The sequence below is a fragment of the Ursus maritimus genome, unplaced genomic scaffold, assembly GCF_017311325.1.
Source record: "Ursus maritimus isolate PB19 unplaced genomic scaffold, ASM1731132v1 scaffold_20, whole genome shotgun sequence".
Classification (NCBI taxonomy): Eukaryota; Metazoa; Chordata; class Mammalia; order Carnivora; family Ursidae; genus Ursus; species Ursus maritimus.
The window spans coordinates 32,584,188-32,654,800 of NW_024424453.1; the positions used below are offsets into that span (position 1 = coordinate 32,584,188).

At 45.5% G+C, this 70,613-nt stretch overlaps 3 protein-coding genes across 4 annotated transcripts in view; 1 reads left to right on the forward strand and 2 right to left on the reverse strand.

Moving 5' to 3' along the window:
* Positions 1–4,053: 4,053 nt before the first annotated feature.
* DPH3 (diphthamide biosynthesis 3) lies at positions 4,054–11,160 on the reverse strand. The gene is made up of 3 exons (XM_008709029.2): positions 10,920–11,160; positions 10,113–10,187; positions 4,054–6,633 (listed from the first exon to the last, which is right to left on the reverse strand). Exons 1-3 carry the CDS (start codon positions 11,025–11,027, stop codon positions 6,568–6,570), a joined length of 249 nt encoding a protein of 82 aa, XP_008707251.1. The 5' UTR covers positions 11,028–11,160; the 3' UTR covers positions 4,054–6,567.
* A 33-nt stretch (positions 11,161–11,193) lies between these two features.
* Positions 11,194–49,746, forward strand: OXNAD1 (oxidoreductase NAD binding domain containing 1). Its single transcript, XM_040636598.1, has 9 exons — positions 11,194–11,295; positions 11,695–11,719; positions 20,074–20,200; positions 20,484–20,547; positions 32,985–33,091; positions 40,982–41,123; positions 47,336–47,578; positions 48,367–48,475; positions 49,156–49,746. The coding sequence occupies exons 1-9, from the start codon at positions 11,194–11,196 to the stop codon at positions 49,308–49,310; spliced, it is 1,074 nt and encodes a 357-aa protein (XP_040492532.1). The 3' UTR covers positions 49,311–49,746.
* Positions 49,747–61,927: 12,181 nt separating this feature from the next.
* RFTN1 (raftlin, lipid raft linker 1) overlaps positions 61,928–70,613 on the reverse strand; it is a 192,714-nt gene continuing 184,028 nt past the window's right edge. For both annotated transcript variants that reach the window (XM_040636843.1, XM_040636842.1), the window contains exons 9-10: positions 69,323–69,404; positions 61,928–63,302 (exon numbers count right to left, since the gene is read on the reverse strand). In XM_040636843.1, coding sequence (XP_040492777.1) covers positions 62,907–63,302; positions 69,323–69,404 — 478 coding nt within the window. In that variant the 3' untranslated portion in view covers positions 61,928–62,906. The remainder of the gene's footprint in view (positions 63,303–69,322; positions 69,405–70,613) is intronic.

A 70,613-nucleotide genomic window follows, 5' to 3' on the forward strand; every position in this document is an offset into this window, starting at 1 on the left:
TTGCCATAGAAACATTCAAAATGATCATCCCAAAGTTCCAGCAACCAGGAAACAGACACGTCAGGAAGGTGGGTAGTGTAGGTTCCCATGGGTATTAGATTTCACTTTTATTTTATTTTTTTTTTAAAGATTTTATTTATTTATTTGACAGAGATAGAGACAGCCAGCGAGAGAGGGAACACAAGCAGGGGGAGTGGGAGAGGAAGAAGCAGGCTCATAGTGGAAGAGCCTGACGTGGGGCTCGATCCCGTAACGCCAGGATCACGCCCTGAGCCGAAGGCAGACGCTTAACCGCTGTGCCACCCAGGCGCCCCTAGATTTCACTTTTAATGACATCATACGAGCCTAAGTCCCATTTCTCTCTATAATTAGAGCTAATAAATATCTTCAACTGGATAGTATGGCAGACTTTGGAGATATTAATCTGCTGTGACTAGAGTTATATTGCTCTGAATGTGAATATGGAAAACACAGCCAAAGCCTTGCTCATCTTAAAATGCATATGTAGCAAAAACTAGTCCCATGGGCTTGCTGTCTAATGTCTGGCCAGCAACACGAGAGTGGCTGACTTGTTTTAATGTTTTAAACTGCTTCCATCTTATCACTTGGAAAGTTTTTCAATTATTCCAACCCTGCCGCAGAAGAAAGAACATGCGATTTGGAGTCAAAAGTATTGGATTGAAATGCTAAGCCTGATACTTAAAGACTGTGGCTGATTAGATTACTTTCTAAAAATAGAGGCTCCTTCCCCTCCCACCACCTCCATGGGAGAATTGTTATTTCCCTGCCTTCTTGACTTTGAGCTTGGCCACGTGACTTGTTTTGGCCAAGGGGAAACTGGCTCTTGCACCTCTGCCCTGGCTAGTCTGTTGGTCTCAGGAAGAAGGGTGGCGTGGGACCAGATCCAGACCCAGCCTGCTGTTTACAGCCACCCAGCCAAACCCAGCCAGAATCAGCCAACCCCAGCTGACCCCTAGACACTTAAGAGAGAATATCCAACTACTGTTTTAAGTTTGGGGTAGTCTGTAATAAAATACCTGATTGACACGTTGACGAAGACTTGGTTTCAGTTAATACAGGGATAATGATATCAACATCGCAATGTAATCTAAACGACATCCTGCTATTATCACTTTACCTGCTTAAGAACAAGTAAGTGCCGCACTCTCATTTTATTTTCGCTTCCCCAACATTGCATATGATGCCAATTTAGCTGAACTGGGACTACAGGACTACCTTCCCAGAGTGGTCCTAAGTTGAAGGTAACCACCAGAGAAAGATTTGTAAAGCAGCACACATACTTTTTAATGCTCTGAGGGTTGGAGCAGGGGACCAGGAACAGTGGGTGCTCACACACACTGTTGCTGGTCTACTAGCTTGCCTAGTTCTAATCCTACTAATTACGTAACTCCATGGGGAAGGGCTCCAGCTTCCCCTGGAAATCACCCACAGCGTCAAGGTTGGAGGTGGTGAAAGACAGATGTGAGTTCCAGGTTGTATTTTCTTTTGTCAATATCAAGCTCTTTTTTCCAACTACCGGGTTAGCTGACCTATAGCTACGTGAGGCTCAAGGTCAGATACAAAGGTAACAGCCCTGCCTTGATGCCTCCACCAGCCCTGACACCTAGGTAAAGTCAATGCTTTAACAAATCCCTCATTCTCTATTACTCACGGTTCTTCTGTTTCTCTGGATTGACCCCGGATACATCATGGCTGAGTCCATTGTTGTCTTAACATGTAAATTCAGGCAGGTTCCCCAGACCATAGTCTTGAGTCACTGCCAATAGAGCAAGAAATACGTAAGATTAAACTATTTATTGAGCCCTTACTATGTGCATTCTGCTAACTACTTTAATATACTATTTCATTTTATCTCATTAAGTCGTCCCCAACCCTCATCTAGGCTGGTTCACTCTTGCTATTACCACCACTTGGTAGTTCAGAGATACCCATTAGCTACAGTAATATTCTGAGCTTTTCCATTGAGGATTGCAGACTGGGACCCAGTGCCCTTTGGAGTGACGCTGGATGGCATGTGCAGCCCTCACAGAAAGACCCTGGAACACAGGTATGGGTTTGGGCTAAGGGTTTGTTTCCCCCACTTCTCCACCCTCAATCTTGGCAGTAATCTTTGTCCAAAGGTTCAACATCTGCCCCCATCCAAGAACTCAGTTCCCCTCTAAGAATGAAGTCGGCCCCTAAATCTTTGCTTAGTGACTGGACCCCACTACCACAATCAGGTCTCAGATGGGAACTACTTGCCAGGGTCCCAAATGTTGACCCATCGAAGTAGCGTCTGTGGCTCTGTGCCACTTACTGGGATGCTTGATTCCTTACTAGACATTTATCTCTATTTAGGGGCCACTTTGTATTCAACACCTTCCCCCATCAAATGCCCCTCATATGACTTCCTTAGATACACCTCCCACATTTTAAGCATTTTGTGAGCTAGGGGATATTTTTAACTGTGATTTTTTATTCATATGTCCTTTGTTTTAAACCCTTAACGAGGAATAATTTGTAAAACGGCTTCCCAGTCAAATATGTAATCATGAGCAATTTGCTTCGTAGGAAGTAGGGAATGGCAGGCATCCTCAAATGGAGTTAGAGTAATCCTAATTACTTACATCTGCAGAAGCTGTCACTTTTGGAAGGTGTGTAATTAGCAGCCAGACTGTGTGCTGGGAAACATGTGATTGTCTGTTTAAACAGGGTGCAGCCCAGAGACTGCCCAGAGTGGGGCTCTCCCACTGTGTTCATTAGCCCAGCCTGGGCTCTCAGGTCACTTGCTAAGGCCGACTGCATACTCGAATACAAGGTGTGGGGTCAACCGAGCCCACACTCCTTTTCCACAGGCAAAGCAGGTGTGACCATTTAAAAAAATTGGATCCTCTGTACTTTGTAATTATGAATTTTCTGTTTTTCTAGTCCAGTGGGTCTCAGCTTTGGCTGCATATTAGAATCAACAGAGACTCTAAAAATCCTGGTGCCCAAGCTGCACCCAGACCAATTAAGTCCATTTCTCTAAGGCACCAGTTTTAAAGTTCCTCAGAGGATTCCAGTGTGCTGCCACGTTTGAACACCAGTTCTCAACTAATGGTTCTCAAATGTTAGCTGCATCAGAATCTCTTGCAGTGCTTGTGACCCACCCCCAGATGCAGTAAGTGCGGGGGAAGGGTGTCCAATAATTTACACTTCTCATATTTATTCTGAGAATGCTGTCAGTGCTCAAAACCATGTTGAATTCCTTTTGGAATAAGAAGAGTTAACTTTTCTTTTGCATGTATGACAGTTATTGTGCTAAATGTTTTAGTCATTAGCTCACTTAATCATTTTCACAAGGCTGCTTCATTCTACCCTTTAGGTCTCAGAAAAAGTACCGGACCTGAGACGCCTTCTGCCTGCCCTTCATCAATGCACCTGCTGCAGCTCCCATCACCTAGTGTGTTTCCTCCTGGGCCCTAACTGCAGTGAGTAATCTTATTTCCTCTCTTCCACTTGCATGCAGAGACCCTACCCAGTGCCCTACATGTGGTAGGGGCTCCACAAGCACTTCTTGAATGAATGAATCCACACAGCAACCATAGGAGAGGTACTATGATTGCATTTCACATACCAGGACACAGAGATACAAAAAAATTCAGTAACTTGTCCAAGATCATAGTGGAGGAACTGAGGTTCAAACTGTGTCCTGACCATAGCAAGGCTCTCAAACCACTGCAAGAGTTGATCATCAGCCTTAAATAAAATAGCAGCCTTCTTTCCCAGCAAAAACTGAATTACTCCCCTAAGAATGTTAACTATTTTGCTTCCTGCCACTTGACTCAAAGCTTTTTCCCCAGGAAAAATAAAAATCCGGAATCAAAACCCATGTGGCCAAACTGTAGAAACAGTGGCAATTTCTTGACCATTTCCAAACTCTCCTGTTCCTACCAGAAACCTACCTACAATTTTCCAAAACAGATTAAAGACTTCTACCGCATATAAAATCATATCAAAACTTTTTAACACGAAATGTTGGTATTTAGGGGAAGAAAAGTACATGAAAACAAATTGACTTGAATTATGACTTTATTTAGTATGTCAATAATTTATTCTGGTAATAAATTAGTATGTACAGCAATCAAAAGTGTCGGGTGCTTCTCAGGAAAACTGCTTCTGACCGTGTACACTAAGATATATGCAGAATCCCCTCAATAGTTGACTTTATTTTCAAACTCAGAAGTGTGGTACCATCAAGTTACTAAAGGAGCATCGTCTTTCTCTAATAGTTTATGATTTAGTTTTAAGTCTATAAAGGTTTCAATTACCATTTCAGCTCCTGCAAGTTATAAAGCCTGAAATGATAATACCGACAGTTTAAAAATCACCTGATCTAGTCTAATTGTAGAGGTGACAAATCCCCTGGCCTTGCCAAAGACTACAAGGCTAGTTAAGAGACAGAGCCTGGATTACAGATCAGTTCTCAGAGGTGGTCTGAAATGTCTGGTAAGGTACACAAGGCACAGAATATCACTCAGAACTCTAGTCTTATCTGAAAGACCCTGGTTTTACTTCCTGCTTAACATAGGATTAAACCCTGTTCTTTTGTAGTTAGCAAATTTAGTCACATAGCTGCTTTGGAAATGAAATCGCTCCCGTCACTGCAGATTATCACTGATCACTGATTGCCAGTGCAGTCTGATTCACTTCCCCTGGGATGTTTGGACTGGGGCAACTTTTATTCCTTCTATGTTAGTAGATGTACATCAAGGGTGCCCATTCCTTTTAAATTCATCATCAGCTGAAGGAGCTGATATCGGTATCTACAAAACCGTCAAAATTGAGCATGGAACAGTTCTTTGCTCTTTGCGGTTCATTCCCATTAGTTAACATATACCATACTCTCTTCATCTGAGCTGCCACTGGCTCCAATCCACTGGTGGATTCTTCTGCGCCATCAGGGTCCCTAAATAGCCATGAGACTTCTCATCCTATGAAGAATATGCCATATAATACCACATAATGTACCCTGCACTTCTCGCATACAATTTTTGGAGATTTATTAGGTCTTAGACTAATGGCTGCCCATAGCCATGCTGCTGGTAGGTTTAAAAAAAAAAAAAAAAGACTACTCAGTTGTTTTAATTTAAACCCCCAGTGTGCATTCAGCACATTTATTAACTAGTAATAGAATGGTCAGAATGGTCACGTTCTGGCAAGCTATTTTTTCTAATTGCAGGAACCATTCCCAAAACAACCTACCAGGCATCAGTTACTTTTTTTTTTAATTTTAGAAACACACAGCAAAATTGTGTATGTGAAAGAAATTTTTGAATTTTCATATAAGTGATTCTAATTTCTTGCTACTGTCCTACAGCAAAGAAAGACTGATGGCCTACCTACCTTTACAAATTTCTTTTTCTCCAGGGTAACATCTCTCTGTAAGAGTGCACGTCTGGTTCAGTTACAGCTTATAAACACTGGTTAGATGTGTCCCCAGGGACATATTTATTTAGAATAGGCATCTCATCTTCAAGTCATCCTCAGCAAGAGTTGCAGCAGCTCTACCTTTCAGGGCTGGTGACTCGATTCTGAGGTACTGCTGAAGGTGCTGCTGCCAGCCATGAGGCCTTGACATGGAGCCGTCTCCCTCGAGAGGAGGGATGGAGCCTCATCTAAAGACAACCGGACAGACACGACCCACATCCACAAATACGATCTGCGCTGAGCATTCAGTTTACTAAGTTGGCAAGCTTTTCTCTTCTTGCTCTGCTTCCAACGTCACTTCCTTTGGCTGCTTTTCATCTTGTCCCAATTTTCAAGGAACGTGCAGAATATGGTAGGAGCTGAAATGGTAACTGAAACCTTTATAGACTCTAACCATTCTCTGACCACTTCACTTTTTGATTTTTCTTTCTTACTAACTTTTAGCTCTGGAAAGATTGTGAGCTCAGTATATTTTCTCTGTAATATACCATGACCAGAATGCAGTGTAGGAAGTCTAATGGAAACGGTATGCTACACAGAACAGGAACTGAGTTCTAACCAACGCAAGACTGAGCAGACTGGTTTGGCGTGGGAACTGAAAGCACAGTGGAAACAAAGCAACGAATATGTTTAAGTTTAGAATGGCAAAGCTGACATCCAATTTCAAAGAAAAGGCTAATTTTAATAATCTTAATAACTAAGCCAAAAACATAATCCCCCTTTTCATTAAGGAATCCTAATGACTTTGAGGTAGATGATGCTGTTACCAGTTAAGGAAGAAATCAGGTATAAGACATACAAATAATGATACTGAGAGAAAGAAAGAATTGATTTGAAATGAGCTTCCTTTAAATTTATACGGCAAATCAAGAGCACTTCCAATTCAAAGTTCTAAGCACAAAATCCAGGCATGTCACGTCGTGGACTTGCTTCTTTAATTGGAGATGAACTCAGCAGCCAATGGTCAGGAGCCACACGCTAATGGCGGAGCCAACTACGGAATGGTTGTCCCCGTGAAGGAAGCCAGTGACTTTGCATTTGGTTTTTCCAGCTTGGCTCATTCCCAAATGTTCAGGATGTGGATTCCTAAAGTCCTCTTCAGCATTTAACTAATTCTTTGTGGGTGGAAGGGTCTGGCACTGTTTCTCCACACATAAACTGATCCTAAGAGAGAATAAAAAATTATATTAATCACTGAGTGTGTCACAAATGCATCAATATTAGACTTCAGTTTTGTTGCAGAATCAATCCAGCTGTTAAGGTTTAAAACAATTTTTTTTTGTTTCAAGGTTTATTTATTTTTGAGTAATCTCTACACCTAATGTAGGGCTCGAACTCACAAGCCCGAGATCAACAAGAGTTGTACGCTCTTCCAACTGAGCCAGCCAGGCATCCCACAGTTCTGTTTGTTTTTCATTGCTATATCACGTTCAAAGAGTCAATGTCAGCACCAGAACTACAATCCTAAAAGTGCTTCAGTTTTTAGTCCTGAATTCACACTTAAAGCACCTTATAAACAAGCATCCACTTGTCAGATATCCCATTTGTAAAGATATATCACACCTTTTTAAGTTTCTGTATTAATTACTACACTAAAACTTCTCCACTTCAATATTCAGTCATTTGAATACCTGTCCTCTTCAAGGTAAGTACTTCTTCCAACTAAAAGGGATAGCTTTTTATGTTTCCTGACACAGATAACCTGCAGTGTCAGCTACATTGTAAATGAAGTTCAATATCATCTCTGATTATGTACCCTGGCTTCTGTCTGCTACCACAAGACCCCTCTGCCTCCCAGGTTCTGCCTCATCTTCCGCAGTCTGATCCCCAGCAGGGTCAGCCCATGTTGTGTTCACACTCTCGCTCCCGCCCAGCACCTGGAGCCTCCTCCCCTACCCCAACTTCCTCTTTGGAATTTATGGTCTGTCAATCAGCATACTGCTCCATATTCTCAACCTCTTCTTTAAAACATTTTTGCGCCGTCTTGCTCTAACACAGTGGTTCTCAAGAGGTGGTGGGAGGGGCGTGCTGATGTTGTCTCCGGGGGATATTTGGCAGTATCTGGAGACGTTCTGGGGAAGTGCTACTGGGATCTAATGGGAGGCCAGGGATGCCACTAAACACCCTACAATGCACTGGACAGCCCCGTACAACACAGTTATTCAGCCCAAATGACCATAATGCTGAGTTTGAGAACAGACCATCCCCTAAGGACACCGTTTCCCCTATAACCTCCCAAGTGGTGGTCCTGTGTTCTTTCAGATGGGAGGAGGGGCCGGTTGTTCCTTTTGGCCACCGTTCTCCTTCCCTCCCTAAAACCCACCAATTTTGACTCTTATGTCATGACATGTATCATCACTGCTCCTTTTTGTGTGTTCTGGACCTAAAGTCCATGGTCAATTATCACAATCCCTCTTCTCTCACTCCCTCCTATCTACTTGACAAAACCACAACCCTGGTTAAATCTAACTTCCTGCGTGTATATGCACCCACATAGCTGAATGTCTACCACCTTAAACTCTCTCCTGATCCTCTATCACCACCAGTTACTGCCAAATGTCTCTGCTCCCCTTTGTAGCAAACTCCTTGAAAGAAGTGTCTTCCTATTCTTCTCTTGTTCTCTCCAATAAGCTTTCCACCAATCAGGCTCTGTCTCTATTACTTCATCAAAACTGCTCTCACCACCATACAAATGGCCTTCCCATTAAAGCCAATGCTTAATTTTCAGTCATCTATCAGTGGCATCTGATAAGCTTGTTCACTTCCTCCACTTTTTCTCATCTGGCTTCCAGGATATGGCACTGGTGGTTTCCTCTTTCTTCCTTTTCAGCCAGCTTTGCTGATTCCTCACCTCCCTCTCTGACCTTTAAATATTGCGAGTGGCCCGAGCTCAGTCCTTTTTTTTTGTCCCTCTCTATCTATGTTCACAGCCCTGGTGATCTCATCCAACGTCATGGCTCTAAATGCTATCTATATGCTGATAACTCCCAAATTTACGGCACCAGCTGCTCTCTCTCTTTGAACTCCAGACTTGCATATCCAATTGCTTTCTCATTTGCTTTCCACTTGGACCAAAAATAGACCTCCTAAACTTAGTATGTCCAACTCCTGCCCCTATACCGGCAGACACCTCCCCATCAGTTGATGGCAAATGCATCCTTCCAGTTATGAAGGCCACAAATGTTGAAATCATTTTTGATTCCTCTCGTATCCTATATTCAATCAGTAAAAATCATCCTTATCCTTTAAAGTACATCTAGAATCCAACCACTTCTCATAACCTCCAGTGCCGCGGCTTGGTCCAAGCCATCCATCTCCTCCTCTGGTTCGACTAAGGGCCTCCTAACTGTTACCTTTGCTATACCCTAACTCCTATCCTTGCTTCCTCACAATCTACTCTGAACACAGGAGCCAGAGTCACTCTATTACAACTTAAGTTGGACTGTAGCACTCCTTTGCTTGAGAATCCTCCAGTGGTTCCCTACATCATTCACAACAAAAACCAAAGTCCTTAAAGTGGCCCACAAACAGCTTCGTAATCTGCCCCACTCCACTACTCTCCTCCTGGGCTACTCTCTCACCCTCATCCACTCTGCTCTGGTCACACTTCCTGTTCCTCGATAAAAACAGACACATCTCTGCCTTAGGGCCTATCCACTGAAAGTTCTGTTTGCTGGACTGCTCTTTATCCCCCAGGGCTCATTCCCTCACCTCTTTCAATCTTTGCTCAACAAGGCCTTTCTCAATAAGGCCTGTCCTGATCACCGTATTTAAAATTGCAACCTCTTCTCACATCAGCACTCCTAATTTCCCTTACTCTGTTCTCCTTTTGTTCCAGAACACATTTTGATACAAGAATAAATCTGTAAATTTCTAAATTATAGCATGCTTCTCCCATGAGACTAAGTGCCTGGTGCTACCTTCCTTATACTCATTTTAGAGTTCATCCTTAAGAATGTTTAGCTCTGTTATATGTCAATATATCTCAAAAAAAAAAAAAAAGGAAAAAGGAAAAAAATACTGTTAAGCTTCTTACTTAAGACTCCATTCAAAGTACTGACCAAAAGTTGGGGTAGGGGTGGGCAATAAGAACATTTGTTTTCTATTGTCAATATACTTGCGTGAAAAACAGTAGAAAATTAAAGACCAAAATGAAACTGTAAAATTGCAGCTATGACATATCTCAAACAAGGTAATGCAGAGTTCTATATGTAGAAGCCAAGTAAGAAATACTATACAACTATTCCCTCCAAAATATGTCTAGGAGCTCTGAACAATTTTGATTACTTATTATATAAAGGAGGAATACAGACTGCCAATTAAGTAACCTTTATAATTATTTTTCTATTTAATAAGTAATCAATAATTTTCATTAACGACGGAGCAGGTTTTTTTTTTTTTTTTTTGCCTTCTCCAGAGCTAAAATGAGTTAATTAATTTGAATTTTTTAAAGTTGTAATTTACAATACAGCTATGGATTAATAGTTTTAAGAATTTGTTTGGGGGGGGGATAAAGTTTGTTTTAAAAAAACCCACAGCACTTACCTAACACACTATTAAGAAACATTCTGCAGCACTTAGAGACTGCTCTAGGTCCTTGCCTAGCAACCCTCCCCCACACCTTTTAAAATTCAACTACTTACCTTGTCATAAATCACTTTTATAATGAGAGAGCAGCTAGGGCACGTTGCCACGTCTTCCCCATTCTCCAAATCTTCCTGTTAACAAAATCAAAAACCGTTTGGTATTGTCTTCCCTTCGCAATCTCCTCCTTGCAAACTCTCTCCACCCCTAGGGGCAAGCTCCTTTGTGGCTCACCTCCCTACGAGGTCTGTGAGGGCCAAAAAGGCCTGCCCAGAGAAATAACCAACTCCATTTTTCCTGCCCAGCGGTACTTAAAAATACCCAGGAAGAGGGGCGCCTTGGTGCCTCAGTCAGTTAAGCAACCAACTCTTAATTTCAGCTCAGGTCATGATCTCTGGGTCCTGAGATGGAGCCCCATCCCAGCTCCGTGCTGGGCCTGGGGCCTGCTTAAGATTCTCTCTCTCCTTCTCCCTCTGCTCCTCTGCCGTGCCCCCCACCCCCACTTGCGCGCGCTGTCTCTCAAGAAAGAAAATACAAGACCTGGGAAGGTTAGCCAAGGTTCGTCGCCTCAAAACCCCTGAGAAGCCAAAAACGTGTCCCTGCCTCCAAAAAACTCCCAGAAAGTGGGACCCTAAGTGGGGAAAGATGGCAAGACTCATGTTCCCCGTCATCCAACTCTCCAGCCCTCGGCCTGACTAAAGGCCAGGACGATGTGCCCACTGACAAATCAAGTATCAATTTTACGGGGACTCAGAGACAGGATAAAGAGGGCGTGTGAGCCGCAAGGTGACGGAATGGCGGAAGGAACGAGGAAAAGCAAAAACGCGCCTGCTCCGACGAATCGCCGGGCGGGACTCTGAAGTTACCTTGGTAATGCAGAAGTTATCCCCACACGGGCAGGGGTAGAAATAGGCCTCCGACTCTTCGTCATATTGGAAGTCCTCGATCTCCACCTCGTCGTGAAACACGGCCATTGTCACTGGGCCAGCAGAGGTCGGTCGCCCCCGCCGACCGACACTGCCCTAGGACAGTCCGACTTCGCGGGCGCTGGTCCCAGACCGGCGTTGTCAGCCGGCACCGGCTCAGGAGATATCGCTTCCGGCGCACAGACAATGACGCAACTCCGGCCTCGGAGGCCAAATGGGTGACCGGGTAGCGGTCACCATGGAGATGGTGGAGCTAGGGGGCGGAGACACTGGATGTGGCGGCTCGCGGCACTGCACTGTCCTCCCAGCACCCGCTGTCGGAGGCACAGACCAATAAACTGTGGGGATAGCTCGCGCTGCTGTGACGTCACGTCACCGGAAGGTCTCAGGCGAGGGTGGCGGAGTTCGGCCAGGTGGGCTAGCTAGGTTCCCGCGGAGCCGGCGGAGCGGAGGCCCCTTTTTGCGGCCGCCGCCCTCCCTCAAGTCCGCGGAGCTTAGAGAGGCCTTGAGCTGGGTCCGCGGACTCGGTGGCATCGACCCGGCCCTCGACGCCCTTGGGGACAGGAGGGCGCTCCTTTGCTTGGTCTCAGGCGGCGGCCTGAGCAGCTCTGCCTGTTGGATCTCCCTTCCTGCCTCCCCGGTGACGGACGGAAAGTTCTCCTGGAATTCTGATTCACCGAGTGACCTTGAGCTCAGGGCGACGCCTACCTTGTAGTTTGTGGCCACGCTCGACTATTCAGGTACATCCCCGGCTCTTCCTCACCCCGGGTTATCTTCAAATACCCTAAATTGTGTTGTCGAGAGGACCAAGAGCGTGAAGCAGATGGAGTTCTAGTCCTATGTTTGCCAAACATATACCATTATTAATGACAATGATTTGTAAAATAGTAATAACATCACTTTTTATTATTGGGAGTTTGCTTTGTACCAGGTATTGCGCTAAGTATGATTCTTGGGAGTTTAGATGTTATTCCATATTAATCTGAAAACTGAGATACAGAGTTGGGTATCTTGACTAAAATCACCTATCTAGAAAATGAAGAGCCTGTCTGTCCCCAAAGCCTCGAAACAAATAACTTTATTTGAACCACGGTTTCTTCTTTGTAAAAGGAATGGCATCGGCAGTTATTACCAGGAGGCCTCTGTATACATTGAAAGGAAATGCAAATAAAAGGTGGTTTGTCTTTAAAGCAACGCTAGTGTCTGTTTTAGTACAACCAGATTCCATGGGGGTATTGCTCCATCACCATGCATTTTTTAAAATTTAGGTAGAGAAGGAATGCAGTGCAGTGAAAAAGACACTTTGGAGAAATAGTTCTGGGGTCAGAATCTGTTGGGAACTAGCTCTGGGTTGGATATTTACATTCTTTTCTTTTTTTTCCAAAGATTTTATTTGTTTGAGAGAAAGATGGAGAGAGAGATAGTGAGAGAGAGAGTGAGAGCGAGCACTAGCAGTGGGGAGAGGGAGAAGCAGGCTCCCTACTGAGCAAGGAGTCCAAGGTGTGACTCTGTCCCAGAACCCTGGGATCATGACCCCAAGCCCAAGGCAGACACTCAACCTCCTGAGCCACCCAGTGCCCCTGGATATTTACATTCTTTGGGCCTTATTTTCTCTTCTAACTAAAGAAGTGTTGGATTAGAGATGATTTACAAGATCACATACAGATCTAACTTTTGCATGGAAATTATGAGATTGACTGGGTTCAGAGTTATATATATCGTATTTCTTTTATATTTACATGGTATGTTTCATGTAATACCTACATGTATACACATTTCTATGCTTATCTAGTACACATACTCAGGTTTTTATGAAGCTACCAATTTTGTGCATACTGAGTTGAATTTCCACCTGGTTTGAGGCTTGAAAACCTAAAGGCAGAGGAGTCTTGAGAAGAAAATCAAGAAGTTACATTTAAGAAGTTTGTGTAAGGTTATCTCAAAAGGCCTCACATTTTGCATAATTGAAGACCTACCGAGCAGTTACGAAACACTTGTTAAACTTCTTGAGGCTTAACTGGGATAATTCTGGTGTGACTGGGCAGAGGAGAAATCCCAGTAAAGCCTACCCAGCTCTTTGGCTGCTCCCTGGATCTGTAGCACAGGTACTTCCTAGGTAGTCCCTCGGAGACAGGAGGACAAGGGAGAGTTCCCGGGTCTGTTCTGTCGTCCCAGTGATCATTTTGAGGTTGGGAATCATCTTTAGTTCTTCGGTGCTTCTCAGCATAAGCCTATAAATTGAAGATGAGCCATTTTTGAATGTATCATGAGTGCATTCATATTTGGTTCTTGGAAGTATAAATTGGTGGACCTTTTAGAAAGCAATTTGGACCTAGCAAAACAATTTGCTGGGGAATTTTAAAATTTGAGGTTAATAGCCCTGGACGTTAGAGGACTTGTTGGATAATATTTTTTTATAATTTCTTTGTAATTTTCCAACTTTTTTGTAGTATGTATTACCTAAAAGGGAAAAAGAAAAACTAGTGAACCACTTATCAATAATAATGGACACTATGTGTCAGGCACTATATCAAATGTTTTGTATGCATGATGTCATTAAAACAGCCCGGGGAGGGGCGCCTGGGTGGCCCAGTCGTTAAGCATCTGCCTTCGGCTCAGGGCGTGGTCCTGGGATCAAGCCCCACATCACGCTCCTCCGCTGGGAGCCTGCTTCTTCCTCTCCCACTCCCCCTGCCTGTGTTCCCTCTCTCGCTGGCTGTCTCTCTCTCTGTCAAATAAATAAATAAACTCTTTAAAAAAAAAAAGGCAGCTCGGGGAGGTATAGGTATCATTAATCCCATCTTCAACATTGGGAAGCCAGGGGCTGATGAACTTACCCAAGGAGGCAAAGCTGGTAAGTGGCAGTAAATTGTGGTGAGAACTCAGATCTGTCAGACGCGAGAACTTAGGCTTTTAACTTCGATGTCATCTGTGATATGATGGCATTGAAGCAGAGCTAGATTAAACGTAACAGCCTTGAAGCTCTGCAGACTGCTGAGATTGTCTGCTAGAGCAGTGCTGGTGCCCTTGAAACCTAGATTTGGGAGTCTCCTTGGCTTTCCATACTTCTTTCATCCTGCTGTGTGTTGGCCATAGCTTTGTCTGCCAAAGGTGATTTTCTGTATGGTTCTGCCCAGTTTGAGTTCATGCTGTGCTGAAGAAAGTAAAACCATAACCAAACGTGTAATGCAGTTTGTTTTTTACTCCACCCAACATTTTTAAATAAAACATTACAATGACTACTAAACTTTACTTTTATTCCTAAAAGGGAATGGAAATGTTTTGTAACGAGCCAATTTTGGACCTTGAGAGTATGACCAAAGCAGATTACTAGTTGCCATAGGATCATTTGCAATCACAAACTTATATAATTCAAAAAGAAGTCAAGTCTGTTGAAATGTACCATGAAGCTTTGAGTGAGGCTCTTCCTGGAGACAGTGTGGGCTTCTATGTCAAGAACATATCTGTCAAATATGTTCGGCGTGGCGGTGTGGCTGGCAACAGCAAAAATGACCCACCCATGGAAGCAGCTGGCTTCACGGCTCAGGTGATTATCCGGTACCATCCAGGCCAAATCAGTGCTGGATATGCACCTGTGCTGGATGGTCACACAGCTCACATGGCTTGCAAGTTTGCTGAGCTGAAGGAGATCGATCATTGGTCTGGAAAAAAGTTGGAAGATGTTCCCAAGTTCTTGAGATCTGGCGATGCTGCCATCATTGATACGGTTCCTGGCAAGCCTATGTGTATTGAGAGCTTCTCTGACTCCTCCTCTGGGCTGTTTTGCTGTTCGTGACATGAGACAGACGGTTGCTGTGGGTGTCATCAGAGCAGTGGACAAGAAGGCAGCTGGAGCTGGCAAGGTCACCAAGTCTGCCCAGAAAGCTCAGAAGGCTAAATGATTATTATCCTCAATACCTGCCACCCCAGTCCTAATTAGTGGTGGAAGAATGGCCTCAGAACTGTTTGTACCAATTGGCCTCTAAGTTTAATAGTAAAATGGTTAATGATAGCAATGCATCGTGAAACCTCCAGAAGGAAAGAAGAATGTTTTGTGGACCATTTGTGTTTTTTTTCGTGTGTGTTTGTGTGTGTGTGTGTGTGTGTGGCAGTTTTAAGTTATTAGTTTTTAAAATGAGTACTTTTTAATGGAAACAACCAAAAATCTGTCAGAGAATTTTGAGACCCATTAAAACAGAAGTTTAATGAGAAAAATTTTTCTTTTTTAATCGTAAAATGTTTACACTGCTGATCTGGAAAATAATAGTGACCAAAATTCTCAGCATGTGTTTGAATTAAGAACTAGTTTGTAATTCTGAATAGAAACTCTGTTTTGGGGATGCTGTTGTATATCAGGCTGAGGGGAGTTGTTATTGGCAGTATCAAACCACTGCGGCTCTAGATTGTTCGGAAGGGAGCAGAGGGCACAGTTAATGGGATTGACTTGATTTTTAGTAACACTCTTGCGTGCCAGGCACTTGCACAGACCTTTGTTCCTCTCAGCAATCCAGTGCAGTGGCATTGGCATTCAAATTTAAAAATTTTAAGAGGTGACTCACCCAAGATGAAAACGTAGAAAGCAGTCAGACCTGAGCCCGGTTCCACTCATTTCAGGTAAAGCATGATTTCAGGTCAAGCGCTCTGTAACTTTGGTACTGCTAGGGTTCCCTTACAAATGCCAGATGCTGGGAGCCCCTGTGCTTCCTCAGTGACACTTAGGGTTCTAAATCAACAGGTGCCTTGATAGTTCTGTGAATTTACTTTATTTCAGTGTATGAATGCTCTTAGAGGCATTCTTGGTTTCTCTCTCCTCTCTTCTTTTTTTTAACTACTCTCACAACTCATCCAATCTGTTAGCAAGTCGTAAGGCTCAAATTCCAAAATATACTCCCTGTTCATCTACTTCTGTTATCTCATAGCTTCATCTTGCTCTCATCTTAGACTGGAGCTTTCTAACTGGAGACTTGCCCTCTGTGATCCATTCTTTACATAGTAGCTTGAGTACCCCTTTAATGTAAATGTAAATTAGGTCATTCGGTCATGTGTAAATTAGATCCTTTATTGTAAACCTTTTCTGTCTAATTCAAACTCGTCAGTTGCTTCCATTGCCCTTAGAATAAAGGCCATACTCTTTCCCAGGTCTGATGTGAGCTGGCACATGTCTACCTGCTGGACTTACCTCTTGCTGTCACCTAGCTCCTCACTCTCCAGTCATGCTGGCTGTGGTTCCAGCAACAGAGTAGGCTTGTTTCTGTGATTGGGCCTCTGCCTGATAGTTCTGTCCTTACTGTCTGCTTGGCTGCCCCTTCCTCATTCTTCAGGTCTCAGCTCTGATGTCTCTTGAGAGAGACCTTTCCTGATACTCCTCCACTCATTTCCTTTATCATACTCATTGTAATCTATATTTGTCTCATTATCTGTTTACTATCATTGGCTGGACGCACTGTAATAAAAGCTTTATGATGACAAGGGCTTTGTGTCTGGTTCTTTAGTGTGTCTCCACAGCCTAAAATAGTGCCTGGCACCGCAGCAATTCTTAAATACATTGAGTGTACTTATTGAACAGAAGTTAGTATAGTTCATTTTAAATCTTAATCTGTCGCCTGCAGTAATTTTTTTTACTGCTTAAGTGGATATGTTTTATTTATGTATCATAAGATAATTTTCTATTTCAGAAGTAGAGTTAAGTAAGAATTTTTTGGTTGAGGTAAGGCCTCTGAGGATAGAAACATTGATGAAATATTCTTTCTTGTATCATTTTAGAAAATCTTTAATGTATGGTAATTTTCTAAAGCTAATCAGGTGCTTACATTGAGTATATGAAACCATTGGGTGTATTTCAAAAATTGGGTAGATTTTTGTCTTTTATTTTTGTTTTTAATACCTCATTGCTTTGAGGGGCCCTTTGAACACAATTTGATAAAAATACCCTTTATTTACCAGTAGGTGGCACTCTTGGTTATGGTCACTGGCATTCAAAAACCAGATTTTAGAATTTTAAAGAGAACAGCTTTTAAAAATTAAAATTTCTTTCTTTTCTTTTAAAAAAGATTTTGTTTATTTATTTGAGAGAGAGAAAATGCGCGTGCATGGCGGGGAGGGACAGAGAGAGGGAGAAGCAGACTCCCTGNTGAACAGGGAGCCCAATGCAGGGCTCCATCCCAGGACCCTGGGATCATGACCTGAGCCAAACGCAGATGCCTAATCAAATGAGCCACCCAGATGCCCCAACACTTCTTTATTTTCAAGTTCAGTTGAGCAGTAGACCCTTTAAACAGCATAATCACTAAAAAGTGTATCTTATTTGAGGACTTTTTTTTTTTTATCAACGGTTGTCTAAAACACTGAGCAGAACAGTGTTACCATATTAACTATGTATCAGTTCATTTTTATCAGGGAACTTGGCCTTAAGTGACATGTAACTATATCATTCCAGCCATTGGTCTGGTCTTTTTTTTTTTTTTTTTTAAGATTTTATTTTATTTTATTTTTTTTGAGAAAGAATAGGAGCAGAGGGAATGAGCAGAGGGGATGGGTAGAGGCAGAGGGAGAAACAGACTGCCTGCTGAGCAGGGAGCCTGATGTGGGGCTCGACCCCAGGATCCGAGGATCGTGACCTGAGCAGAAGGCAGACACTTAATCGACTAAGCCACCCAGCTGCCCCTGCTCTGGTCTTTCCTGGGGTGGGTATCATAAGGAGCAAGAGGCCAAGGAAGCTGAAAAAAGGAAGCGGTAAGAGAAACAATCAGAAAAGACAAGTGGGAACATAAGGGGGAAGAATTGATGGGAAGGAGGCAGTGAAGAGTAGACTTGCTGTGAGGTGATGCTTGCTGATTATAATGAGCCTTTCCTTTTGCAGTCGAGAGTGCCTTTTAACAGATTCCCAGAACACGGTTCTTACATGTCGTCTCTGCCATTGCAGGAACTTTGTGAGAATTTCAGTATATGGAAACACTGCCCTTGTTCCCACCGGTGTCTATCCAAAGGTCTCACTATAATACCAGGATCAAAGCATTGCATGTCAGTCAGTCAGCCAGCCACATACTTAATGACTTCTAAAGTCTCATGGACTTCTAAAGTAAGTTTTGCCTGCCTTCTTTCAACAATGAATGCACCATTTTTGGTTTAGTACATTCAGAGGAGAGAAACTACATTTAGTAGTCTTACATGAGGTGAAAGGTCTCATGCTTTTTTCATTTGCTGGAGAGAAAAATGGTGAGTAGCATGTTTTCCCACAATGACGCTGCCACAAACTATGACAGGAAGTAGATCTTTTAGTTAGAAAGCAGTGCTTTTTGATATGACTTAGTTATAACTGACTTTTATCATCACTCGATTATTTACTTTTATTTGTTTTCTGTCTCTGTCTTCTAAAATGTAACCTCCCTAAGAAGGTCTTTGTTTCATTTATGTCTGTATCCCCAGTGTCTGCCACGTAATGGACTCTTAATAAAGATTTGTCACATGAAGGACTTAATTAACAAATATGTAGTAGGAATGTAAGCACACTTGCTTGAATTTTTCTAACATTAAATTTCTTACAATTAGTTCACACAGTACCTTCCAAAGAGTTCAGAAGAAAGGGTGTGTACATACATTTTCATTTATTCTTTAACTAATACCGGAAAGGACAGCTATATATGGCAGTATAATATGTTAAATGTGACCATCTGAGACAAATAGTCAAAAATTGGCAGAGGATAACAATTGTTAGAAACCAAAAAAATATATCATCTGACTCACCATCAGTGCTTTTTTTGATAAGCTTATAGGTTTTAGAATTTGAATGTTGGGTGATCTTTGTTGTTGTTGTTTTTTTAACATTTTATTGAAACAGAAGTACGTAAATCCTTGGAGAACAGCTTGATTAATTTTTTTTTAAGAATTTTTTTTTTTTAGGGGCGCCTGGGTGGTATAGTTGTTGAGGGTCTGCCTTTGGCTCAGGGCGTGATCCCGGCGTTCTGGGATCGAGCCCCACGTCAGGCTTCTCTGCTGGGAGCCTGCTTCTTCCTCTCCCACTCCCCCTGCTTGTGTTCCTTCTCTCGCTGGCTGTCTCTCTATGTCAAATTAATAAATAAAATCTTTAACAAAAAAAAAAAAGAATTTTTTTTTTAGGGCATTTCTAAATTTATAGCAAAATTAAAGGCTAAGTACAGAGATTTTCCATGTATTCCCTGCCTTCACAGATGGGTAACTTTCCCCATTATCAGTGCTCCCCACCAGAATGGTACATCCATTACAGCTGACAAGCCTGCCCTGACACTTCATAATCACCCAGAAGCTGTAGGTTCTTTCACAGCTCACTCATGGTATTACGTGGTCTGTGGATTTAGACAAATGTATAATGACATGTGTCTGTCACTATCACTATGGTATCGTGCAGAGTATCTTTAATACCTTAAACATCTTCTGATGAATTTTTACAAAATGAAAATACCCAGGCAATCAGCATTCAGATTAAGAAACAGCGTTGCCACTATTACCTCCCCAAGGGTAACTGCTAACTTCGTTACTAACTTGATAGATTAATTTAGTCTGTTTTTGTACTTTTTATGACTGGACTCCTACAATATATGCTCTTTTTGAGTCTGGCTTTCACTCTTTTCTTTCAGTGTGATATTAATGATACTCATCTGTGTGACTGCGTGCCATTGCGGTTTGTTTATTCGCGTGGCCGTGAACCTCAGAAAGTATGCTCCTTGCGCTTTATCTAGCAAGAAGTGTTAAAGACTTAGGTGGTGTTCTTTGGGTGGAATACGATCATTGGGCAGTTATAAAATCTTCTCTCCTATAATGGCATCAGATTGGTCACATGAGCTTGGTTAGTGATTTTGGAAATGGAATAGCATGAATATTTGATGGCACCGCTAATTACATATGTCTGTACTGTGGAGGTCAGGCAGATCAGCTCTAAATCGTGGCAGAAATTTTGTCAGAGTGGAGTTAGGCCTTTCATCGCTTTGCTTGTTTTGTTAGATCAGCTCCTATCACTACCAACGAAGATCCAAACTCTTCTTCATTGGCCCCCGAAATAGTCTGCTATTTCCCTACTTTTTCTTAAAACATTTTAACGTCCAGTTTTATGTTTGCCCAGGAGGCACCGTGGCCTGTGCTGCTGTCATGATTCCTGGGTTGTTGCGAAGCTCTGTTGGAACCATCCGCTCTCCGGCTGCTTCGCTGAGACCGACAGCCGGCGCTTTGCGCCACCTTACTCTAACAAGGTAGGTTTCTGGCCCTCAGTGTCATTGGAGGTGATTCAAAGACCTGACCTGCTGATGGTCGTGGGAGGCTTCTCAGAGTCCTGAAGGCATATCAGAACATCCTGCTTAAATATGCCTGCCATCCGCAGACTGTTCAGCTTGAGTTAGGTGTGCACATGTTCACTGATCACTTTCTGGGGTCTGTAATGTTATAATGTATTTTGAATAGTCATGATGTTCTAGGGGAAACTAATTATTTTTGTGAGCATAATACTTAATAATCTAATTTTACTTTCTATTAAAGCATAATGAAATCCAAAAGGAAAACTGATCACTTGGAGAGAACTGCCAATGTCGTTCGTCGGGAGGTTTGTATCTTTGGGCTGTGGCAGGTTTTTCTAGGGCTGGACAGTGCATGCAGTCATGACCGGCTCATGGAGAAAGCCTTAGAGGAGCTCGGTCCCTTTGAAGGACAATCTGGGAAAGTTTGTTATTTTTTTTGTTCAGAATTTTTCTGATCGGACATATGACAACTAGTTTGAAAAGATGACAGTGAAATACTCAAATTTTTCCTTTAGAACTAAAATAAATGGATTAATTTTTGATGAAGGGAGTATAGCAGCAACTGAGGGACCTACCCTCACATGTGTCATGTTTAGGGTTATATTCTAAGTATAGAACTTTGACAGCTTACATTTTATGAGTAGCTTACCTTTTCCTTTCTTTCTATTTTTTTTTTTTATTTGCTTCTTTTGGCATCATGTCTCAAAGTCCTTGTTCTTATCCCTACTTTAGAACAACTTGTTGTTTCATCAAAGGAGAAAGCACTAACATCTGAGAAAGGAAGGTGGATGAGCTCTTGGTACCTTTCCCATGTGCAGATTTCTTTCTACCGTATTCAGACCCTAGAAAGCTAATCTACCACCTGAAGGGGTGTCAAGGGCTGGGATATAAAGGATCCTCACCCTTTCTCAGTGAGTAATCCCATTTTCTTTTAAAAACATAAATTGGATATTGGATTTTGCTTTTTGAGTGATTCTTCACATATTTAGGTATATTTAGCTTAGTGCTGTAGTGCACCCAAACTAACAGTGAGAAAACTATTATACACTTCTATAAACGGTCAGACATTGCATCTTTGCAGGAATTTAATTTTTAGTATTAATAGTAAGATATACTTAAATGTAGAAGACTATTGTTTAGGCCCCATTTTTTCAAGCTAATTCTAAAGAAAATTGCTTTGGGACCAAGGGTAGTGTGTTTGTGGATTCAGTTTTAGGCCAATGTTTTTTGGAGATCTGTAAAATTAATTCAGGATAATAGATTTATGGATGTGGAGGAAAATACACTTTTCCCAGTGATGATAAATCTGAAAATACTTTTTTTCTTTTTGGTTTGCTCAACATACAAAAATGCTCATTCTGTAAATGTGTGATTTCTTAGGATTTCTTTTTTTAAAAGTAAAATTTGGGGGCTCCTGGATGGCTCAGTCAGTTAAGCATCTGCCTTTGGCTCAGTCCTGGGATCAAGTCCTGCATCAGGCTCCTTGCTTGGGAGGGAACCTGCTTCTCACTCTGCCTACCACTCCCTCCGCCCCCCGCCCCAGTCCCTGACAAACAAATAAATCTTTAAAAAAATTTTTTTAAATAAAAAAATTAAATAAAAAGTGAAATCTTGCTGGTTTTGAAGACAAAGCAGTTTATTTAACAAGCTTGGACTACGCTCTTTTCTGTTGTATTTGAGGCAGGTAGAATTAGAATTGGGTTTGGTATACAGAAGTAAAGGGTCAGATAGTAAATATTTTAGGCTTCATAGGCCATGTTGTCTTAGTTACAACTATAAAACTCTACCTTTATAGTGTGAAACAGTCATACATAACACATAAACAAATCCCAGCAACTGTGTTCCAATAAAACATGATTTATCAAAATACCCAGATTTGGCCTGTGGATCATAGTTTGCCAATCCTTGAATTAGAGTAAATTCAGAATTTTACAGGACAAAATTATTGAGACTGTTGGGGGTTATTTTGAGTGAAGTTTTTTGTTTTTTGGATTTTGTTTTTAAAGACTTTATTTAGAGAGAGAGAGAGAGAGAGAGAAAACAGGTGGGGGGAGGGGCAGAGGGAGAAGTGGACTCCTCCCCAAGCAGGGAGCCTGATGCCAGGACCCTGGGATCATGACCTGAGCTGAAGGCAGATACTTAACCATCTGAGCCACCCAGGGGCCCCTGAGTAAAGTTTTAAGGAAACTACACAGAAAGTTAATGTAAGCTCTAATAGCGTGATTGCGAAGTTAAGAATCATAATGCCTAGAAGTCCGCAAATGCACCCGTGGTATGACCTTGGCATAAGAATTTTCCAGTTCCAGTTCTTTTTTCTTTGTTTCTGATTTCCTCTCATCTCTCAAACAGAATGGGAGCTGGGAGCTGGGAGGAGCTAGGTAAAGCCAGATGGTGTCTGGGCTACAGCTTCCCTGGGTATAACGTCAGCAGGGGCTCACCGCAATTCCTCCAGAGGATGGCTCCTAGCCATGGAGCAGGAGCCTGACCTTGGACTTGCCCAAATGAACAGCACCTCAGCTTGAGCTGTAATGGAACTGGATCACCGTCTCATACCACTCTTGCCTTTAATTTGTATCGCAAGTATGCTTTACAGAAAGTACTCCCAGCAAGTCACTTGCTCTTCAGTTCAAATCTGTGAGGTGGCCTCAGAACAGGATGGCATCTGCATTTTGTGAAAGAGGAAGCAGGGCCGAGGAGATAAGCTAGTGGCTCTCCCTGGGCCAGGGGGACGCTCCAGCCCAGTGTCTGACTCCTAGGCCCTAGGCCCCTGCTGCCCCTCCTGGAGTGGGCAAGGAATAGAGCACTCACCCACCCAGAAATGTTTTTTCTTGTTAGGGCTGGAGTTCCCTTGGAAGAATTTATTGAATGACCACATTATGATGTTAATGCTGCTTTCTTATCTGGGGCTGTAAATGTTACCAGCCTGAGGTCATGCTGATGCAGGAAGCTGAGGTCTGAATTGGATGACTTTTGACTATGTTCAAATTCACATTTTGTTCTTAAGGATCAAAGAATAAGCAGTCTGGGTAACCTTAGAAATGTCAAGGAGATAAAAGTAAGATTATGTAATGCTATAAGGATTGTTGAAGCTAGACGAAGATTTCCCTGGGGGGTCACTGCAGGCTTGGCCTCTAGAAGGCCTGTCCACTGAGCAAGATGGACTCTGTCCTTCAGTTTGTTGTCAGGGTTTGGTAAGGAAAGCATGCATTTTTAAAATGATGCATTCATATGCATTTATTTGGAAAAATAGCCAGACACTAGGCTAGGTTTTAGGGTTGCAGCCCTGAGCATAATACATAAAGTCCTTGACCTCAGATTCTAGAGGGACTGATCAGAAGAGACTGATTTTATGCACCTCATTCATTGTGGAGAAACCACTAATCCTTTTTCAATTGTAGAAAGCTTCTTGTAGAAGCCTAAGCCTTACCCAAAAATGCCTTGTGTGTATCATTACCTTTCTGTTGAAAAAGCCCTCGATTATATCAAGTTGCTACTTGATTCTCACAGTCACCCTGGGAGGGAGGTGAAGGGATCCTCACCCCATTTCATGGATGAGGAAGTTAAGATTTCAGAGATTTAGATACAGTGACCCTGCTTCCTGATTTGCCCAGGCTAGCATCCCATTTCGCTCTCACAGGTGGCCTGTTTTGGATGAAAATTACATTGTGGCCTACATTTAAAGGACGTGTTTAGTAAGTGGGGGCCTCGGCTCTTGAATTCACATGTTTGATATCAAATTGGTTTTTCTTTCTACAACAGAACAATGTGACACTTGATTTAGACCAAGTTTAATTGAGCAATGGAAGATAAATTTCACATATCCTCACCTCTGCTCCAAATCAAAACTTGACTTAAATTTACTGGATATAAGTAACGAGAGAGTTGGGGCTGGCATAGTAGTTAGTTAATGAAGTCAAATGGCTGGGCTCCTGGGACAGAGACCTTTGGGGTTCCTATGGGCCCCGTGCTGACTATCAAGTGCTAATAGTCCGCTTGATTTGTGGTTTTGCGGATGCTTGGGTTTGAGTGGGATGAGCTGCTTAGCTGGAGACCTGGACCATGTCCTGAGTTGAACCTTAAAATTCTCTGCTAGTCATCACCTACACATTCTGGGCAGATTGTGTGCTGGAATGGCCTTCTTCAACTTGGGGGCATAGGGCAGGCGTCTCTTTAATATGGGATGTGTCTAACAGTTGGACACCTAGTTTGCTATGCTTCTCAGAGTCTCAGAGAGAGCCCTAGAGAGATTATCCAGCCTGGGATGAGCAGTAGTTGGCCTTCCAGCCTTCCCGCACTGCCAGCTCCGACAGCAGAGCATGGTGGGGAGAGACCCCAGGCGTCCACCATGGACAGGTAGCTGTGTGGCTTGTGGAGGGCCTGGGCCCAGTCTTTTGGTGAGATTTCCAGAGAGGTGTCGTGTAGTGGTTTGGCAGGCGGCCTGTGGCTCCTCAGGATGGATAAGTCACTCTGCCCCGGATGGAAGCCTGCAGGGAGGGCGGCTCCTTGGGGGAAGGCCCCGTGTGGCAGTGTAGTAGCCATAGTGTCCAGCACAGTGCCCATGTGACGTAGGCCCTCATTACATATTTACCGAGGAGAATAAACAAGCGCTAATCCCACCTCTGTGGCGGATTACCTGTACTGCCTTGGATGAGTGACTTTCAAGTAGGAACGGAGATGGCCTCCAGCTCAAGAGATAAAGTGGTGATGCGCATGTACCATGTGATTCTATGTAGGTAGGAACTGTGAAAAATGAGGGCTTGTCTGTACTGATACTTTCCAGCACTGCCCGGAACTTGTTAATGTCTAAAATGTGTGGGGGCGCCTGGGTGGCTTAGTTGGTTAATCATCTGCCTTCAGCTCGGGTCATGATCCTGGGGTCCTGGGATCGAGCCCCACATCGTGCTCCCCACTCAGCAGGGAATCTGCTTCTCCCTCTCCCTCTGAGCCTCACCCCTGTTCATGCTCTCTCTCTCAAATGAATAAATAATAAAAAATTAAAAAATAAATAAAATGTGTAGTGTCAGTGCTTTTCACGGACACACTTTTGTTTAATATATTAAGTCATCTAAAAGGCAAGGCTGGTTTCCATTTTTCCCCTAGGGGATCCAGTCCGGTGAAATAGATTTTATTTTAGATCCAGCAGACCTGGTTTGAGTGCCTGCTGGGTACGCAGCCCTGTTCCAGGTGCAGGAAATATAGCAGTGCCCGAAGCAGGTAAAGCTGCTGCTCTGTGTGGAGCTTCATCCTGGTGCAGATCAACCAGAGAATGTCAGGTGTCGTATGTCCTTGAAGGCAATAAAACAGAGTGGTGTCATGGGAGGCAAGAATGGCTGGCAGCGGGGGTGCTGTTTGAAACTGGTGTGTAACACTGGTGCCAAGACGGGAGGAAAGAGCCAGCCACATACACAGCATTTCTGGCAGAGGAGCAGACGAGAGCCAAAGCTTTGTGGCAGGAATGAGCTTGGCGTGTTCAGAGGAAGGTGGTAGGATGAGAGGTAGGCAGGGCCCAGGTTGTATAAACTACTGTGGGTTTGTATAAGGAGTTGGGATTTTATTCTGAGGGAGGTGAAAGGTTTGAAGCAGGGAAATGCCATATGATTTACATTATAAATGGGTCACCTGTTTGCTCAGTAGAACACGGCTTCAGTTGGGCTTTGACACCAGCTAGAGGCTATGGACACAGTCCCAGGAGAAGTGACAGTGGCCTAGAGTAGGGTGGTAGTTGTGGGGATGGAGAACAGTGGGTAGGTCCAAGATAGAGGGAAGCCTGATGGGATTCACAGATTGGGGGTGGAAGGGCTGTAGTGGGTGCAATAAGAGCAGAAACCGAGATTTCTAGCTTTAGGATTTGCATAATCTGAGTAGATAATGATGGTGGCATATATTTGCTAAGATGGAGAAGAAAAGTTGGAGGAGGGGAAACCACGTGCTCAATTTTGGAATAATCTGGGGTGGGAGGGTAGAATGTGGGTAGAGTTATAGATGAAATAAGATTAGCCATGAGTTTCATCAGCTATATCAGCTGTTGAATCTGGGTCATGGGTACAATGGGGATTCATTATACTATTTCTATTAGTTTTGTGTATGTTTCAATTTCCCATAATAATAAAAAGGAAGAGACTTGGGGAGATAAAAGAGTTTCGTGTTGGATATGTTGTTTGAAATGGAAATTCAAATCAACAGTTGGATATATGAACTTGGAGTTCACTGCTGGAAATAAAAGGTTTTAGCCATGTAGAGAGTAGGGGAAGAGAGCCCGCGACTCAGCCCGGGGGTGTGTCAACATTTAGAGATGCAGCAGAAGAGGAGGGGCCAACGAGGCCAGAGGGAAGTCAGCAGGGTGTTGGAGAAGCCAAGAAAAAGTGTCTCAAGGCGGGGCGTGGCCAGCTGTTGAACTCTGCGCTGAGAGGCATCATTGGACATAGCAAAATGGATGGTGGTGACCAGATGACCAGTAGTGCATTGCTGAGAGTAAAAGCCTGACTGGACTGTGTTAGAGAATGGGAGAGAGGAAAGTAGAGCCAGGGCCATATATAACTTTTGAAAATGTTTTATGTGAATGGGAGCAGAGAAATGGCCAGACAACTGGATTAAGGGAGAGGCTTGTTTGTTTGTCTTTTGAAAAGCAACACAGCACAGTGGCCGGATGCCTGGATTTGAATCTCTGCTTTGCCACTTTTGAGCCTTGAGACCTCAGTTTTCAATTATATAAAATGGGAATGAGGGACGCCTGGGTGGCACAGTCAGTTAAGCATCCGACTCTCGGTTTGGGCTTGGGTCATGATCTTGGGGTCCTGGGATCGAGCCCCACATTGGGCTCCAATCTTGGAGTGGAGTCTGCTTGAGATTTCTCTCTGTCCCTCTCCCTCTGCCCCTCCCACTTGTGCTCTCTTTCTCTCTAAAATAAGCAAATCTTTTAAAAAAATGGGAATGATAATAATAATGCCTGCTTTCTAGAGTTGTTGCAACGAATGCATGAATGAGTGTCTGCGAAGTGCCTGGCACGTGGTCAGTTACACACAGGTGTTTGCGGCTGACGTCACATGAGGTGGAAGATCCGAGTGCTCCGTGTGTCTCATGGAGAAGGGAGAAGGGGGGGATGTGTGAGAGAGGGTACTGCTGGAGAAAGCAGAGAGGACACTCAGCCCAGGGGACAGGTTAGCCTTTGGTAGGAGCAAGGAGAGTCCATTTGTCATGTCAGGACGAGGTGTGGACAGGCAGAAGCTACTTACGAAGTTGTCCAGTTGACAGAAATTTGTAGTCTTTCCTTGTCAGTAAATCACTTCAGTAAAACCAGTTTCTTTTAGTCGGATTCCTACTCATCAGATTGGTTTTCTGCCACAATTTAAATAATGTCTCTGGGCCTTGATTTTCTTATGTGTAACGTGATATACTATTTTGGGTAATGACTAAATTTTCCTTTGACTCTGAAATTCTCTGTGCCCTAATGGTATTTTTGTTTAAGGTTATCTCCAATCCTGGCTTTGTCTAAATTTTTAAACAGCAAACGAATGAATGGAAATGAACAGAGGAAGCCAGCTAGGTTTCCCAAAGAAAGACCTATTTCCTGCACAGAGAGTTTTGCGGCAACAGTGACAACAAAATAACCTACATAAAACTAGTTTTTAAAATCAGTATGATGGAATTTCCTTTTCGATGCTGACTCCGTCAAACCATTAAGAATGTGTGCTAGTAAAAGTTGGCAAATGTATTGTTTTTTATTGAACACTAGAAGAGTCTCAATGTTATTTTATGGAAAACTTCATTTCCTGCCATGTGTTTTAACTTAGGACATGGCTAGTTGAGGTTTCAGTTGTGAAATCTTTTGATCCATTAAGCATGAGAACAAGTACAAATGTTAAAACGTATAGTTTCTCCATCGTGTTTTGCTTATTCATAAAAGTAAAGAAAGAATGGCATTAACAAGGGCCATGATTACAGATCTTAATTATATGAAACTAGCTCCAGAATAAAGCTGTGGCCTTCAAAAAGATTTTGCTAATGTTTTTAACCCACATTCCTAGAAATCTTTATATGGTATGTAGATTTGCATTAATTGAATAAAATAAAGTGTTGATAGGAAGGCATGTCTTTAAAAATCATGAATCGTGTGACATATTTTGTGTGACCAGTTAGAGCAGTTTTGCCCAGATTATTAGGACTAATCGCAACAGGTGTATTACAGTTTGTATTAATAACATTAAGAATAAAGCGTCTGGGAACATTTTTGTTCATAAAGACTATTTAAATGAAAATACGACTTTTTAATAGTATAACTTCTTCAGCAAACTTTATTTTTGAATATTAGCAAATGGTTGTTGATTTCATTTTACATAGTGTAGCATTTGATTGTGAAGCATGCTCACCTTCCAGCTGAAATTCTGTGCCCCTCTGCCCAGCTCCCCCTCAGTGATTATGAATGTTGGTTTCCTGCCACCAGGTGACTCTTGAGGATATTTTTAAAGCTATCTAGTTTTATCAATGAATCCGACAGATGCCAGTTAAAATGTTATAACTGAAATAATCTAGCTCCTGGCTATGTTTTTACAGATTATGATATTGAAAGAAAATAATGAATGTTTATAAAATAAACTTTTTTTTGGTAAATCTAAAAAAAGAGATTAATAACATAATGGAGAGTCCTCTGATGAATCTTATTGTTTTTGTAATAAGATATTTAAAATAAAGCTTCTGGCCAGATGCCTGGGTGGCTTAGTTGGTAAAGTGGCTGCTTTCGACTCAGGTCGTGCTCCCAGGGTCCTGGGATCGAGCCCTGCATTGGGCTTCCCGCTCAGCAGGGAGCCTGCTTCTCCCTCTCACTCTGCCTGCTGCTCCCCCTGCTTGTTCTCTCTCTCTCTCTCTCTCTCTCTCACAAACGAATAAATAAAAGATGTTTACAATAGAGTGTCTGGCAAATGGAGGAAGAGTCCTGTTCTACTGAAGAAATCCCACCTTCCCTTCCCTCTCTCCCAATATTAAGCATGAATCTAGGTTTTCTGTAGTGGTTACCCCTACCCCTCCTTTTCTTCTTAAACAACAAAAGTCTCCTGAACTTCTAATTCTTGTTCAGGAGACTAACTTTTAAGTGACTTTAAACTAGAGTTTTCATTCATGCTACAAATATTTACCGAATCTTCTCCGCGTGTTGAGTCCTGCGCTTGATCTGGGGAGCTGATGTGGGTGTAGATTCTGCCCTATACCTGAGCTCAGGAGGCTTGTGGTCTCGTGTGGTGGGAGAGACATGTTCATGAGGACTGATGGTTACATAATATGTGCTAAGTATGATAAGACAGAAACATTTTATTGGTAGAGTTGAGGGGATGGGGAGACGCAGGAAAACGTCAGGCAGGAATTAGTCTTTGAGCAGGGCCTGGAAGGGCTGGTAGGAGGTTGATGGACAGGGCTGAGAGTGTGGTGTGTGCTGAATGACCTAGGCAGGGAGGTGGGCAAATGTCAGTTGCCTTTGAGAACCAGCGAATTGTCCAGTTTGGCTGGTAGACCACTAGCATAGGGATACAGGAGAGGTCAAGCTACAAAGGCCTTTTAGCCTTTTCTTTTTTTTTTTTGAGTTGAGTGTTAGGCCCTGAAGGTTTTTGAGCCCGAGGGTAACTCAGTGAGGTCAGAATAATAGCAGTATTTACCTTTTGGCTGCTTTGAGAGTGATAAGAAGGAGGCTAAGGCAGCAGTTCAAGTGAGAAGAAATTCTTGGCTTAGGATGCTGGCAGGTGAGCATGGGGAGGAAAAGACGGGAGCTGAATTTGTGGAACTTGTTCATGTTAGGGACAGGATGCCTGGAAGAGAGTCAAAGACTCTGTGTGTGTGTGTGTGTGTGTGTGTGTGTGTGTGTGCGCACGCACACCAGTTGAACATGGATTTGACTGTCTTGAGTCCAAGATGAGTCCTGAATTGAAATCTTGGTGATGGAAAGCAGCTGATTCTGTGGGCCCCCTGTGGGCAGGAGCAGCCGCCTCCATCTCTGCGTCTCCAGTGCCAGAGGCAGCACATGCTCAAGGAATGCTTGTGGAAGGATGGATATGGTAGAGTTAGTTGGACACAGAAGTGAGCTCACCATTGGGGTGGGACTTAGCAAGTGAATAAGGGCCAAGCACACCCAGGTTTGAATCCTGATGCAGCCAATCCTGAGTGATCTGGAGCAAGTTCCTAAACCTTCCCGTTCCCTCGTGTGCAGAATGGAGGATAACAGCATCTGTTGGGATGTAATGTGATTATTCATATGAACTGAATGGATTGGTGTACTTGAGACCCTTAAGCCTGCACCTGGAGTACACCTGAGATAAACGCCCCTCAGCCATTGGCTATTGTTACTCACAGGGGAGCCAGAAAAGTAACGATGAGGTGGGGTGGGCGTTGGTAGCTTTGGGAATGCCTCAGAGCCTTGGCCTAGAGGTGGGAGAGAGGGTGGGAGTGAGGCAGTTTAGAGAGAGCGCCCATTGAGGAAGTGCGAGGAGAAAAGGTAAAGGAGCAAGGACCAGGTTGGAGAGGCAGGAGGAGACCCAGAGAGTTCCATGTCAGCTATCCTAGGCAAGGAGAATGTTTCAGGAGGGAAGGGAAATAAAGAGTATGGAACGCAGGGAGCTCAGGGAGGGGGAACTGAGCCTGGACATTTGAGTTCGGTGGTTCAGGCAGACATCCACCCACCTTCGAAGTTGTTGCAGGAGAACAGAAGCCAGGTGACCTGTGTTTACCGAGAGTGTCCAGGACAGAGAGAAGGTTCTGTCGGATAAGGAAGTATCAGTAGAGGCAGAGATTAAAGGCGAGATTTCTAAAATAGCTTAAAGACAGTCTGGCTTTTCAGTTTGTTCTAGCAAATAGCTAGGATGTGGTGCAGAGACCACTGTACTTTACAGGTCCTTAGTGTTGTCCAAGAGAATAGGCACCCTGGGGGTGTGCCCTGCTCAGCCTGTGAGGTCCTGCGCGGCAGCCCTGGGGTGGTTTTGCATAGATAACAATAGATGAATAAAGTGTAGTGTATAATGTAATAAATAAATATTAGTAAGCTAATTATCATGAATGTAATAAGATACATTATAACTGACACTTAACGGGTACTTACTATGAGCCAGCAGCATTATAAGTGGTTTGCACGTATTATTTCATTTAATACCCCCCCAGCAGCTCTGAGATACAGGTGTTGATCTTATTTTATAGCCGAGGGGGGACTAGGTAATGTGCTCAGAGCCTCATAGCTGGTAAGTGCGTGCTGGGGCCACGATTACATACCAGGCAGTGTTGTTACAGAGCCTGTGCTCTCGGCAGCCACACTGTGCTGCTGCTTTGTGTTTTGTTGCCGATCTGTTTAGGACAGGCACGTGGCATTAGGTATCATGTCTGATAAACAGAAGGTCTAAGGAGAGGAACTGTGACCCTGAAGGAAGGGGCTGGTGGGAGTGGGTGCAGCTCTGGTTCGGAGAGGGAGGGCAAGACTAGAATCAGAGGCGCAGGAAGAGGGTCGGTATGGAAACCAACCCACTTGCTCTCAGGGAGAGGAGAAAGAGGACTGGCAAAAATCCAGAGGAAGAGAGGCAAAGGATTTTATGGGAGCAAGAGAAAGGTAAGACATTTTCAGAGATGTTTTGTGTCAGTGAGGAAGACCACCATCCATCTGGAGAACTTTGCAGTGGGTTTTTAAGAGTTGTCTCCCACTGGTAGTTTGATTAGACCTAGTCCTGTTGGAGAAAGGGGCTGAAGGAGCCAGCTTTAGGGTGTGAGGTTCATTGATCTTGACAGCTTTCCAAGGCACCCTTCGGTGGAGTCGTGAAGCCAACACCATGCAAGGAGAATGTATTTTGGTCACCTGCTGCTGCTTTCATTTGCTTCCAGAAGTGGAGTTGAATGGCAGTTGGAGGTTGAGGAAAGAGTCATATTGTCTTTTTTCCCCTATTATGAAAATGTCCCAGATTTCAGGAGGAAGAAAAACCCCAAAGTAGAAAAAAACAAAGAATGAGGGAAGTAAAGGCATTTTGAATTTGAGGGATGCTGAGGTGTGGATGACATTGAAGAATGCCTAGCTCACACCTTAGGATTTTCTAGAAACCAGATAATGTTGTTTAGAAGAGTGCTTCTCAAGCTATCTAAAGCAAAGGGCTGTTTTTGATACTGTTCAAAGGCTGTGGACTGCTTATATTTTGTCCAATATAATCAACACTGAATTAGAAAAAATAAATTAAAACAAAACCAGGAATACAAACCCAATTTGTTGTCTATAATTAGATTCAATTAGCAATTCATGAAATTGCTAAAAAAAAGTTTCTAAGCGGTTACTTGTAATTTCTGAAATTAGCCAGTCATGGGCTTCTCGAGGCTTAGAACAAACACAGGCTCGTACCTGACAGCGGGTTTCAGTTTGTGTATGTCGTACTGACGGAGAATGTGGACGCCAGGCAGGTGGCTCACAGGGCTCCCTTCCTCTCAGCTCTTCCCAGATGACCCAGCCTGCTGCATGGGACATTAGATGCTCAACCAAGAACACTTACTAAGCAGCCCCTTTAAGAGATGATTTTTATATGCAGAGTAAAATTCAATTAATATGACAGCGAGTCTCTCAAAAATAAGGGAATTTAATCTGTTCAGTGTTTTAAAGCAATGTGTGCTCTTCCTTGTCTTACAGTTTTCAAAAATCACATCTTCGTAGATTTCAAAAAACCTAAGTTACCAGAAAGCCACGGTTTGTTCCTGATGTGTAGACACACAGGCTCAGCCACGGTTCATCTTTTGGCTCTAGGTCGTGTCGGCTGCTAAGGTGTGCGGGGCTGCTGCTGAGTCGCCGTCGGTGAAGAGGCTCCGCCTGCTTGTTGCTGATAAAGACTTTTCTTTCAAAGCTGGCCAGTGGTAAGTGGCTTTTCTGTTTCCGTAGGGTTTGTGTGTTCAAGAAGGTGCTGGCAAATGGAAGGACTCCTGTGGCTAGCTGTTTCTCCTGAGGAATAGGAATTCTAGACCATCCCCATTGGGCATGGCAAATTTGATTCCTTTCCCCGCCTCCGAGCTCGCCTTCGTGTTGAGCCCTTGACCTTCTCAGGCGTATATGAAAATTGCCGCCTTGAGTTTTGTAGATTGAAATAAAGCATAGTTCTGAGCCACGGACCTGATAACTCTGATAATTACGCTCTTCAGAAATGGTTGCTATGATAGAATGCACTGGAATAATGTAATCTGCTTGATTATTTGTTGCTGGGGATTGATACATTCTTAAAAATTAGTCATCATGGCAAATACAGAGTAAAAACAGCAGTCTGGAAAGAAGAATACCCAGTTAGGTCACGGAACTGACCACCCTCTCGACAATTTCCTGCATCACTTGTCTGAGTTGAGTTTAAATATTTTGCTGAATTTATTATCAGGATCCCCCAATCAGGCCCGGTCTGCACCACACTCCTGATTCTGCCCGATTTGACACATAGGACTAGTCAGAATCCTCACAGGGTAACAGCCCAGCTGTCCCCACTGTTCCTGCGAATGGCTTCACTGAGTTGCAATTCAAGTGGAATTGTAAATAAAGCAGCTTGTATTTCCTTAGGAAAGGTGTGTTTGGGTGTATGTTTCCTTTATTTAAATAAAGCATTCATTTCTAAGTGAATTTCTGGCATGTCAATCTTGGTAGTGTTTCTTAGGAGTCACTTGACTAATTTTGGCAGTCCATCTGGAAATGTGGTTTTGTTAGAAGAAGGATGTGTGATAATAGCAAGAGTTAGCAGTCTTGTGTTAATAGTTTGCCTTTGAATTTAGAACTAGAAAACAAGATGCTGATTGCAATAATTTGCGTTTGTGAAGCAATTTACTGCAATCTTTGCACATGTTCAGTGATACATATTAAATGCATTTGGGCTGTTTTAGGGGGGCGGGCAACATTTTTACCCTTCAAAAATAGTTTAGCCGTTATTACATTGAAAAGTGGAAACTTTAATTGTAATGATCTGTCTTTCCGTATTTCCCTTCTGTGGAAGTGTTTGGGCCCTGTGTGCGGCATTGTCTCTGGGCCCTCAACTCTGAACTGCGCCAAGACTCCTGAGTAGAGAAAGCCCGGGCACTGGTTTATAATGCTGCTACCTTGGTGTGCCCGCAAGTATATTAGCACTTGCAAACTGTAGTTACCGCCTCAGAAAAATATCTAGTGGTATTTTTAGTAATGTATATAGAAATAGGGTTCCCTTGTGATCCTCGAGGTAAAATTTTTCAGGGTTGGTGTTCCATACCCCATATCGATGCATGGGTTTGGTAATCTCACTGATGTCAGGACTGGTTTTAGAATGCGCCTGACAGACTCCTGCTGCAGAGGGCAGATGGCAGGGTGGTCCTCTCTGGCTATTTAGAATTGACCTTTCCCTGCCAGGTGCCCATCAGCACTCATTCCCGGCATTGGAGCCTCCCCTTTGACAAGATTGCTCCCTTACCACTGACTTATTGTATAGCTCTGGGGGTTGTAAGTTCCCTTGGATATTTGACTTCTCGGTTACAGAATGGCCATTTGCTTAGGTCGGTGATGGCTGCATCTTCCGTGCTGTTGCTGGGGTGGCTTTTGCTCTGTGCTCTCTTAGATCAATGGCTTGGCAGTAAGCTCCATGTGGCATTTGGGGGAAGAGGGCAAGGATCAGGGAGAGGGAGATTATGGATGTGGCTGCCAATCCAGTCTGTACAGTTAGGATTATCAGAGTAGAGTGCTGCTAGAGATGAAAGAGAAGATTGTTCTTGGGCTTATCTTTGGGGTCAGAGATTAGGCCATGATCCCACATCTGTGAATTCCTGACCACTGGCCACCTCTGACACCTTCCAAACCGAGAAGGAGGCTCTAGACCATCCTCTAAATAAATGAATGAATGCTCTGGAGCTTTGGGCAAGGAGCTCTAGGTAGAACCTTCAGTGTAGACCAGAGAGCGACGTCTGGGCCTCTTCCTGTGCTATACTGTGTTCTTACTGGACCCTCCAGAGGGGACTAATTCCTGTACTGGGAAACCAGTTCCAGGAACTCAAGAAATCAGTCTAAAGAGAAAGGCCAAAAGAAGGTACTTCCTCAAAACCATCACTCACAGGAGCATGACGAAACCTTTTAGGCTTCTATCACCAGTAGATCCACTGCCTAGCCCTTAGCTTCTTGGTGAGTCCCACTCTTGACCTTCTCAGAAGTTCTCCTTCCTGTTGACAGCAAGATTGGGATACTCTCCTGGGGCTGGAGTGTGCCACCAGCAGTCCTCACGTAGTGTGCGAGTGCCTGAATTTAGAGATTCAGTGTTCCTATGGCACTCACTGCTGTGGGCTGGGTCCATCCCCTGAGGGAGTCTCTACCACAGTGTCACATGCCTAGTGCTCTGGAGACTGCGTGACTCACATGTGGGCTTTTCTAGCTCTGTAACGTGGGTAGTTTCCTCCTTTCTCCGGGCTTCAGTTCCCATGTCTTTAAAGAGGGAATAGTAATATTCCTTTGTCTTGCGATATGTCAGGTGTTTAACACAATGCCTAATGTTTAATTTTATTAGTTTGCTTCTGCTTTTTGTTATAGCTAGTGTTTCACTTAGTTAAGTCATCTGTGTTGGTGAGGCCCAGGGGACAGATTCCAATTCTTTGTTCCTTGGCCAGTTTCCCTGCTGTTGTTTGGAAGAGCAGCAGGGCAAGTAGGAGAGGATGCGTGCGCATCTCCACTATGATGGCGCCCCTCCAGCCTCGTCAGTACACACACTTGGGCTTGCACAGGACTGAGCGGAAGCAAGGCCAAAGCATTTTTGGAAAGAGCAAGGTGTGTTCTGACTTCATATAAAATAACGTAAGTTTTCATGTTTGAAAGCGACTAAGAGAGGGACTCCAAGAAGAAATAGATGAGAGGAGTAAGATAAGAGAAAGAAGACTCGACCCCTTCCCTCTAGCAGGGCCGCTGCGTTGTAGACAGTATCTAACTTACATGGCCGTGTTGGGCAGCCCTGCCTCTCACATGACCACACAGAGAAAGTGCTGCATTCCTTGGTGTCCTTGTTCAGACTGTGGCCTCCTCTGTGCTTGGCGGGCGAGTGCTATGTGTCTTTTAAGACTCCTCTGTGAAGTCTTTGTCAGTTCCTCCATGCCTGGAGAATTGACTGCTTCTTCCTCTGCTTTCCTCCCCTCCAAGCAGATTTTTTAAAAATTAAATAGTGGTCTTATTAGTAGTTTCCTGATGAAATCAGAATAACATATGTTGGAGCTACGAAGAAATCCTCGCTAAGTACCAGTTCTTCCAGACAGGTCTCAAATGATGGGTATTTTCTCTCCTCTAAGCAGATTTTGTCATGGTCCATGTCATTATATTTCTTTGTTAGTTTTCCTCCGATTAGGGTATTTATTGAGGGCAGGAGTGCAGACTTGCGTCTTCACCTCCAGCACTGACCACGGTGCCTGTACATGGTAAGCAGGCGCTGTCTGTAGTGTTCGCACAAGGGATGAGGGAGGGGCTCCGAGCCTCCAGCTGCGGACTGAAGAGTTTTAGGATCTCGTGGTGAAGCACTGACATTTGGCCACGATTTGTGGGTCTGCTCTGTGCCAGGCCCTGGGGGTGCATCTGTGGGCAGGACAGTTGTGTGTCACAGGTGGGTATGGATACGTGGCTGCACTACAGAATTAGGCTCTTCCTCGCGGTTCTTATATTCGCTCATATGAGAGTGTAGTCGGTGCCTCACCTCTTGGCTTCAAGAATGCTAATCTTGCAAAGGGCATTTTTAAGTGTGTGCGTGTATGTGTGTGTGTTTAAAACTTAAGTGTTTCTTGGACAGATGCTTTATTAAATATGTATCATGCATTTTTTAAAAAATCCATTCAGATGAAGTTTTTATGTCATTTGAATTCTGTAGCATTTAATGAAGGGGTCCTTTTTTTTTTTAAAGGTTACTTCCCAAAGTTACTAGAGAAGGTTCTCTCCTTTCACTCACCTGAGAGAATGGTCTTTATCAACATCAAGCAGCAGAGGGCGCTATAGTTCAGGAGATGAAGCCGCAAGAGTGGCTCGTTGATTAACTTATTTTTTTAGACGTGGAAGCTGTGGAGATACTATTATACTTCTTCTTTGAAAGCATACGGCAACTGTATTAATATTAACTATAGTCTTTTTAGATTTATATCTTGTCTGAAATGAGAAGGAAATCAAAGTACTGATGGGAAAGAATTAAACGAATGTATACAAAAGTAGGCTGGAGACCTTTTCTGGGGCACTTCCAATCCAGAACTGGTTTTTTAAGACTCAAAAAATGTCCAGATGTTTAAGGCCAAAGATCAGAAGAGAACATCTTTTAAGGTCATAAATCAAATCAGTAGAGAACATCGTGTGCTTTTCATGTAAGGCTCCTGGGGATATGTAAAATAAGGGGGATAAATGATACTTTTGCTCTTTGATAGCTGAGAAACATCTAGATTAGATGTTTGTTTTCTAGACATTGGTAGGAGAATTTTTTGATCCCAGGTTCAAATAAATGTTTCTTTCCTTGGTCATAACTAGGTTTGTTGCATTTCCTAGAATCCCCACCAAAAAAGATTTTCTCTGGCATAGAAGTATCAAAGGCTTGAAACTGGCAACAACAGTTCTAGACTATAGGAATATGGTTAGAAGAAAAGGAAACACAAGACTTTTGGAATTTAGAAGGTCACATCAGCATTTTAATTTGTAAAATGTCAGTGAAAGAGTTTTTGCTGCCTGTTTTTTTGGTTTTGGTTTTTTGTTTTTTTTTTTTTGGTTTCTTTTTTTTTTTTTTTTTTTTTACACTTTTAAAAAACCATCTTATTGGGGTATACTATACTTGTCATAAAAGTCACCCATTTATAGTTTACAATTCAGTGAGTTTTAGTATTTTCACAGAATTCAGAATTTTGCAGCCATCAACACAACAAAATTTTACAACATTCTCTTCATCCCAGAAAGAAACCCTGTACTGATTATCATTTACTCCCCATCCTCACCTGCTTCGACAACCACTGTTCTACTTTCTGTCTTAATGGATTTGCCTGTTCTGGACATCTCATATCAATGGAATTATACAATAGGTGATCCTTTTTGTGACTGGCTTCTTTCTATTAACGTTATTTTATTTTATTTATTTTTTTAAAGATTGTATTTATTTATTTGACAGAGATAGAGACAGCCAGCGAGAGAGGGAACACAAGCAGGGGGAGTGGGAGAGGAAGAAGCAGGCTCATAGCGGAGGAGCCTGATGTGGGGCTCGATCCCATTACGCCGGGATCACGCCCTGAGCCGAAGGCAGACGCTTAACTGCTGTGCCACCCAGGCGCCCCTATTAACGTAATTTTAATGTGCATCTCTGTTGGCATGTATCAGTACTTCATTCCATTGTGGATATACCATATTTTCTTTATACATTCATCAGTTGATGAAAATTTAGATTGTTTTCACTTTTAGGCTATTATCAATAATGCTGCTATAAATATTCATGTATGTGTTTTTGAATGGACATATATTTTCATTTCTCTTGGGTATATATTTAAGAGTGGAGTTGATGGTCATATGGTAACTCTGTTTAACATTTTGAGACACTGCAAACTGTTTTCCCAAGTGGCTACGCCATTTTACATTCCCACGAGCAGTGTATAAGGGTACTGGTTTCTCAAGATGCTTACTAATGCTACTGTCGGTTTAATTAGCCATCAATCCTAGTGAGTATGAAGTGATAGCTCTTGTGATTTTGATTTGCATCTTCCTAATAACTAATGATGTTGAACATCTATTTACGTGCTTATTTGCCATTTATATATCTTTGGAGAAATGCTTATACAAATTCAATTTTCTGTATACAAATTTTTCTGTATTTTCTGTATACAAATTCCTTATCAGATATATGATTTGAAAATATTTCCTCCCATTCTGTGGGTTTTCTTTTAATGATGGTATCATTTGTAGCACAAAGTATTTAATTTTGTTGCAGGCTAATTTCTCCAATTTTTCTTTGACCTTTGTGTTTGGTATCATATCTAGAAGTAACTATTGCCATGAAGAGTTACTCCTGTGTAAGTCTTCTAAGAGTTTGTTATTTTAGCTCCTACCTTTAAGTCTGTGACCCATTTTGAGCTAATTTTTATATATGGTGTGAGGTGGGGGTCCAACTTCATTCTTTTTACGTTTGGATATCCAGTTGTCCCAGCAAGGTTTGTTGAAAAGACTGTTCTTTTGTGTTGGTACCCTTGTCAAAAGTTAATTGATCACATATTTAAGAGTTTACCTCTGCACTTGCAGTTCTTTTGTCATTGATCTGTGTGCCTGTCCTTATGCCGGTACTACAGTGTCTTCATTACTGTAGCTTTGTGGTAAGTTTTGAAATCAGAAGGTATGAGTTCTCCAGGTTTGTTCTTCTTTTTCCAGATTGTTTTGGTGAGTCTGAGTTCCCTGAATTTCCACATTAATTTTATGACCAACTTGCCGGTTTCTGCAAAGAAACCAGCTGGAGTTTTGATAGGTATTGCATTGAATCTGTAGATCAATTTGGAGAGTATTGCCATCTTAATATTATTAAGTCTTTCAGTCTGTGAACATTAGATCTCTTTATTTATTTAGATCTTCCCAGATTTTTCTCCATAATGTTTTGTAGTTTTTAGTATGCATGTCTTATATACGTCTTTTGTTAAATTTATTCCCAGTTGTTTTATTCTTTTTTATGCTATTATAAATAAAATTATTTTACTTAATTTCACATTTAGATTGTTAACTGCTAGTGAATAAAAATAGAATTGATTTTTATTAGTCTTGTAGTCTGTAACGTTATTTGAACTTGCTTATTAATTCTAATATCCTTATAGTAGATTCCTTAGGATTTTCTATATACAACTATATATATATGCCATCTGCAATTTCTTCCTCTCTCCTCTCGATACCTTTTTTTTCATTTTCTTGCTTAATTGCCTTGGTTAGACCCTCTAGTACAACGTTGAAAAGAAGTGGTAGGAACAGACATCCTTGTCTTGTTTCTGTCTTTAGGGGAGAAACTTGTAGCTTTTTACCATTAAATGTTGGCTGTTTTGTAGATGTCCTTTATTCGATTGAGGAAGTTCCCAGTTATTTGTAGTTTGTTGAGTATTTTTATTATGTAAGCATCTTAAATATTGCCAAATGCCTTTTCTGCATCTATTGAGAATGATACCTGGGTTTTGTCCATTATTCTACTAAATGATGTATTTCACTGATTGATTTTCAGATGTTAAGCCAACCTAGTATTCCTGGGATTTTTGCATCTATATTCGCAAGGGATATTGAACTGTAGTTTCTTTTCTTGTTATATCTTTGTCTGGTTTTGGTAGAAGAGTAATACTGGCCTTATAGAATGAGTTGGTAAATGTTCTTTTCTGTTTTTTGGGAAGAGTTTGTAAAAGATTAGCGTTCTTTAAATGTTTGGTAGAATTCACCAGTGATGCCTATCCTTTTCTTTCTAGAAGTTTTGAAATTACTGAAACTATTTACTTGTTATGGGTCTGTTCAGATTTTCTCTTTCTTCTTGAGTCCAATTTGGTAACTTATGTCCTTCTAGGAATGTATGCATTTCATCTAAGTTGTCTGAATTTTTGTCATACAGTTGTTCATGGAATTGCTGTAATAATCTTCTCTGTTTTGGTAAGGTTGGCGATGATGTCCCCTCTTCCATTCTTGATTTTACTAATTTTATCTTTTCTCTTTTTTTCTTAACTAGCTTAAAGTTTGTCGGTTTTACTTATCTTGTTGCCCACTTTTAAAATTGCTTCAACAACAGGTTTATTTGCCTTTCCTTTTAGGATTGATTTCTTTATCCCAGGAGTCTCTGTGGTTGGTGGGTTCTCAATATGCTCCAGCCCCAGACTGCTAGAACAAGAGAGAATGATAGAGTTGGCAGTGAAATATACGAACCACCCTCCTGCTCTCTGGATTCACAATCAGGTGAGCAAAGCTGTTTAAACTTGGAGATCTGGGCATCTCTGCCTACCCACGAAATTTGTGTTCAGCTCACTTAATGCCCTTAAGAAACCTAGGCTTGAGTGGGAAGGGTACATGCTCATAAAGAGCTCCCCCACATCCAGAAGTCAGGCTCCATAATAGAGAAGCAGGATCTTTTTCATGCGTTAAGGAAGACTCAAAGATACTTTGGGATCTGAAAATGTCTTCTGGGTTACCAGTGTTCAGTTGAACACTACTTTAGTACTGAAACATTTTACTTTATATGTAAGTTTTTTTACATTGGCTCTCTGTCTGTATGTCTTGTAAATGGTAAATCTATAAATCAGATTATTTTATCCTGACTATCCTCAGTAAAAGGAATTGAACTATCATTCTGTCATTTGGAAAGGAAGCGAGTTCTGATTACATCCCGCTTGTGCCCGGAGCTGAGCGCTGCTCAGTCCGTGGTGCTATTGCCTCTCTGGAGAGCTCCTCACACGGGGTCCTGAGAGGGAACCCACATTTGCTGCTAATAGCTCTGTTTCACCACAGGACTCAACACAGTCCTCCGGAAGCTGACTGTCCACTACATCTGAGAGCTCTGATAACAAAGAATGAGCTCAGCACAAATCAGTTGTTTGTCTTCTTAGTTTTTGACCATCCCTTTTATTTCTCGAGTGTGCCTTCTGTATTTACCAACACCCTTCATCCCATCCCAGACATTTTCTTTTCTCCTTTGCCAGAAAGGCATGTACCATTACAAATATTGTAGCTATAGATAAACCGATGGTAAAATTTATATGGAAGGGCAAAGGGACTAGAAGAGCTAAAACAGTTTGAAAAAGAATAAAGTGGCAAGAATCACATTGCCCACATTTAAGATTAAAATAAAGATATGGTAATTAAAATAGTGTGGTATTGGTAAAGGGATGGACACATAAATTGATGGAACAGAATAAAGAGTTCAGAAGTAGACCAGCACACACACGGCCATTTGATTTTTGACGACAGTGCTAAAGAAATTCAGTGGCGAAAGGATGACCTTTTCAGCACGTATACAGTGCTGAACAGTTGTTTATCCATATGCAACAAAAACAGTTTTGTTCTAAGTGTCCTACTTCATGTTGAAAATTCCCACAAAATAGGTTATAGATCTAAATAGAAGACACAAAATCATAACAATTTTAGAAGAAAACATAGGACATATTCTGAACTTGAGGGTAGGTGTGTTAGGACGTGACACCAAAAGCCAGATCCGTAGAAGAGGAGATTGATATATTTGACTTAATCAAAATGAAAAACGTTTTTCTGCAAAAGACACTGTTAATAGAATTTTAAGAAACAAGCTACAGACTCGGAGAAAGTTATTTGCACGTCAGATATCCAACAAAGGATATATAATATCCAGAATGCATAAAGAACTCTCAAAAGTCAGCAGAAGGAAAACAAGCATAATTTAAAAACGGGCAAAAGACACTTCGCTAAAAAGGATATAAGGACAGCTAGTAAGCAATGACAAGATGTTGACCATCATTAGAGAAATGCAGACTAAAACCGGAGAGAGGGGGATATCTCTACACACCTATTAGAACGACTAAAGTTAAAAATTGTGACAATACCAAGTGCTGGTAAGGATGTGGAGTGACTGGAACTCTCTTATATAGCTTATATTCTAGCAGGAATGCTAGCCACTGCTGCCAATCTGGAAAACATTTTGGTAGCTTTGTATGAAATTTAATATACATTCATCATAAGTCCTAGTTATACTGCTCCTGGATCTTTATTCTAGAGAAACGGAAAGCTCTGTTCATATAAAAACCTGTACGTGAACATTTATAGTGGTTCTATTCGTTATTATCAAAAACTGGAAACAACCCAAATGTCCCTCAAGAGGTGAACGGGTAAACAAATTGTGATCCATTCATATGACGTATTGTTATATTCAGCAGTAAAAATGGACGAACCATTGATGCATTACACTTGGGTGAGTCTCAGAGGCCACATAGTGAGTGAAAAAAGCCAGTCTCGAAGGTTACATACTCTATAATCCCATTTTTGTCACATTCTGGAAGACAGAAATACAATGATGGAAAACAGATGAGTGGTTAACAGGGGTTGGGGTAGGGAAAGGAGTGAGCATAGAGGGAAAGCAGAGGGAGGTTTTGGGGGTGACTGAACTATCCTGCATCTTGGTTTTGGTGGTAGTTAGGCAGATCTGTGTGTGTGTTAAAATCCACAGAACTATCCTCCCTCTCCCGACCTCCCCAAAAAAGTTTTACTGTAAGATAATTTTTTTAAAACGGTTTTTAAATCTATATGGGCATAAAAAATGTCTATTCTAATTATGGTTTACATGTCAAGTTGTATCTGTTCAGAATAAGGCAGCTGCTTGCCTTAGCATTTCCATTCTAAGTGTATCCTGTCACATTTTTACCCTCCGACCTTCTGAGTCATTCCTTCCATGTGTCCTCAGCTGCCTCATTCCTTTTTAGATTCTCTTCGGATTTTCCACCCTTTGCTGTCTGTAGGCTGTATCCTGAGTCTCTAAACAATGCCGTGGGGGTGGGGCCAGCAAGGTTTCCACGTGCCCTTTGCCCAGGGTTAACAATGAGCTTGGCCATTTTGGCTCCTAGTGCCACGAGCACCCTCCGGTTATCTGCCTCCCACGTGCCCTGACCTGGTCCTGGTCCCCAGCTCCCTGCTTGGTTTCATGCCTCATTGGCATGAAGGAACTTATTCTTAGAGGCTGTAGAAAATCTCCAAGTGGCGTTGCTTGAATGCACATTTTAATTGTAGTGCCTGCTCCGCTCTGCCCGTGGGAGTTGCAGACAGCCTTTATGAAGTCAGATTTTTCTTGGAACCATTCTCAGGTGGCTATTTTCCTCCTGAGGATTTGTCGTATTAAGCTATTAGAGTGGACAATGGAGGCACGTGAGTGTCCGGGTGGCAGCAGGCTGCTCTGTTGGGACATGGGATAAAGTGCCATAAATGTCTTCCTTTATTTTATCTGCTTTGGCTCAGGCTGCTGGCAGGGTGAAGGGTTCTAGACAGCTATTGTGTGCTGGGCTCCCGTTGCTGTGGAAAAGTTGTTTATTTCACAAGTAGCAAATCTATACCCAAAACATGGCCGTGTAATCGAAGGTAATGTCCTTTTCCTCACTTCCGTTTTACAGCGTACGGCACTTGGAGGGTTGTGTTCATGCCACCTTGGCAGCTTTTACTGATCAATAAAAGACAAAGATGGCTTTTCATTCTTTCCAGATGCTGGCAAATGAGAAGATAGATCTGTGTAAGATTATTTTGTCACTAAGGAGATTGCAGGCACTTTTTTTTTTTTTTTTGCCCCAACTTTAGGGTTTTGAAAATACTCTGGTTTCTAAAAACAGTACCCCAAAGGCTTTGTTGTCCTTACTAATCCTGCTAAAGATGACCATTGGAGAAAATGATTTCTCTCGCATTTCTTAGTCACTTTTACTCTTTGATTCTTACGGATAAAAAAGAGGTCTACAGGCAAACAAGATGAGGAGGGAGTGGACAGGGAGGTTAAATCTGTTGGCATCATTAGGCAGAACTTCTCATTCCATAGTTTCTGTTTTTGAAGAAGGAGGGGCATTTTAAAGCACTTTGGTGGCCAGTGTAGTAATTCCTAGATGGTACTTACTTCTGACAGAATGCTCCCTGGCTGCTCATTTCTTGTGTCGAAATGAAAACCCACTTAACCATCTTCATGTAAAAACAGCCCACATATTTAAAATTGTTAAGTTTAGATGTTTTTCTTTTACTTCAGAGAAAGGATTTCCCTTCATTTGATAGTTCTTTACCAGAAAGGACGTCTCTTGTGAATTAAAATAATTTTTGTTTTTTCTTATATTTCTCTGAGACGAACTCTTCTTTAAGATTTAACTTCTTCTGTAAGTTGTAAAGCCCCAAATTAAATTCATGTCAAAAAGTACTTAGCTGCCTCCCTGCCATGCAGGGTGCCAAGGAGTGAATTCTGAGAACTTGGTCTTTAAAAAGTACATGATAACTTACTGCTTCTTAGGAGGGAGTTCATTTCATTGATTTACATCAGGAACATGTAATGAGCAAACCTTTGCTCTTCATATAAATTTCTTTAGTTCTAGATTGTTTTTTAGTGACGGGGACGAAGGGAGCAGGCACCCCCAGCACTTTTTCTTTCCTGGCAGTTTCAGTGACTAAAACCCCCTCCTATAATAGAGCTCGATGCCAGCAAGGAGTTCTTCCCCACTGGGTGTCATGTGATGGCCACCACAGCCCTGTGAGGTGAGCAGGACAAGTGTTGGTACCCATTTAACAGATGCGGCAGCAGAGGTCAGGGAAATGAAGGAACTTGATGGATTTCACAGGCTGTGATTAAAATTCAGCCTTCTGACACCTACATCAGTACATTTTCTCCAAACTAGAGGTCTCAACCCTGTCAGATCCAATGCCCTCTTTCTAGAACTACTCTGAAATGAAATCCAAAGTTAATGTAATCAACACATGAAAGGGTTGTTTTGTTTTGTTGGTGGCCTAATTCTCTAAGTATAATGCCAAGGAGAAATTAAAAAAATGGGGGGGGATTCCTAATCACAGACTATGTGTTTCACTAGATCACTGGTTGGGCAGATCTTAACCAGAAGAGAGAATGGAATAGTCAGATGGCTGTTCCTCAGCGTAGAATCAGCGTGCGTACGCCGTCTGTGGAGGCAAATGGTACAGGCTGTTGTGTGGGGACGAAGAACCACACATGCGTGTTACCAAGGGGATGTGGTTGGCCGGAACAGGGAACATACTCGGTAATGTTCTGGATACAATAGAGTATAATCTACACGATGGGTACATTCTGGAAAATTCAGACTCCACTAGATCCGTACACAAAATGCTTTGGGTGTTTTGTAAATGAGTTAGGATCTAGTCTCAGATCATTACAAACCAGTTTTCACCTCCATGTATGTCCCACGGGCCATTCAGAAGTTTCTACGGGGCAGTCCTGTGCGTTGGTGATAATGATGTGCTGCTAAACAAGCTGAGTACAGAAAGTCGTGACTTGCAGCATTTGCTGATTTCTGTGCTGCAGATACTCCCTCAGTGGCCAATTTCAGACTACCAGTAGAAACTGGTTCACATGGCGCCTGGGTGGCTTAGTGTCTGCCTTTGGCTCAGGTCATGATCCCAGGGTCCTGGAATCAAGCCCCACATCAGGCTTACTGCTCAGCAGGTGTCTGCTTCTCCCTCTCCCTCTGCCTGCTGCTCCCTCTGCTTGTGTGCTCTCTCAAATAAATAAAATATTTTTTTAAAAAAAGAGAGAAACTGGTTCACAAAATTCCTCAAAATTTAACCATCAGCTCAGTGGGAGCCAGCTCCAGGGCACTGCTAACTTCACAAGACATCTAGCGTCTCCGGTCCTGCCCTCTAAATGCCAGTTGGGTTTTCCAAACCATCATGACCATAAAAAAGTATCACCACGTGTTTCCAAAACACCCCCTTTTGGGGGCGCTGTGACCCCCGTGGAGAACCAGTGCACTCCGCTCTGGTGGTTTTTCTGGTCTAAGTGACCTCACCAAATAGGTGCTTTCCTTGGGGGGGGGGGGGGGGGGGTGTNTCGTCGCTCCCTGGTGAGCGAAGCCTCTGCTGCCTCTTCTTGCCACTCCGGAGAGAAGCAAACAGAACCAAACAGCACTTCAGTGCCAGCCTCGGGCCTGCACAGTGGCTCTGGCTGTGCCCTGCTGGTGACCTGGAGGGAGCCCCCCTGGTACCCAGAGTCTTCTCTGATGAGCCCAGGGCAGCCGCAGTGTAATGACACCTGCCCCATCCCGCCTGTCTCAGCTCCATGGCCTTGATCAGAAAACGAGCGCCACACAGAAAAGGAAACTCATGCTTCAGAGCTGTCCCCTGAGTCCAGTGCCTCTTTCCACAGCCCAGTTCATCACCTTAAAAGGGAACCAGTGGCACAATGACTGAGGGAGTCCCCTCTTCTCAGTTCTGGAGCGGCTGTGCAGTATGGATCCCAAAGGCAGAGTAGCGAATGGCCTATATAATGGACAAGTGGGACCAGTTCACAGGGCCCTGGGACAATTGAGAGCCGGCTGTAAAAACAGTCCTCAACACTGCTGAAAATGCAGCAGGTAGACGTCGTCCGTTTTCTTAAAGAAGAGCGTGAGGCATAAGACTGTGCCACGAAGGACTTACGGGTCTTTTCTGTCCTGCCGTAGTGTACACTCGACGCTGAAGTGGCCGTGAGAGTGGGTGGAGAGTTCTTCTTTGACCCGCAGCCTGCAGACGCCACTAGAAACCTCGTGTTGATTGCAGGAGGAGTGGGAATTAACCCTCTGCTGTCCATCCTGCGGCACGCGGCCGACCTCCACCGAGAGCGGGCAGACAAAGGAAGCGGCTACGAGATGGGGACAGTAAAGCTATTCTACAGCGCACAAAATACCAGTGAGCTCCTGTTTAAGGTAAGGCAGAGACGGACGTTTCCCAGCTTGCCCTGAGCAAACTCGTGGCGGGGTGTGAATCGTCCACGGAACTTTCTTCCGTGAGTTCTGTCTTCTCTACAAGAGTTTGTTGCAACAGAAGGCTTGGCACGGCTAAATCATGTTCAGACGGGGAATTAACCAACGCTTCTTAGGACAGCGAAGCAGCTAGTGTTGAGGAAGCTTCCAGCGAAGTGACAGGACAGGACAGGACGGGGTTGGTGGGCCTGAATCTGGAGGCGGATGAACGGAAAGGTGGCCACAGCCCCGAGCATCGGCGGAGGCAGACCTACGGGTGGGCTCGCGCGTTACAGGAGGAGCTGAGGGGCACGCGGTTTGGCCCCCGCCGGGTGAATGAAACCCCCATCGGCTCCGTCTGTTGAAAGGAAGTGCATTTGACAGGAGAAGGCTTTCACTCGGGATTGCTTTGCAGCTGCGGGGATGAACAAAAGAACAGAAACAGTTAAAAGACACAACTGTGGTCAGTGAAACTGCTGCTTAATTGCCAATGCTTGAGAAAAAGGGAAAAGAAAAAACTCCCGGAGAGTTAGTAATATGCTTGTTAGCATATTCAGATTTCAATTAAAGCCAAATAGCCCTCTGTACTCTGAATGCTCTGGCCTGCGAGGCTGCAGACAATACCTCCCTGAGTAGAGAGGAAGAGTGGCAGACGTGTGCAGAATGGGAGTCGGGGTTCAGCGGCAGTGGTTGTGCACATCTGTTTTGATTTTTTAAAATTGTAGTGTGACCAAATACGTTTGACATTCCAGAAAAATATCCTCGATTTAGTAAATGAATTTCCTGAGAAGATTGCATGCAGTTTGCATGTTACAAAACAGACAACACGAATCAGTGCAGAACTCAAGCCATACATCACGGGTGAGTCCCCTAGAGATATTTTGACGGTCTCCGCACAGTTGTTTGGTGGCCCTGGCAGCTGGTGCAGGGTAGATGCTTTCCTGTCAGGAGTTGCCGGCTGGGAATGTCACTACCTGGGGAACTGGGAGCTGATTCATCATGGAAAAATCAGGAGAGATTTGGTTGGATTTACTCATTATATACAGGGTTCTTACTGCCCATAGTAAAAATTTATTTTCCACATATTTAAGGGGATCTTTGCGTCACCACTGTAGTATGCATACAAAGAATTTGTGTTCCAGCCTCGACTGAATTGATGCCATTTGCCATTAATGGTCATTTAAATTACCCATGGTTTCCCTTGCTTGGAACAATTTCTCACCAGTTTATTTACTTTGCTGAAGCCAGTTCTCTGAATCTCTACCAAAGATCAGGAAGCTGACTGGCCCTGTCTGAAGAGTGCATGATGGTTAGCTCCCCACTTTGCTCGCCGTAAGCTTAGGGAGCCTGGAGATGCACTCCCTGCTTGGGTCCGGCGCCCGGGGCTACCACCAGGAGCCGTCGTGTGAATGAGGCTGCGCTAGACTCACTGAGCTTGGCTTACTGGAAACTAACCCTGTTGCTGGGTTGTAGTTAGACCTTCCTCATTTCAGTATGGGCATGTCTGGCTTATTTGGTGTTTATTCTGTTTATTTTGGTAGAAGGAAGAATAACGGAGAAGGACATAAGAGATCATATTTCAAAAGAGACTTTGTTCTATATTTGTGGCCCACCTCCAATGACAGACTTTTTCTCCAAGCAACTGGAAAACAGCCATGTTCCCAAAGAACACATTTGCTTTGAGAAGTGGTGGTAGGGAGCGGGCAAAGGTAGAAAAGAGAAAGCTGTGAAATCTACTCAGGACAGCAACAGAGACGTGATTTGTGGCACAATGGATTTACCTCGACTCAGCTTTCTTTCTTTCTTTCTTTCTTTTTTTTTTTAAGGCTGAACTAAGTGACCAGCTGGGGCCTAAAAGAAAAACCAGCTGATGGACTCAGAAGATACATTTTTTACAAAGACTTCATTGATTAAATTATTTTTACTATATTGATTTTCTTTTATTAATAACTGATTATCTCATGATATATCTTGAATTGGTCAATATAGATTTCCTTTCCTCTTAGGGAAAATAGAGACATAGACTTAAATCTAATCATGCAAAAATGCCATTTTGTGTGTAAAATGTAAGCTATCTTTATTTGATAGCAACGTTTATATCTTATGCTCAATAAACTTATAATTTAAACACATTCCTAATAATTTTACTTTGAAAATTCTTTATATTTAATGTCTTCGTTCACCTTCCTGTAGCCCGAAGCCTTGCTTCGTCAGACCGTCAAAGTTGGGTTTGGAAATGGAAGATGAGGAGGAAAACTGCTTGAGGGAATTGAGTATCTGGCATGTTTGCTTAATGTTAATGAACATCCTAAGTATGAATTCTGACTAATTGTTAGTTTCTTCACAAACGAAACCCTTCCTGTGCTCCGCGTCTTGGCCGCCTGCCTTCACACGCTCTGTAGGCGGCGGCTTCTTGTTGGGGACAAAGGCACTGGTGACTGGATCGCATGTCAGATCTGCCTTCAATGACTAGGCTGGCTGGCTATAAAAATGTGCTGAGGATTGATTAGGGGGTACAGAGCCATTTGCAAATCCTGCTTTTCCTGTCTTTTATTTCATTTCTTTGCCAAGGTTGTTCTTGGCACCAGCAGCTCTTCAACACGTACTTGTTGAATGACTGAAAGAAAGCGACTGACATTTAACTCCTTGCTAAGCCCGGGGCTGGGAGGCAGTCCCCAGGGTGGGGAGAGAGAACGGTGGAGCCTCACCGCAAGGCTGCTCTAATGAAACTGCCAGAAAGCAGACTGCCGTCCTTACCTTCGTTTAAATTTTGAAAAATCCGAAAGAAGTGCAGAGGTTGAGGCCAGGCCATTCTTTCTGTGACACACCGCGTCGGGCCCAAGGCTACCAGCTTGGAGAGCACTGGGAGGGCAAAGGAGCCCCAGCTGGGGTTCTGTTCCTGAGCTGATGGGAGAAGACAGCTTGCCCCCTGTCGGCTCTGTCGCTGCAGGCCTCACAGTGTGAGGACTTCGGGGCTTCAACACATTATTGATTTTTGGGGCCTGATGATGGCGGGCACCATGATTCTAGCCTCTGCCCCATTTTGAATTTTGTGAAGTTTTAAGCAAAGATCATTTGTCAACTGTTTCAATCCCAGTTTTGAATTCAGCAGGAGGAAAGGAGGGGCTGTTGACCTGATGGGAATTTCAAAGTTTATTCGAGGCAGAGGTCATCGGCGTTTCAGAGGGAAGGGAAATATGAGAAGCTCTGGCTACTGTAAGGAGCCCTGACTCATCAATTGGCCCCAAAGGGCTCAGGCCCAAGTCTGGGCTTTAGGGCTGAGTACTCGAGAGGCACGGGGAGCATTAGCACCCTGAGATTCAGGGATGTGGGAGCAGCGGGGGCTCTTCTGCTGACTGGCAAAGGCAGCTGGTAGGGAAGGAGACACCAAGGTACAGAGAAAGTGGCCAGCCCTGGCCTTTCTGTGCTGGGTGTGGAGGTGCAAGGTCCACCTGTCCTGCCTACCACCCTGCCAGTGACTCACTGTCACCCTCTCTAACCTGCCGAGATGGGCCAGGTCATGACCTTTGCCTGGGTTGTCGTTCTCCCAGCTCTGTTGTTTCGGGTGCTGACTGCTGGACAGCATTTCTGGTCGGCTGGCCAAGAATGGGCTGTGGCCCTTGTTTGCCAGGCTAGTCAAGATCTCTTTGGTACTCTGAGCTCACTCCAGCCAGGGTGGCTTAGATTTATAGTGTGGTGGCTGAGAGTGTAGACTGGAGAGAGCCCTTGAGTCACACTGCTTACTAGATAGATGACCTTGAGCGAGTCACCCAACCGTGGCATGCCTCAGTTTGTAATTACACACACGTGTGTGCACTCTTGCAACTGCATATAAAACAGATAATGCTACGTACCTCCTAGGGCTGTTACGGGGATGAAATGTGATAAAACATCAGGTGCTTGGTAGAGCACTGCTTGAGTGTGTTATTAATTTGCTATTCCTTGTCCTCTTCAGAAAGGCTTTTAAGAGGCTGGATGACTTAGGTTTAGTCCCCTGACCTTTAACCTCCACGCAGGTAGGGCCCTGTCTTGTTCAGCACTGTGTTTGGCACACAACAGGTGCTTAAGAAATATTTCATACATGGGTGAAAGGACCTGCTCCAAGCTGATGAGCTGTGTTAAAGGAATTCTTAAAGATCCTTCTGGCCTAAAGAATCTGTGAAAAGATCTTTCTTCTTGTGACAGGAGACCCCTCCACAGTCTACGCAAGAGATGGGTTAAGCTGATGTGAGTTCCTCAACCTGGAAGTGTTGCTGTGAGCACCAGCGCTCCCCAGAAAATGGATCAAATACTTGGTCTTTCCCAAATCGTCTACCATTCCTCACCAACAGGGTGTCTGCAGGTGGGCGTGGAGCTCCGAGATAAAGATGTTCCCTGGAACCCTGGTTCTGGTCAGTAGCCTCTACTTAAAAAAATCTTGTTATAAAAATGGTGAAAGACAGAATCAGTGCTTGATTTTTTCCCCTTTATTTGTCAATTGGCCTAATAAGAGTTGGCGCCCTAGCAACCTCCAAAGACGGTCACCGATGAGAGTTTCTTAAGTATCATTATGAACTCATGGCTTTTTGTACGTCTGATTGTAGCTACTGTGGCAAATTTTCTGACGCTCAGCTTGTCCGAGGCGGGGCTCCTGCTGGGTTTGCAGCCCCTGCTGCGCTGGCTGTGGGTTGATGAGGGTTGGGGCTCTCCGAGGTGCCAGCAGTGCTCTAATAAGCAGGAAGGAGGAGAAGGAGGTGAGGGTGGTGTCAGGAAGCTACAAGGAGAAAGTGTCTCAAGGAGGACAGACTGGCCAGCTGTGTCATGTTGCTGGTAGGACAGGAAAGGTGAGTCTCCACGAGCAGCCATTGATTTAGTGACTGGAAGGTCACCGGTGATCTCCGTGAGATGGATGTTACGAAGGAAAGCATGCGAAGAAGGAAGACCTATTAGAGTGGGTTTAGGAACAACTGGGAGAAAAAGAATTGTAATGAATGGGTATAGATAATAGTTTCAAAGAGTTTTACTATAAAAGGAAGGAAAAAGGAAAGGCAAGTAGAGTCAAGAGAACTCCCCCCCTTTTTTTAATTCATTTTTTAAAAATTTGTTTTGTTTTAAAACTTTCTATTTTGAAATAACTTAAGGTTTATAGAAGAGTTGCAAAGTGTTGCCACATAACTTTTACCCAGCTTCGCTGAAGATCAACATCTTGCATAACCCTGGTGCATTTATCCCAAACTGGGAGGTCAACAGTACAGGTAAACTGGTACAGTCCTGTTAACTAAACCACAGTATTTTTAAGATGAGAGGAATAACAGCCTGAAAAACTTGAAAGAATCGCTCACTGGGATACCAGGTGGGGAGGTGACGTTTTCTGGAGGACGTAACTTGGTTAAGTGTGATGTATTGAGCACCTAGGATGTGCAGTCACTGGGCTAGAAACTGAAGATAGGAAAATATCAGGTCATCTTGAGCAAGTTAAGGAGTTCGCAAACCTTTTTTTTTTTTTTTTCTGTGATTGAAAGTGGAAATGCTTTGGGGGAAGGTGGGGTTTTTTGCACCTGTGGCCCGTGGAAAGAGAAGCCGTAGAAGGTGGTTGGCTGGGCGAGTCACTGGAGGAAGGCGGCCTGTGGCTGGAGGCGCGGGAGGGGCCTTGGGAAGGATGGGCCCGCACACCCTGGAGCCGGGGCTCAGGAGGGTCGTTCTCAGGAGGACGCGTAGCTGCTGCACGTGTGTGCACACGCACTTGTGCGAGCAGCACTGTGTGCGCGTGTGCGTGCGGGCATCGTCCAGTGTCATGCGCCTCTGCCTGAGGTTTTTTTTTCTTTCTGAATGGAAACAGCAATTTCCTTCATTCCCGGGTCCTGCAGATGCTCGTATGCTGATAATTTAACCCAAGCGCTGTTACTTTATTTTATTTTAAATGAAACTCAAAGACGTATTCTAGTCTCAGCTTAGAGAAATAGTGAGAGGCCTCATCTTTAATATTATTCTTTCCTAATATGTGCCTCCCTGGCAAGCGTGGCGATGACCTAGGAAGATACCTCCTAACCTACCATCGGCTCAAGGCATGCATTTAAAAGTGTTTGTGTTCAGGAATCCAGACTTCCTCGTTGTCGAGCAGCCGTCTTGGTCCAGTCTGTTCCGGCTTCTTCAAAAGCCTGCCGTAAGCCTGACCTCGTCTCTTCTGTCTCATCCTCAGGTCCCGGTTCACTGTGCTTCAGCATACCCACATGTTGTCTATTCCTCTGTTCTTTCTTAATTACTTGAGAAATATGGTCGTAAACAATCAAATAATATGAAAGGATGTACACCAAAATGCCCAAGTTTTCTCCTCTCCCGTCCCTTCCCTGGCCTAGAATGAGCTATACAGAGAGACTGCTAGGTATCAGACATCTTACAGCGTGTTCACCTTGCATACATGTACCGATATGCGTGCTTATGAATTTCAGTCTTCTCACACACCCCACACTGTGGATGTTTGCCAGGATGCACGTGATACGTATGCCATAGAGATGGTGCATCTCTACGATGAACGTCTAGATTGTTCCCAGCCTGGGCCTATACAAACAGTATTGCAGTGAGCAGACTTGTTTGTGTGATTTGTGTGCGTGTGTTCGTGTGGAATTACTAGACGTGTCATTGCTGGATCAGAAGTTGGCTGGTATTGCCCAATTACCCCGTAAAATGCCTAATCGAGTTATATTCTAATAGAGTATGAAAGTACCCATTTCTCTACCTTCTGGCAACACTAGATTGTCTAAGTCTTTAAAGTATATTTTCCTTGTCAGTTGAGTCAAGATGATTTTTTAAAAAAATGCCAGGAAGTAGCTAAAGTATTTTGGCCATTTTTTTTTTCTTAGAATGGTATATCCACATTTTATGTCCATTTGGATGGCTTACTGATTTGTAGGTCTTTATAAAATAGAATGAATGCTAATCTTTTGTCTGTATATGTATTGCAAATGGTGTTTCCTAGTCTATGATTTGTCCCTGAATTCTGTTTGTTATAACTTATACACCAAAGTTTTAAATTTACATATAATTTAATATATCTGTCTTTCCCCTCAGCTTTTACGCATCTATCTGATACTTTTGCAGGTCTTTAACCCATTGGGAATTAAGTGTTGTGCTCGATGGGGGTTAGGCATCTGACCTTTTTGTATGGCTCTCCAGTTGCCCAGCACCATTTATCCAATATTCCACACTTTCCCCAACGATGTGAAGTGCTTCCTTTATCACATATGAAATTCCCACCTACAGATGGATTTTTCCCCCCAGACTCTCTGTTCCATAGGTTTACTTATTTGTCCCCGCTCTGGTATAACACTGTTTTAATTATTCTAGCTTTTTAGTATATTCTGTATTTTCTTTACCTCCTTTTTTCATCTCCAGGCTATTTAAACACAAAGATCTAACGCACAGTGATATAGGTTATTTTTACAGGTGAAGTTATAGAAGAAAAGTGGGAAATAGTAACTCAGGGGTTAACCTGAATTCACTGGTGGTCTAGACCTAGGTTAGAGTTCTATTATCAAATGAATCCGACGGAAGTACTTCACATTTGACGCTAGTTTCTTTTATCTCATTAAATTATCCACATTAACGTGCAGTAGGCAGGGGGATCGGGGTGATGATGCCGCCCCATTTTACCAATAAGGGAAATGAGACTGCGTGGTTAGATGGCTTGCCCACATGCACGTGGCTGGGAGTGACAAAGCTAGAACCATGGGACTGGGACTTGGTCTCCTTTCTCTCCTCTTGGAGGCTTTTCTGCCCCACAGACTTATCCTTGAGCTTGTTCCAAAATCCTCCCCACCATTACCAGTGTAGACTGGCCACCATTTTCTTTTCTTTTTCTTCTTTTTAAGAGACTCATTTAACCACAACACCCCATTGTCAGAGCATTCCCGTTAGTGAGATTTAAAAAAGAAAAATCCAGCTAAGCTTCTCTCTTCTTACGGACTGTAGGAGCCTAGAGAGAAGAAACAGAGAATGAGACAAGTTTAGTTGGCTGTATAGGAGGATGGAGAGAGCACGGCGCCGGGCATGGAGAGACCTAAATCATCCCTGTCCCACAGCTCGCTTCCTGCATGACTCACCATCCCTCCGTGCCCTGCTCTTCTGATCTGTCAAGTGGGCAGGACTATGCAACTTGCCATCCCTTTCGGCATGACCATTCTGCAATTTCCTGATGGAAAAAATGGGCCTTAGAGATCGGGGGGAGTTGAGGTTGGCCGTTCTGATGAGAGATGACTACGGAGGGTCTTAGCTGTCATCAGATCTTTGATTCACTGTTGTTCTGGCTGTTGTTTGCTTCTCCGGTGTCGACAGAAGAAGAAGAAACTGCCTTGGACGGAAGCAAGGGAAAAGTTTGGTTTGATGGAGAGGACTTTTGCACCATTGTGCTGATTAAATTCTGGAGCTGGGGCTCAGGAGAAACGGTGGATTCACCATTAATAAGAAAGAAAACTGACAACATTTGCCTGTTGGGGCTTAAGGTGGGCTGGACTGAGACAGCGGCTGAATTGATGGCTCCCTGGCTTCGTGAGAAGTTAGAGTTTTCGGTAGTTAGTAACTTAGGCATTTCGTGCATCCAGAAACTGGCAAGCTTGCCGGCTGTCCTCCCTTCCGAGATGATTTTCTTGTTCTTTTTGTTGAAGAATCAACAAGAGCAGAGGTACCCAGAAAGGTTCACAAACAGAGCTTCATTACAGGGAGCATTTTTATACTCACCCTGATTTCAAGTGAAATCTGTTCCTTACCTTCATTAAGCCTTTATATTATTTAGAGGCAGCAGAAAAATTCAAAGCCATACTGAGCTTAATGACTGGTGAGCAGCACATTTAAATACCGAAGTGTTTATTACTAAAGGCTGCATTCATTACAGGGTGGAAAGCTTGCTTTCTCCTACCGGTCAACCAACGTGGGATCCATGTTTTTAAATCGTCTCTGGATTGGATCAATCCCTTTACTCCATTCTTTTTTTAAAAGCTTTATTTATTTGAGAGAGCACGTGCGTGCACAGTGGGGGAGGGGCAGATGGAGAGGGAGAGAGAGAAGCAGACTCTGTGCTGAGGACGGAGCCTGATGCAGGGCTCGATCTCATGATGCTGAGATCATGACCTGAGCTGAAACCAAGAGTTGGATGCTCAACCGCCCCCCCTTCACTCCATTTCTAAGAACAGTCCCCACAGTGGACAGCTGTGGCTGTGATCGTCAGCATCACCATAAAAAATATTTTGGGGCAAAACTTGGGCTCTGTCTTTCCGACCCAAGACACAGAGTTGTGGTCGCACAACCACATGCCTTACCCGTGATACCTCCCCACCAGCTGCTCCTGTTTGCCAACAACTCCCTCCCTCCAAAAATTAAAGACCTATTCTTTGGGTCTTAAGGAGACTTTATCAAGACTTAAGTTTTAGTAACTTTGTAGAATAATCTTTCAAATCCTTAAAACGAATCCACGAGAGAGGTGCTAGAAGAGTTTTTGAACAATTGCGGTATCATTGCAGGATTTATTATTTCGAGGAAATAACCTCTAATAAGGACAGTACTCTTCGGTTTCTGGTATGGTCGGTCGCTTCCACACTCCCTCACTCTCCAGTCAGTTGCAGAATCCCATCAGTCTGTGCCCCTAAGTGACTCTCAAAGCTGTCCCCTTCTCTCCTGCCCCACTGAGGTGCAAACTGTCCACACTCCCTCCTGGACTGACACACTGGCCTCGCTTACACCTCTGGACCCGCTCTGGACCCCCCCTGCACACCTTTCTCCTCCAGCAGCCGGAGACATCTTTTAAAAATACAAATTTAATGTCATTTCCCTACTTAACACTGATCAATGCCCCCCGACTCCTACCACAAGGACCAGAATCCTGACCATGATTCACGAGGCTCAGCTGTGTCAGGCCGTGGCCCACCTGTGTCTAATCGCCTCACTTCTACTCTCCCCCACCCCACCCCCACATTCTGCAAACCTGCTTTCACAGATTGCTTTCAGTTCCTTGACCGTAAGCTGCTTTCTTCAGAGCCTGACCTCCAGTTCTTCCTTTTCAGTCTTGCTTCCCCGTTGCTAACTTTTACATAGCACTTACGGTGCGCCACACGTTCTCAAAGCACTCTGCATATATTCATTTAACTCTCACAACTTTTATCTCCATTTTACAGATGAGGCAACCGAGGCACAGAGGGGTTAAGTAACTTGCCCGAACCCACACGCTGGCCAGCGGCCGAGCCAGGATTCTAGCCGGGCAGGGCGCTCCAGTGTCGGGGCTCTGAGCTTCGAGGCATGCTGCCCTCTGTGGACTGCTCACCGACGGCTCGGCGTTCAGCAGGCCCTCCCTAAGCAGGCCCCTCTCCCTGCGCGGGCCTTCGTGGCGTCTGGCCCTTCTCCCCGCAGCTCCCCGGTTACAGCCCTGCTGCCCTGACCTAGCGTGTGTTGTGAGCCAGGACTGGGTCTGGCTCGTTCATTGCCGTCTTCCCAGCGCCTGGCACGGTGGCGTGGGAGTTAAAAACTACAGATGTGTATGGAGACCCATCTGATCCCTCGTGCGCGTAGAAACACCCAGGCCTGCCAAGGGGAAGTGGCACAGGCCACTGTCCTGCAGGGGCTGGGGCAGCAAGCACCACTGGGTTCGGAGAGCGGCTCTCTGCCCCAGAGTTAGTGTTCTTAGTCTGTGGCCGCAGAAACGATGGCGATCAGCGGGAACCTGTGATCCACACGCGCTTTGCCTCCTTCTCTGGCCACAGTCACCTCAGAAATCGCAGCCGAAGGCTTGTTGGGTCTCGTCCTTAGACCTACTGTCCACATACCTCCTGGTGCCAAACTCTGGGGAGCAGGTCCAGGAAACCCCGACTATGCGGGGGGCTGCATCGCTCGTTTGGGCAGGTCAACGAGCAGGCAGGGGACTCGTCACCAGGGCCACCGTGCACCACCCCTCCGGCAGGGCTGTGGGAGATGGGACCCGCTGGGCCGGCTGCGGAGGCAGTGCTGGGCCACCTCGAGGCGGCTGCAGGCACCCCAGTCCCCTTTTCTCCTCCCCCTCTCATCGGCCCGTTCACAAGTCCCCCTTTATTCCCAGCCGCTGCTCTTGGCCTGCTCGCGGGGGGAGCCCGGAGCCCAGACCGTGCTGTTCCCCGTGGTCCCCCAGGGTCATCGAGCCCCCGCACAGCTGACATATGTTGCCCGAGTGATGAGTTTGGGGTGAACACGAACCTCCTAACGAGCACGGCTACATCTGAGAGCTATGCCGGAAAGCTGTCTTGTGGCTTCAGACCGGCCGTGATGAATATGTTTAGAGGACTGAGAAAATGCGCCTCCTAAGAAATGAATTAGAACGTCTCGTCCTCATGTTTTCTTGACGCTGGTCCCATCAAGCATAACTCTAGTGAAACATAATCAGTTTGGAGATTTGAAAAAATTCAGACAAGGACTGGACTAATGTTGGCTGTATTGTTACTTATAAACCACTAACAAGTTGGGGCGCCCGGGGGGCGCAGTCGGTTGTCAGGACTCTCGATTTCGGCTCAGGTCGGGATCTCGGGGCTGTGGGATGGAGCCTTGCACAGGGCTCTGCGCTCAGCAGGGAGTCTGCTGGAGATTCTCTCTCTCCTTCTGCCTCTGCCCTTCCCCCACTCCCTCTCTCTCAAAATAATCTTTTTTTTAAAAACCACTAACAAATACATTATCAAAGTATTTGTTAGTCAGGATGGCTATGCACAGAAGCCTCACGTTCTCAGTGGCTTAGCAGCTAGTCCATCTTGATGTACCCCCATGTCACGGTCCGTCTTGAACTCCGCCAAGGGTGTCGGGGAAGAGAGGCCAGAGGCAGCGTGCGGTGCTTTGTGAAGATCAGGCCCAGAAGTGGCCTGCGTCCCATCTGCTCGTGTCCCGTTGGCCAGAGCCCAGTCACAGAGCCCCAGACTGCTGGGGGGGCGGGGGGCCGGAAGTAGAGCTGCCGTGGGCACAGGCCGAACCCTGTCCGCCTCTGCCACGTTTGTTACCTGCCGGCCTTATGATTACCTGCCCCCCACGCCAGGCACTTTGCATGCATCGTTTGCATCCAAAACTCTAATGAGGTGGGTGTCAGCCCCATTTCACACATGGGGACCCTGGTACTTGGAGATGTGAAGAAATTAACTCAAGATTACATGCACAGGTTAGCATCCTAACCAGCTGATTCCAACTCCCTCCTGGGCTGTTCTGCACGGAGCCCAGTATCAAACAGGCTCGCTGCTTCATTAACAAGGGTGACTTCAGGCTCCACGTGTCAGTTCTTTGACCTTGTGCCCAGGTGCGCTCGAGAGCACTACACCTGCGTCTCGTGAAGCCGAATATCTCCTCCCCGCGCACTCCCCTCCTCTGAACCTCTCTGGAGGTGGCGAGATCTTGAAAATACTTTCCTAGCCAAAGACTCAGTATTCAGTCACAGCTTCAGAAGAACTTCTTCTTTTGTTCTGGGGGAGGTTTTTTCTTCCCTCTCTGAAAACCTCTTTCCGCGGGCGAACGACTGGCCCGAAGAACTACAAGAACCCTCCATAGCAGTTGCTCAGTCCCTCCCGTGAGGCTGGACTTGGCCTCCCCCGATGGCAGTACCTCCGGCTCGCCGGAATGCCCCAACGGGCTGCATGGTGGTGGCAGCGGGGCCAGTGAAGTCACTTAGGTCCCCCACTTTTGTCAGCTGGTCACACCCAGAACTCCCCATTCCTTCCAGACCTGCCGTGACAAGTGCAGCCCCGAAGACTGACTGCCACGTGCACAAGCTTCCTGGAGCCAAAGACGACAGGCCTCTACAGGCCCACCGACAATGTCGCAGGGCCTTGCCGGTGCCAACAATGGCCTTTTACCCTATTGGCCATGAGAGGATAGTACGATTGCCTTCGGGAATCCCACCACTTGAAATGCACATGTAGGATGTTGGGATTGTTAGGGCCTTGGGTATTTACCTTTTGTAAACAGCGTTTCATTCCACAAGGAACGAGCTGTGAGCCAACTCACAGCAACCCCGTGGCCAGTGGCTCTCGCCCTTGGCTGTACCCCAGAATCCCCGGGGGGCTTACCAATCTAGTGCCCGGGCCACTCCCTAGAGCGACCTCTCTAGTCTCAGGTGGGACCCAGGTAGCAGCCGGTGATTCTAAGGCCAGCCAGTTTGAGAACTGCCCCCGGCAAACCAATATGTTGCCAGATAGTAGCAAGGTGTGGGGAAGTGGGGAAAAAAGCAAGACCTTCAGGAATGACTTGGTAGCCTGGCACTAGGGCAAACTCCCTGAGGAATTCAAATCAGCTACAGTCACCCTTAATTTTTTTTCCCATAACACAGGCAGCCAACACAAATGTCATTTAATTATCGAAAAATGTACCCACTGCTGAGTGATGTAGGCCATCCTCCCGAAGGGTGCAGCCTGGGGCCAAATGCTTCCCGAAGTCGTGAGAGATGGGCATCGTTTTTGTCGCAGGCTCTGCTAACTAGCATATTTTTAAAAAGCCATGATCCTCTAAGATACAGCCTAAGAGATAATTTTTTAAATCAGGGCTGTATAGATATTCTTGAGTGCAATTGTGGAAAATGTCAATTATAAATAGTTGTCTTCTCTTTGAACAGAGCTTTCAACCTTTTTAGGGAAGCTCTGGAGCTGGGCGGGGGAACTTTGCTCAAAAATCAAGAGAAAAACAATTGTACAATGTGGCTTACAAGGGTTTCCAATACTGCCCTATAGAAATATAGTACATGTGTTTATTTTAGCAAAACTTGCAAACAAGGAAGAGACTTGCTTCACGAAATAATTTACTTTAAAAGTCTGGTAGCGGGCACCTGGGTGGCTCAGTCGGTTAAGCATCTGACCAGTGATTTCGGCTCAGATCATGATCTCTTGGGTTGTGGGACTGAGCCCTGCATCCGGCTCCACGCTCGGTGGGGAGTCTCCTTGGGATTCTGTCTCTCTCTCTGCCCCTGCCCCCACTCGTGTGTGTGCATACTCTCTCTCTCCCTCTCTAAAATAAATCTTTTTTTTAAAAAAGTCTGGAAACATGCAAAGAAACCAAGATGTAGGACTTTGTTTTTAAAAGGTATTTGTCTCTACCATCCCAGGCCATCGGAGGTGGCTGTGCCCTGCCTTAGCCAGTGACACCTGAATCTCACTGTCCATCTTCTTTCTACAAATGACAGGAAAGCACTGTGTGCTTCGTTGGCTCTGCTATTTTCCACAGGAACTTCATTTTCTTCTCCAAAATCATCATGCTGCCATAGTCAGCAACTTACGGAGTGAATGGGGACCGAGTCCTTTGGACATCAGGCTAGGACTTTTCACTGTGACACAAGACTCAATACTCACAATGCACTAAACTCATAGATGATTTATTGCTTTAAGTAACTAAACAAGAAAGAGAAGAGACAGGCTGTTGTTTGGGTCAAGACAATCGGCGTTCTCTCTCCACGGTTTGCCAGTTGCATCTACTTAAAGCCTTAACAATACTTTCTGGACAATATAAACACGTGATAGCATACATGGAAACAACTTGGCCAATGATACACTGATTAAAATAGCACATAACAAGGGCTCCCAACTGGCCGGGTTGCCCTGAAATGACAGAAGGAACATGTGTTCATATGATGTGCTGAGTACAAAACCCTTAAAAAAGTTTTTGGCATTAATACTAATACAGAATACTTTCTTGGACATTCTGCAAGAGCAGGGGCACACACAGAGTTTTACCTCTTCATTTCCAGATTACCAGTATCTATGGGAACACTTCGAGAAAAGCCGGTAGGTGGGGCACCTCCCCTACCCACCGTCATTTTCTTTGCCAAAGCAGCATGGTCTGTGGGGTTGAGACGGAGCAGGGCACCTGATGGCCTCCAGGCATTGTCACGTCACCAAGTAGCTGCAGAAAGCAGCAGGGGATGGACAGTGCCCCAGCAAGGGGGCGGGTGGGGGGGGAAAGGAACAACAGACAGCCTTGGTTTGTAGCCAGGGAGGCCCAAGGATGGACTTGAGTCGAATGCTCCCTGGAGGCCGTGGGGGTGGACACAGGCACTGACTGGTCCAGTCCCTCCCACGGGACTGGGAAACGGATGAGGAAATAACTTGACCTCTCGCATTCTAACACTGGGGCATTACGACACATTTCTAATGGATGTGCGGAGACCAACATGGTCAGGGACCCAGCCCTCGGAGGGCCCGGGTGAGCTCACAAGAAGAGGTCAAGCCAAGCCAAAGGGTAACACTGGACACTGAGGCAAACCGGCCCCCACCCCTGATGCCAGCACAGAGCCTCGGGGCTGCCAGCTCAGCAGGCTTTCAACACCAATGCTCTAGACTCAGTTGTCTTCCAGCATGGCGGGCTCCGAGGCCCCTTCCCCGGCACCCCCCTCCCTGATATCCTCCCCGGAATGGGAGTGCTCAGCGCAGCCCCCTGTGGGGGCCCTGCAGGGACCAGCTGGACCATTTTGCACAGCCTCGGCCTCCACGCAGAGCCGGTCGGGATGCTGCTTTCCTTCTGTGACCTCCTGGATGGGGACCTTCAGCTCCTCCGAGGCCTCGTCCTCCTGGTGTGGGCCTGGCACACAGTTTCCCACGTCTCCAGCTTTGGAAAACTGCTCTTCTAAGTTCTTCTCGTTTTCTTCTGCTTGTCGCTTGTCTCTGGCGCTGAATTTACCTTTGGATTTCCTCATCTGCCTGCTGTGCATGTCTTCTCGGGAGAACCGCCACTGGAACTAGAGATCAGAGAGGACGGGGATAAATAAATGCAGTCTCCGTGAACCCAGAGCTTCACCTGATTGCTTGCCTTCGTGCCCACGTCCCTCCTCGGAGCAAGACACACAATTCCCGTATTCCTGGAGCAGAGCATTACCGGCACCAAACTTGAATCATGGCCCAGACACTTCACACCCGTGGCAAGAGCCTGCCCAACGCGCTCCATGACGTGTCTTGTAGGTGTGGAGTTCAGGGGTCTCTGGGGACAGGGCTCTGGGAAAGGAGGTCCTGACACCCATCATTTGGAGAAGCAGGATGGGAGAAGAGACGTGGGGCCTGCCCCTCCTAAGAGCCACGGCGCTGGCTACGCGCCTCCGTTCTGAGCGGGTTGTGCTTCCCAAGCACCGGGCCTGCGTTCTCCTACCAGATCCCCGGAGTTAGAAGGGCGCAGAACTTGGGGCCGGCGCTGTGCTGCGGGCTCCATTCTCCTGTCCCACCCCAGGCCAACTTAAAAGGCCATCCCAGCTCCAGGGCTCTCCGGGGGGTTGGCTAATAAAGCCACTGCTGTGACCGCATCACAGCTCAGCTTCCTCTCCCCCCCCTCACCCCGGTGCCCTCCTTTCCCCACAGGTGTTCCTGGGAGCACACCCCCTAAAAACTTCCTCCACCCAAATCTATCAGAGGCTGCTTCCTGGGGGGCTGCCCTGCAACTAAGCATTTCCCCATGTGACAGGGAAGTCAACAGAGGCTCCGAGAGGACAAGGGTGCCCAGTCAGTAATGGAGCTGGGCAAGAACGGGTCATGTGGAAGCTAGGAGGGGAGACTGGGCATGAAGAGGCCCCACGATCGGGCGGTGCCCACGTGTCATCGAGGTTGCTGTTGGGGGCGGCGGCGGTGGCGCTGAGGTCCAAAGTCAGCGGCCTGCACGGGTGGTTCGGGGCCCGGCGATGCCGGCCTGGCAGCCCCTCTGAGGGAGCCGAGGCATCCCCTTGTCGGCACGGGGATGCCGTTGTTGGGACGCAGGGCGTGGGTGGAGTAAGCTCTCAGCCCATCCCAGAGGGCTGTCTGTCTTTGGGCAAGTTATCAATCTCTCCAAGTCTCAAATTCCTCATCTCTCAAATAGGCGTCTGCCCCCAGGGCTGGGCTGCAACTCTGGGCCCCGTCACACTGTCACGGATGCCGAGAGCGCCCCCTGCGGTTGGGCGGTGTACGACCGTGGACGATTCTGTCCGTGCCAGGGTCTTCCCTGGACTCTTCTTTTCTAATGCAAACCCAGCTCTCGTCTCAGCAACTGCTCTTGCTAAGGAAGCAGAACTTGCGTGCGCCCTCGGGAAGCCCAGCCATCTCTGGTTTCCTGTAGAAGGTCACACCTAATCCACCAGGAGAACACACCAGCCACTTTCTCCAGGGACCGGCCAGGCTGTGGGGCAGAGGATTTGGGGCTGTCAGCACGAGCTGGTGGGGACGATCCCAGCCAACGTTTTCTGTCCTTCTGAGTCACCACAGGGACACCCGTCAAGTCACGTGCCTTCTAGGACTACACTGTCTTCTGTGTCCTCAGACAGGCCATGGTGACGTCACTCACTCCCCCTGCTGCCTGGGGGTCCCCATCCCCCCACAGCTGTCATGGGGGCTGCAGCCAAGTAGGGAGGAGGCCCTGACTCGAGTCTCCCTTTCCCTCCTCCTCTCTCTTGCGGAGGCATTCAGAAGCGGAGAAGCAGCTGGGGCCCAAGCCAGGGTTTGTATCGTCTGAAAGCGAAATGTTCCCAAGTGTGAAGGCACACTGCCCACAGGTACCTGCTGGGAAGAAACGAGCACACACCGAGGTGCCTGCCGCGTCTCTCACACTGTGGCAAGGTCTCGCATGTCCCTGAATCTCCAAAACAGCACTCTCCCTAGTCAGCTCATTTTATAGCATGATTTTATAGACGAGCGCATAGAGGTTCAGAGAGCTTGAGTAACTTGCCCGAAGTCACACAGCCAGAAAAGAGCATGCTGGAATGCAGACACAGCTGTTTCTGGCTCCACGCAACCCTTCCAGCCTCTCAGTCTTGGTGGACGAAAGGCTTTAGGCTCTCGCCCCAGCAGCAAGGAGGAGAAGAAACAAGGGGAGAGGCCACGCACCTTTGGAAGGGCTCAGCCCAACACATAAGCGCCTCCCCTTTCAGACTGTGATGCATCTGCTGGGTCAGGCATGTGACTCATTAGGCCAAGCAGTCAGTTAATGGAAATCCAGATTTAACTGCCATTAAAGATACTTGGGTTTGGCTTATTTAAAAAAAAAAAAAAAAGATCTATGCCAAAGCCTCCCTGACAGGCCTATTTTTAAAAAGATCAATAATGATAAAATTTGAACGGCAGTCCACAGGCAAGCCAAGAAAGGGCCTTATGCTATTTAACTCAGACCCTGGCCCCCAGACTTGAATGGGCATCGCACTCATCCAGAGGGTGCCTGAAGCACATCACTGGCCCCATCCCAGAGTTTCTGACTCAGGGCAACCTGGGGAGGGGAGGGAGACTTGGCATGTTTAACAAACTCCAGGTAAGGCCCATACTGCTAGTCCACGGGCCCCAGTCTGAGAAGCACTGAGCTAAGAGAAAGACACCCCCTGCCCTCCCGCGGCCCCCAGCTCTGCCCCTCATGGAGAGGCTTCCTTGTCTCCCTCCCCTCTTCACACCCACTCCCTTCACCATTCCCTTCTCCTCCTCCTTTAAGCGGAGGACCGGAGGACTGTCGGGGGTTTTAACAAACACAACAATTGTTCCAGATCCCAAGGCTCAACAAGGCAACGTCTCAGAAAGCAAGATGAGGAGAAGCAGGGACACAGCCACCCCTGGGACGGTGACAGCTTTTTGGGTTGAGGCTCTGAGGGCAGGTCTGTAACATCCTTACAGGCAGGCGGCCCAGCTGGGAAGCTGGATTCCTCATCTGGAGCGGTACCAGGGAAGAGCCTCTGAACAAACTAAGCAGACCGCACCAGTGCCGGGCCCTTCGCCAGCAGTGGGTCTGTGGCACGTGGGGGTGCCGCTGGCGCCCACACCGAGAAAGAGTCCCACTAGCTGTCCATGTGAGAAACAAGTGTGGAAAAGAAGAAAATCCTTCACTTGACAGCGGTGTGGGTCCAGAGTTCCATGTCGGGAAGGGCTAATGGATTTAATTCCCACATTTTAAAAACTGTCCGTTACCTGCCTCCACTTCAAGGAGTGTAGCCGGAAGGAAGACTTTGGTGTGGGAGAAATCATCTATTACCTTGGAAGGACTTTAATTATTTGCTTTGAAAGCCCCACTCACGTGCACACAAAGAGGTTTCTTTCAAATGCCGGAAAGTCTTGATGGGAGAATTTTCTCCACTTTGCTAATTAAAAGAGGCCTCAATCTGCTGTGTCCTTGGTGTGCCAGCCTTGTGGCCCCTTTTCTTAGATTTCAGAGCAGACATAATACGAATGTCCTGGGCTCACACATTTCATGACTCATACAAACAAAGGAAGAGAGTGTCTGAGGCAGAGGGAACGGCCAGAGCAAAGTCCCTGTGGCAAGAAGGGGCACAGAAGAGCATGAAGGCCTCAGTAGCTGGGGTGCAGAAAATGGGGACGGTGGCAGAAGAACCAAGAGGGGCCAGACCACACACGGCCCTGTGGGTCCCATGCAGATTCACATCTTAAGAACCACACAAAGCTTTAGAACCATTTTAAGCTGTGGGGGTGACATGATTCAGTGTGCTTTTGTACAAGATTCCCTTCGCTCCTAGTGGAGAACATACTTAGCAGCGACCTGTGGCCGGAGGATTAGAGTTGTTGAGCACAGGATGGTGGCGAGAAGTGGAGGGATTCAAGTTCCTAGTACCTAAAACAGACGTGTCTTGAGGAGAGAGTGACCATGGCAGTGAGGAGACGGGGAGTCAAGGATGAGCCCTGGGTGGGTGGGTGCCTCTGGACAGTGGTGGTGCCCTTGTTCTAGATTTCTAGTACTGAAAAGGCCGGTGCAGGAATCGTCAACTCAGGCACTCAGATTTCTCATTCTGGGGATGAATGAGATTTTCTAAGGAAGACCAGAGAGTGAGAGAGAAATGGGGCTGGGTCTGAAAACCTGCTGGAAAACCAGAACAACGTGGGGTCAGAGCCGAGAGGAAAAGCTGCGTCAAGAGGCAGAGGGCGGTCAACAGCGTCAGTGCTGCGGGGACTCAGGCACGGTGAGGACTTGCGGGAGTTACTGCCACGGCCACCGGGGCACCCTCAGCTCGTGGGAGCCGGCTGCCCACCCGAGTCAGCAGCTGAGCCACTGGCCAGGACTGTGCGAGGGAGACAAGCCATCTGGCTGCGAAGTCCCCCCTCTGGGACTCCACCAGTGAGTGAGGTGACCTCTCCAGGTCACACAGAAAACCTGTGCTCGACGGGAGCCAATCCTATGAATGAGCAGAAAAAGAAGTCCTTCAAAAGAGAAAGCAGCACCCATTGTAGTGCAGCTGATTGGGCTTGGAAGGGTCTACCGACCAGCAAGTCAATGGCTCCATCCTCTGGGTTCTCCCCGAGGGAAGTCGGTCCACCTTCTTACAGCGGCTTTAAAGCACTACCTCTAAAATCTCCTGCTTGTCCCGCCGTGAGCCGCACAGCCTTCCTACCAAAGTCAAACCCTGAGTCTCTCGTTTGGGAACCGCCCACATCCCCCACCGGGAAGAGCTGGCAGGAAAAGGCAGCACCGCCTCCTCTTAGGGCCCGAGCTGGCGTGTTTTGGCGTCTGACGGCAGCCTGGCCTGTGCTGGTGCTGTCACTGTGAACGCACGCGGTCCCGAGGAGCCCAGGGCCAAGCTGCAGCTAACAGTGGTCCGGGGGAGATCCATCTTCCAGCCGGCGGCTGACTGCTCCTGGTGGTTAATGGTGACTTCAGCAGTTGCCTTCTGGCCCTCTGCTGCTGTCACCTGTCACATTAGCGTCTTGGAGCTGAGACAGGGACCTTCCTCTGCATTCTACACCATCTGGCTTCAGGTCGCCATCTCCTTGGCGTTCCTCCCAGGAGCCCCCCCCTCCCAGCCCCTTGGGTTTGCCGGCTGGCAAGGGGCTACTACAATCTGTTCACTTGCTTGTTGCTCCTGTCCAGGCTCCGTGTCCAGAGAACATGAGGAACTAAGGGGGGAGCATGGGAAGGTGCCAAGCGCGAGGAGCGGAGCAGGTCCGTCAGGCTCTGCCAGAGAGCACTGCCTTGGCCATCAAAGGCAGCTCGGGCTGGCTTCAGGTGACTCCTGACTTGGGCTTTCACACGTTCCCGACTCCCCCACCTCTTCCTGAGCAAATGGCGAATCACCCACCAGCCGCAAAGTGTGCGGGTGCGAAGCATCAGAATCATCTGACGCGAGGGAAGCACTTGGGTTTGCCTCCTGGAAACACGGGGAAACGTCTCAGAGCAGCACAGTCTCTTGGCATGACTGGGTTTTCCAGGTCATGTGCTGTCCTGTGAGGGGAGGAAGGCCCTCCGGCAACCCCCAGGACAGCCTGGCCTGAGGACTCTGCCACGGATGGTGGCTGGCCTCCGTCCTTACCAGCCACTGTCACTGAGAGGCCTTCGGGCCGGGGCATGTCAAGAAGGAGCTCTGGCATGGTCTCTCTGTCAAGATCACCAAACTTCTGATGTCCGGAGGGATACAACGGGCTGCAACCAGAGCTCATCATGAGATGAAGATACAGAGAAGCTGGGCACGAACTCAAGCCCTCGCACCCCCTGGTTAGAGGGCAGCTGACCTCATGTCCCTATTTTTAGTTTAGTGGGAATATCTGGTCTACGTGAGTGTCCCACAGAACGGTTCTACTCTGCTCTCCGGCCTGACAGACAAGATCCCCCAGCGCCCTCCAGCACTCCCATCTGTTTTCGGCAGCCTCAGGTGTGACTCCCTTTGCCAAGGGGCTCAGGTGTTCCTCTGAGAGCCCTTGGAAGCTGGAGCTGGCTGCCCACCCAACTGCTACAGAAAATGCAGCTGCAGATGGAGCCCTGCCGAGGAAGGCCGAGGAAGGCCGGGGAAGGCCGGGGAAGGCAATCAAGGGCGCTTACCTTTGATTCCTTCTTCTTGATTTTCTGAGGTAGACACGGTCTCTGAAGAAAGACAATCTGCTTGGTGGATACATTCCCCTCCCTGCAACACACGCGGAGCTGAGAATGAGCTGTTACACCCGGGGGGCCCCCAACCCCACCGCTGGGTCCGTCCCTAAGGTTGTTGGGGCTGAGCGCCCACAGAAAGGAAAGCCGCCAGTGAACAGTGAGAGGTCAGAAATCAAGAAGCACTCCCCCTAGCCCAGGCCACCCCCCTTGCTTCCAGGGGGCTCTGCTAGGGGCTCCACAAAAGCTGTGCAGGCATGTCTGCCAAGTCAGCTTCATAGCTGCGTGCTCCCCTTCCCTCAATGTGAAATAACAGCTGGCATCTTGGCCAAATGATGATAAACTGGCTTCTTTAGTGAATCTCAAGAGGTGGAAGGGCTCTTCCAAATCTGTCTTTGGTAATGAGCCAAGGAGAGGTCAGCGTGGCCCGGGACGGGGGCGAGGCTCTGCAGAAGGCTGGCTGAGCACAGGGGTGCGGCCTCGGGCCTCACTGGCCCTCGCTGGGCCCCAGGCAGCCAGGTTGCTCAGGCGTGCTCCTCATTTTCATGGCACAGAGAGCATGCTCCCCCTCGGCCCCCACAGAGCTGCCTTGCAAGATGGCAGAACTATTTGTGAAGGAGATCACTGTCTTCTCTGCGGAGGCAAGCGCCACTGCATGGAATGTCGGAGGGAAAAGGGGGAGAAAATGAACATATTTTGTGCTGGGGCTGGGCTGGGTGATTTCACACATCATGGCTCATTTAAGCGTCACCACAGAGCTCCAAGGAGTGGGACCACTGCCTGTCTGTAAAGACAGGAGACAAAAGCTCCCTTAAGGAGCAGGCTTGAGATCACACGGTGAGGATTCAGGCTCAAACCTGCCTGGTTCCACGCGCTCTCCACTCCACCACGAGGAGGCGTGTATGGCACAGGGGAGTGGAGGAGTAGGGGCCATTACTGAGCAGGTATGAGAGGGAGACAGAGACACATGTCTGTACCCTCTGGGTTTACACGGCTCAAAACGAGCTGGGGCTTCACATTCAAATCTATTCTCATCACGACTCTTGCCCTTTGGAGTGGGTGGTGGAGCAGACATTCTTCTGACTTACAGACAAGGAAATACATTCAGAGAAGCTATAGGACTGGACCAGGATGGACAGTTAGCAAGTGGAAGGGTCTGGACTTGGGTTCAAGCCTGCAGGTCCCAAATCCAGGATTCTTTCCACCCCTCCACATTACCCCATACCCACAGAAGTCTTGGCTGTGA

Coding starts and splice junctions, on each gene's coding strand:
- DPH3 (XM_008709029.2), bottom strand. CDS start 11,027: ATGGCCGTGTTTCACGACGAGGTGGAGATCGAGGACTTCCAATATGAC. Junction 10,188..10,919: donor ATAACTTCTGCATTACCAAG/GTAACTTCAGAG, acceptor TTTTGTTAACAG/GAAGATTTGGAGAATGGGGA. Junction 6,634..10,112: donor TAAAAGTGATTTATGACAAG/GTAAGTAGTTGA, acceptor ATTCTCTCTTAG/GATCAGTTTATGTGTGGAGA.
- OXNAD1 (XM_040636598.1), top strand. CDS start 11,194: ATGGGTGACCGGGTAGCGGTCACCATGGAGATGGTGGAGCTAGGGGGC. Junction 20,201..20,483: donor CGCCACCTTACTCTAACAAG/GTAGGTTTCTGG, acceptor TTTCTATTAAAG/CATAATGAAATCCAAAAGGA. Junction 41,124..47,335: donor CTCTCTGGATTCACAATCAG/GTGAGCAAAGCT, acceptor GTCCTGCCGTAG/TGTACACTCGACGCTGAAGT.